The sequence below is a fragment of the Leucopleurus acutus genome (assembly GCF_964270905.1).
Source record: "Leucopleurus acutus genome assembly, chromosome: 16".
Lineage (NCBI taxonomy): Eukaryota > Metazoa > Chordata > Mammalia > Artiodactyla > Delphinidae > Leucopleurus > Leucopleurus acutus.
In genome coordinates, this window is record NC_139158.1 from 66516191 (window position 1) to 66587647 (window position 71457).

The following is a 71457-nucleotide window of genomic DNA, read 5'->3' on the forward strand; positions in this document are numbered from 1 at the left end:
TGTATTTTGGCATCTCTGGAGAATGGGCAGGGAGCCAGTGTTCCATGGAGAGTGTGGAGTGAGCACTCATCAGATTACAGACACCAGCAGCTGCCTGCTCAGGCATCCGGGACAGAGTGGTGGACAGAGTCCCAGGACAGGTGATCCAAGCAGAGGCTCCGTCCTCCAGTCCTTTATTTCCCTATCTGTAAAGTGAGAGCAATCCCTCCTCCCTTGCTTACCTCCCAGGGGTATTAGAAAGAGCCAACAAGGAGGAGCAGACTGTTTAGGCCTTCTAGAACATTCCAAAGACATTGTCTTTTACTCTGGGTTTGATGGGAGCCATTGAAGGGATTTGAGCAGAGGAGACAAGTGATCCGACTTAGGTTTTAACAGGTGCTCTGGATTCTGCAGGGGTGAAAGTTTGAAGTCGATAGATGCGTGAGGGGGCTGCCACAACATCTGGGTGAGAAGTGATGGCGGTAGTCCGGGAGGTGGTGATATATCTGGATATATCTTGGATATATTCGGATATATCTTTTTTTTTTTTTTTTTGGCCACACCACGCGGCTTACAGGATCTTATTTCCCTGACCCGGGATTGAACCTGTGACCCCTGCAATGGAAGCGTGGCGTCCTAACCACTGGACCACCAGGGAAGTCCCTATCTGGATATAACTTGAAGTAGTGCCAGTAGAATTTGCTAACAGATTGTGAGAGACAGGCATCAAAGATGATTCCAAGGGGGAATTCCCTGGCGGTCCAGTGGTTAAGATGCTTCCACTGCAGGGGGCACCGGTTTGATCCTGGTTGGAGGGAGCTAAAATTCTACATGCCGCGTAGTGCAGCCAAAAAAAAAAAAAAAGAAAAGATGATTCCAAGGGTTCTGACCTAAGGAATGAGGAAGTTTTCACGGTCTGCGATGGGACGGCTGTGGGAGGAGCTGGCCAGAAGTTTGATTTGGGACGTGGGAAGTTTGAGTGGCTTCGAGTGGGAATATCAAGTTGATCACCATTATATAAGTAAGCTCTGATGCTTCTCCCAGAGAGGCACTTGACTCTGACAGTGTGCCCTTGATTTTGTGATGGTAGCTTGGTCAACAATTGGTGTCTGTATGTGGAGCGTTCACCCCTCCACCCCTGCTTGTTTGCTCTCTTTGCTTGGCGTCTGGATACACTTGCCTTAATTCCCACCAGTCTCTTCCTGTGCCCCAGGTCCAGCCCCGCTAGATGGTAGCTGCTTTCTTCCTGAGATGCCCCAAGCAGACCTGGAAACCCCAACGTGAGTTCTGAATACTCTAGTGTGGCCTATATTTAACATCAGATTGTCCCAAACATACCCTCCCTGGTGTGTGAAAATCCACTCAGTTGTTTTCGTGTGATATGGTAACAGACAATTTATTTAAGTGGGCTGTAGTGCATGCAGAAGGGCTCTGGAACCCATTCCTGCTGGTGAAAGGTGAGGAATTATTAGTGAGCTGCTGAGTCTCTGAGCCTGTTTCCTCATCTGTAAAATGGCCATAATGTCCTTTCCTGGGTGGAAGGGAAGAAATAATCACAGTGAGGTTCAGAACCGTGTCTTCCTGTCACTAGCTCAGAGCTAGACAGCCTCCTGAGCTAGGATTCTGGGATTCAGCCCCAACCGTCAATTGCACTGGAAGCAACCCCTCAAGACCATGTGGTTCTAGCTCCCAGCCTCTAAGAAATCTAGGACCTACAAATGGGCAGTGGCTTTCTTATGTCACTCAGCAGCACAGGCCTGAACTGGAGCTGGGACCCCGGCTCTCCTGACCCCAGTCCAGAGCATTGCCCTTACCCCAGCCTACCCCCCACCCCCACCACTCCATAGGCACACACGCTCGGGGTCTCTTAACCTAAAGTAAAGCAGTCCATCCTCCCAGTCAAAGAAAGATGGGCTCCACCTGCCACACGTTCTACCTTGCCCTGGAGCCTCCCTCTCTTCTCCCTCCCTCCCTTGACACTCTCCCTGTCTGTCCTGCTGCCCATCTGTTTGGCATTGCTCAGGTCTCCAGGAACTAGACTTTCAGGGAAGGGTCTGAACTTCGGGTCTCCCACAGGTCCCTGAATCTAAGTACAAACTTATTATGGTATGTGCCAAGCGAATATAATATCGCTTATCCAATCTTCTTAGCAACACCAAGAGATGGAAACTATTCTTAGTCCCATTTTACAGATGAGTAAACTGAGGCCTAGCAAAGTCAGAAGGCAGAGCTGGGATTTTATTTTATTTTATTTTTATTTTTTATTTTTCTGCGGTACACGGACCTCTCACTGTTGTGGCCTCTCCCGTTGCAGAGCACAGACTCCGGACGCGCAGGCTCAGTGGCCACGGCTCACGGGCCCAGCCGCTCTGCGGCATGTGGGATCTTCCCAGACCGGGACACGAACCCGCATCCCCTGCATCGGCAGGCGGACTCTCAACCACTGTGCCACCAGGGAAGCCCAGAGCTGGGATTTTAAAAAGCAACCATCAGGCCCTTAACCACTATGCTATGCTTGTCCAGAAATCTCACCATAGTCGAGCCCTATGGTCACTGCTACAGGCAGCCCCCTTGGCCCTCACTGTTGCTGGCCTCTGGTGTGGGAGAGCCAGGCCCCTGAAGGTGGCTTCCAGGGGAGATATGCCCAGGCTGAAAAGCAGGAAATGCTGACGTGGGGCCAGGCCAACGTTGCCCCCTAGTACCTCCCGCCCAGCTGAGGCCTGGCTGTGCCAGGGGCTGGGCTGAGCCCTGAGGCTAAGGACAGGCCGCCCCCAGGGAAGGCCAGGCCCTGAAAAACAAGCCTCCTCCCTCTGCCGGCTCAGCCTGTCGAGCCCCGCTGGGGGCCTGGTGGCAAAGCTGCCCTCCCCTGGGCTGAGGCTGCGCTTGGCGGGACTTTCAGCCCCAAGAGTTTGAGGCTCCCAGCCCTGCCCTGAGCTCCGGCTTCCTCTTCTGAAAACAGACTCCTGTTCTCTCCCTGAGCTCATGTTTTGGCCCTTCATTTTCCCCAGGGCCAGGAGACAGGGAGAGGAGCCCCAGAACGCCCACAAGGACTTCTACAACTGGAGAGATTGAGGCAGTGAGTGTGGAAGTGACTTCCCCAATGTCAGTTAGCTAGCAAAGGAGCCAGACATCTGTCTGTCTGACCCTCCAGTCCAGCTCTCCACACACCGCAGGGCCTCCCAGAGGAGGTGGGAAGAGGCTGGGCGGGTACAGTGTGTGTGGGCACCCCCAAAGGGGAAGGTGTTAGTAGCTACTTGCCAGATGCTCCCGTGATGCCAGGGCCCACGATTTCCTGGAAGTGAGAGAGTTAAGACAGGGCCGCTTGGGACTGAAACCGTTTCCTTAGAAAAGGAAAAACCAAAAGTTAAATGAAATGAAATCCAAAACCAGACAAACCCACAATGAGCTGTTAGACCCACCCCCAGCCCTGACATTTGAGCTACAAACTTAGATGATAAATCTGGGGGTGGCTTGATGTCTTCATTCATTCACTCATTCACCAAACATTTGTTTGACTACCTACTGTATTCCAGGCCCTGTGCTGGGCGTTTGGGATTCAGTAATGAGCAAACCAGTCCCAATTCTCCTGGAGGCAGACAAGTCAAGAGGCATTTACAAAAAGGCACATATGTGGCCAGCTCTGTATTGGGTCAGGAACGGGAGATGTGGGTGCCCAGAGAAGACGTTAAACCCCACCTGGGGAACCGCATGGTCAGGGAAGGCTTCCTGCAGGAGGTGACATCGGAACTGGGCTTTAAAGGATGTGTAGGAGTTCACTGGACAGGCAAATGATAACTGTAGGTGCAAAGACCTGGAGGAGCAGGAGAGTGCAGCTTTTTAAAGAACAGGTAGGAGGCCAGGCATCCTGAAGTGAGGCTTGGGGAACCCATGCAGATCCCTGATGCTTAGGTCTCTGAGTACTTCAAGACCTGCACTGACCTAGACAAGGGGCAGGAGGATGTTGTGGGTGTGCTGGAGACTGGGCCAACGACACTCAGCAGAGACAGTAAGCTGCAGGCCAGGCAGTTTCTTTGGAAATTTATAGAACACACCCCTGAGCTCCTGACACATGCGCAGCTCAGGGCCAGGGTGGCTGCTTTTCTGAACTTGTATATCCCATTTGAGGCTTCAACAGGTGGTGGGATCCAGGATGTTTAGAGTTAGAACTTGCTGGTGACAGAGATGAACACTTACTGTCACTGAGACCCAGGACGGACTTGGCCTGGATCAGGCACCCCACAAACACCATTTCTAATTCTTGCTGCTGCGTATTACAGAGGAGGCTGGGGAGGCGGATGAAGGTGCCCAGGGCTGCACAGTTGGTCAGAAGCAGAGTCGGGGCTGGACCCAGGAGTGTCTGACTCGAGCTTCTGCCAGGTGTGAACAGGGTCCTGAGGGAGATGAAGCAGAGCCCGGGACAGGATTGCGTGCAGGTGGTTTATTAGGGAGTGTCTCCAGGAAACACCAGAGGCTGAGTGGGGAAGTGGGACAGGGCAAGGCAGGAGGTCAAGTAAATGGGTATCAGCCAGGTAAGTGCCCTGCCGGGCGGATGGGGCAAAGAGCTGGAGTCTTTATTACCCTGCACGCAGGAGGCACACCCCAGGAGTGCGCAGGGGGCCTCAGTTCCCAGGTACTCCCAGCTCCCCCTCCCCAACCCTGGCATAGGCGATGGGACTTCTGGCAGCCCGACGCAGCCCAGGACACAGACCCAGGAGCAGGCTGCGGAAATTAGTGCACACCAGAAGCTGGCGTGCAGGAAACAGGAAAGAGATCCAAGGATGTGGGCAGAGCACAGCCCGAGAGCTTCTGAGGGAGCAGAGCCACGGTCCCAGTCCCTGGGCCAGCCCCTGTGGCCGCCTTGTCATCTATAATATGCTCCTGCACTAAGTGTCTGCACGTGTTGTGTGTGTTCAGTCAACCAATGGGCATCGAGTCCCTGTAACATACCCACCGTGTGCTAGGCTCTGAAAATGGAGGTGACTGGAATAGCACCTCATGGTCCCTGCCTGGTGGAGGTTAGAGCCTGGCTGGGGACACAGACACCAGACTGTCACTGCAAATAGATGTGGGCTCTGAAGGGAGAGTGTGTGACTCTCTGAGAACAGAGGAACTTGACCTAAACTGAGGGTATCAGTGAGGGCTTTCTGGAGGAAGTGACACTGAGGAGGATCTGGAGGAGAAAGGGGCACAACACAGGCGGTGGGAACCGTGCCTGGCACTTCCCAGATCAGGGCCTTTCCACGCAGGAGCTCCTGCGGGAGATGGGCCCTGCTCAGGACACTTGGACAAGCCAATTCCCTAGGCTGAGCCTCAGTTTCCTCATCTGTACAATGGTGCAGAGGAGGCTTGGATATCCAGCTCTGATCCTTAACTCAAAACATCCACTGCGAAGTGGGAACAGCAGTCTTCTCAGGACTCTCAGTGACCTCTCTCCCTGTGACCCTCAGCCTTCCTCCCTGTGCCCACCATGGTTAGACCGTGAGCTCTGGACTTATCAGTCTGACCGCTGAGTTCTGCCACATATGACGCCTGGAGTTGTGAAACAACTGCCCAGTTCTCTGGAAGGCTGCCAGTTCAGACTCACTTTGCCCAGACCCCAGACCGCTGTTCTTACTTCCCAGAAAATGTCAGCCCCCAGGGGAGGCTGACCTGGGGTCATTGCTTTAAGGGACCTTCCAGAAACAGCTCCATTTCTGGAGCAAGCCTGGCCTCAGTGTTAGCAAACCCGGGTCCTGGACTCAGAGCCGACAACGGCCTGGAAGCCCGTGACTGTACAGTCATCACATCTTATCCTTTTAGGGCTTTTAAACCTTCAGTGTATGTTTCTTAATTTGACAACTATTTACTGCGTACCTACTATGTGCCAGGCACTGTCCTAGGCACTTGGAGAGACAGCAGTAAACAAAAACCAAGCAGAAAAACAAAAACAAAACCCTTGCCCTGGGACTTCCCTGGCAGTCCAGTGGTTAAGATTCCATGCTTCCACTGCAGGGGGCATGGGTTCGATCTCTGGTCAGGGAACTAGGATCCCACATGCCTTGCTGCAGGGCCAAAACAAATAAAACCCTTGCCCTTGTGAAGCTCACATTCTGTTAAAGGAGTTGACAAAAAATGGACCACAATGTTGAGTGGCGATAAGTGCTTTGCAGAAAAATGCAAAAAGGATAGAAGCTACTAAATAAGACAAGGAGGTCAAGGAAGTATTACCTGAAGCGGCAAGATGTGAATAAAGTGAGAGAGAGAACTGTGCGGCTATCTGGAGAAAGGATATCTCCTCCAAGCAGAGGAGAAGGCAAGTGCAAAGGTCCTGAGGCTGGAATGTACTTAGTGTATAAGGAAAGGCAAGAGGCAGTGTGGCTGGAGTCCAGTGATGGAGACAGAGAATGTTAAAACACCAGGGCTGCATCTGGTTCACTTTGTCTGTGTGTGTGTGTGTGTGTGTGTGAGAGAGAGACAGAGACAGAGACAGAGACAGAGATGCAGTCAGAGAAAGAGAAACCTAGAGACTCACAGTCTCCTGTCTTTCTTTCACCTCCCTCTTCATCTTGGCATCTCAAGATTAAGAGGGGGGAAAAGACAGATGATTAAATGATTTAAATGTGCAAGTAAAATAACACCTCAGTGAGCACATTATGCAAATCTATGCAATTAACATCACAAATGAGGTGAAGCCACGGGGGCCAAGGAACTAATTTCTCTGGGAGCTCCAACTCCATTCTTGCCCCTCCCTGCAAGCCAGAAACTTCTCAGGGTGGAAGGGAAGAGGATGGGCAGCTGCTCACAGGACTGAGGGCCTGCCGTGCGCCATGTGCTGGGCTTGTAGGCAAAGGGTCTTTACCCTCCTTTTTCCTCCATCCTCCCTGCACCTGTCAGGAGCAGGGACAGTTATTGCTCTATGTTGTAAAAGAAAAAAGTGGGGTCTGCAGCGAAGGAGGAGATTAGAACCCAGGTCTGCTGGGGTTAAACTTAGAGCTTTTGGCTGAACTTCTGTTTCATCCCTTGGGGAGGTTTGAGCTTCTGGGAGGGACTGCAGTTTCCTCAGGCCTTTAAGGAAGGCAAACGTTCAGTGAAGGACCAGTTAGTAAATATTTCAGATTTTTTGGTATTTTTTTTGAATTTTTGAATCTTATTTTATTTATTTTTTGTACAGCAGGTTCTTATTTGTCATCCATTTTATACACATCAGTATATACATGTCAATCCCAATCTCCCAATTCATCACACCACCACCACGACCCCCCGCCGCTTTCCCCCCTTGGTGACTATACGTTTGTTCTCTACATCAGTGTCTCAATTTCTGCCCTGCAAACCGGTTCATCTGTACCATTTTTCTAGGTTCCACATATATGTGTTAATATGCGATATTTGTTTTTCACTTTCTGACTTACTTCACTCTGTATGAGAGTCACTAGCTTCATCCATGTCTCTACAAATGACCCAATTTCGTTCCTTTTTATGGCTGAGTAATATTCCATTGTAATATATGTACCATATCTTCTTTATCCATTTGCCTGTCAATGGGCATCTAGGTTGCTTCCATGACCTGGCTATTGTAAATAGTGCTGCAATGAACATTGGGGTGCATGTGTCTTTTTGAATTATGGTTTCCTCTGGGTATATGCCCAGTAGTGGGATTGCTGGGTTATATGGTAATTCTGTTTCTAGTTTTTTAAGGAACCTCCATACTGTTCTCCATAGTGGCTGTATCAATTTACATTCCCACCAACAGTGCAAGAGGGTTCCCTTTTCTCCACACCCTCTCCAGCATTTGTTGTTTGTAGACTTTCTGATGATGGCCATTCTAACTGGTGTGAGGTGATACTTCATTGTAGTTTTGATTTGTATTTCTCTAATAATTAGTGATGTTGAGCAGCTTTTCATGTGTTTCTTGGCCATCTGTATGTCTTCTTTGGAGAAATGTCTATTTAGGTCTTCTGCCCATTTTTGGATTGGGTTCTTTGTTTTTTTAATATTGAGCTGCATGAGCTGTTTATATATTTTGGAGATTAATCCTTTGTCCTTTGATTCGTTTGCAAATATTTTTTCCCATTCTGAGGGCTATCTTTTCATCTTGTTTGTAGTTACCTTTGCTTTGCAAAAGCTTTTAAGTTTCATTAGGTCCCATTTGTTCATTTTTGTGTTTATTTCCATTACTCTAGGAGGTGGATCAAAAAAGATCTTGCTGTGATTTATGTCAAAGAGTGTTCTTCCTATGTTTTCCTCTAAGAGTTTTATAGTTCTGGTCTTACATTTAGGTCTCTAATCCATTTTGAATTTATTTTTGTGTATGGTGTTAGGGAGTGCTCTAATTTCATGCTTTTACATGTAGCTGTCCAGTTTCCCCAGCATCACTTATTGAAGAGACTGTCTTTTCTCCATTGTATATCCTTGCCTCCTTTGTCATAGATTAGTTGACCATAGGTGCATGAGTTTATCTCTGGGCTACCCTGTTGCATTGATCTATATTTCTGTTTTTGTGCCAGTACCATACTGTCTTGATTACTGTAGCTTTGTAGTATAGTCTGAAGTCAGGGAGTCTGATTCCTCCAGCTCCGTTTTTTCCCTCAAGACTGCTTTGCTGTTCGGGGTCTTTTGTGTCTCCATACAAATGTTAAGATTTTTTGTTCTAGTTCTGTGAAAAATGCCATTGGTAGTTTGATAGGGATTGCATTGAATGTGTAGATTGCTTTGGGTAGTATAGTCGTTTTCACATTATTGATTCTTCCAATCCAAGAACATGGTATATCTCTCCACCTGTTGGTATCATCTTTAATTTCTTTCATCAGTGTCTTATAGTTTTCTGCATACAGGTCTTTTGTTTCCCTAGGCAGGTTTATTCCTAGGTATTTTATTCTTTTTGTTGCAATGGTAAATGGGAGTGTTTCCTTAATTCCTCTTTCAGATTTTTCATCATTAGTGTATAGGAATGCAAGAGATTTCTATGCATCAATTTTGTATCCTGCAACTTTACCAAATTCATTGATTAGCTCTAGTCGTTTTCTGGTGGCATCTTTAGGATTCTCTATGTATAGTATCATGTCATCTGCAAAGAGTGACAGTTTTACTTCTTTTCCAATTTGTATTCCTTTTATTTCTTTTTCTTCTCTGATTGCCATGGCTAGGACTTCCAAAACTATGTTGAATAAGAGTGGCGAGAGTGGACATCTTGTCCTGTTCCTGATCTTAGAGGAAATGCTTTCAGTTTTTCACCACTGAGAATGATGTTTGCTGTGGGTTTGTCGTTTATGGCCTTTATTATGTTGAGGTAGGTTCCCTCTATGCCCATTTTCTGGAGAGTTTTTATCATAAATGGGTGTTGAATTATGTCAAAAGCATTTTCTGCATCTATTGAGGTGATCATTTGGTTTTTATTCTTCAGTTTGTTAATATGGTGTATCACATTGATTGATTTGTATATATTGAAGAATGCTGGTATCCTTGGGATAAGTCCCACTTGATCATAGTGTATGATCCTTTTAATGTGTTGTTGGATTCTGTTTGTTAGTATTTTGTTGAGGATTTTTGCATCTCTATTCATCAGTGATATTGGTCTGTAATTTTGGTTTTTTGTAGTATCTTTGTCTGGTTTTGGTATCAGGGTGATGGTGGCCTCATAGAATGAGTTTGGCAGTGTTCCTTCCTCTGCAATTTTTTGGAAGAGTTTGAGAAGTATGGGTGTTAGCTCTTCTCTAAATGTTTGATAGAATTTACCTGTGAAGGCATCTGGTCCTAGACTTTTGTTTGTTGGAAGATTTTTAATCAGAGTTTCAATTTCATTACTTGTCATTGGTCTGTTCATATTTTCTATTTCTTCCTGGTTCAGTCTTGGAAGGTTATACCTTTCTAAGAATGTGTCCATTTCTTCCAGGTTGTCCATTTTATTGGCATGGAGTTGCTTGTAGTAGTCTCTTAGGATGCTTTGTATTTCTGCAGTGTCTGTTGTAACTTCTCCTTTTTTGTTTCTAATTTTCTTGATTTGAGTCCTCTCCCTCTTTTTCTTGATGAGTCCGCCTAATGGTTTATCAATTTTGTTTATCTTCTCAAAGAACCAGCTTTTAGTTTTATTGATCTTTGTTATTGTTTTCTTTGTTTCTATTTCATTTATTTCTGCTCTGATCTTTATGATTTCTTTCCTTCTGCTAACTTTGGGTTTTGTTTATTCTTCTTTCTCTAGTTCCTTTAGGTGTAAAGTTAGATTGTTCGAGATTTTTCTTGTTTCTTGAGTTAGGCTTGTATTGCTAAAGACTTCCCTATTACAGCTGCTTTTGCTGCATTCCATAGGTTTTGGATCATCGTGTTTTCATTGTAATTTGTCTCTAGGTATGTTTTGATTTCCTCTTTGATTTCTTTAGTCATCTCTTGGTTATTTAGTAACGTATTGTTTAACCTCCATGTGTTTGTGGTTTTTACGTTTTTTCCCCTGTAATTGATTTCTAATCTCATACTGTTGAGGTCAGAATAGATGCTTGATATGATTTCAATTTTCTTAAATTTACTGAGGCTTGATTTGTGACCCAAGATGTGATCTATCCTGGAGAATGTTCCGAGCGCACTTGAGAAGAAAGTGTAATCTGCTGTTTTCGGGTGGAATGTTCTATAAATATCAATTAAGTCTATCTGGCCTATTGTGTCATTTAAAGCTTGTGTTTCCTTATTACTTTTCTGTTTGGATGATCTGTCCATTGGTATAAGTGAGGTGTTAAAGTCCCCCACTATTATTGTGCTACTATTTCCTCTTTTATCGCTGTTAGCTGTTGCCTTATGTATTGAGGTGCTCCTATGTTGGGTGCATATATATTTATAATTGTTATATATTCTTCTTGGATTGATCCCTTGATCATTATGTAGTGTCCTCCCTTGTCTCTTGTAACATTCTTTATTTTTAAGTCTATTTTATCTGAGAGTATTTTATTGCTACTCCAGCTTTCTTTTGATTTCCATTTGCATGGAATATCTTTTTCCATCTCTTCATTTTCAGTCTGAATGTGTCCCTAGGTCTGAAGTGGGTGTCTTGTAGCCAGCATATATATGGGTCTTGTTTTTGTATCCATTCAGTGAGCCTGTGTCTTTTGTTTGGAGCATTTAATCCATTCATGTTTAAGGTAATTATCAATATATATGTTCTTATTACCATTTTCTTAATTGTTTTGTGTTTGTTTTTGTAGGTCCTTTTCTTCTCTTGTGTCTCCCACTTAGAGAAGTTCCTTTAGCATTTGTTGTAGAGCTGGTTTGCCGGTGCTGAATTCTCTTAGCTTTTGCTTGTCTGTAAAGCTTTTGATTTCTCTGTCGAATCTGAATGAGATCCTTGCCGGGTAGAGTACTCTTGGCTGTAGGTTCTTCCCTTTCATCACTTTAAGTATATCATGCCACTCCCTTCTGGCTCGTAGAGTTTCTTCTGAGAAATCAGCTGTTAATGTTATGGGAGTTCCCTTGAATGTTATTTGTTGTTTTTCCCTTGCTGCTTTCAATAATTTTTCTTTGTCTTTAATTTTTGCTAATTTGATTGCTATGTGTCTCAGTGTGTTTCTCCTTCGGTTTATCCTGTATGGACTCTCTGCACTTCCTGGACTTGGGTGGCTATCTTCTTTCCCCTGTTAGGGAAGTTTTTGACTATAATCTCTTCAATTATTTTCTCTGGTCCTTTCTCTCTCTCTCCTCCTTCTGGGACCCCCATAATGCAAATGTTGTTGCATTTAATGCTGTCCCAGAGGTCTCTTAGGCTGTCTTCATTTTTTTTCATTATTTTTTCTTTATTCTGTTCCACGGCAGTGAATTCCACCATTCTGTCTTCCAGGTCACTTATCTGTTTTTCTGCCTCAGTTATTCTGCTATTGATTCCTTCTAGTGTAGTTTTCATTTCAGTTATTGTATTGTTCATCTCTGTTTGTTCTTTAATTCTTCTAGGTCTTTGTTAAACATTTCTTGCATCTTCTTGATCTTTGTCTCCATTGCTTTTCCGAGGTCCTGGATAATCTTCACTATCATTATTCTGAATTCTTTTTCTGGAAGGTTGCCTATCTCCACTTCATTTAGTTGTTTTTGTGGGGTTTTATCTTGTTCCTTCATCTGGTACATAGCCCTCTGCCTTTTCATCTTGTCTATCTTTCTATGAATGTGGTTTTTGTTCCACAGGCTGCAGGATGGTAGTTCTTCTTGCTTCTGCTGTCTGCCCTCTGGTGAATGAGGCTATCTATGTGCCTTGTGCAAGTTTACTGATGGGAGGGACTGGTGGTGGGTTCAGCTGGCTGTTGCTTTGGTGGGCAGAGCTCAGTCAATATTTCAGGTTTTGTGGCTCATACTTGATTGTGCCCTTGCAGTGTTAAAGCAGCCACAGGAGATATGTAAATAAATGGATGTGGCTGTGGTACAATAAAACTTTATTTATAAAAACAGGCAGTGGACCAACCCCATGGCTGTCATTTGCAATTGCTCTAAGAGACCTTGTTTAATCAGAGCTTCCCCGCAGCAGGGCAGCTAGCCACTGAAGTCTGTGGTACCCTGGGCAAGTCCCTGGTCCCCCTGCACCTGTTTCTTCACCTGAATAAGAGGGGATGTTCTGGGTGAGGTTCAGTAAGGAGAGGGAGATGAGACCCACACGGTGGGGGAGGTCTCAGGACTTTGGGTGGGCACCCTCTAGCAAGGCCACTGCTCTCGTACACTCTCAGCATTACAAACCACCCAAAACTTCATGGTCTAATTCAAGCATTTTACGATGCTCCCTCGTTCTGTGGGCCAGGAATTTGGACTTGGTACAATTAGGGACAGTTTGTCCCCATCCATGTTATCAGCTGGGAATACTCGAAGGCTGATTCAGTGGCTGGAGGCTGGAATCACATGGAAGCATCCTCACTTGCACGTCTGGAGGTTGATGCTGGCTGTCAGCTAGAGGCTCAGCGGGGCTGTCGCCAAAGCACCTACATAGGGCCCCTCCCAGTGGTCCCTTCTATGTGGACAGTCGTGGACTGCGTTACAGTATGGTGGCTGAGTTCCAAGACGTTAGCAAGACAGTTATAAGGAAAGGATGGGGTTAAACCAGACTACATGGTATTTTGCGGAAGTAGAATAGGAGGCAATAAGAGAAAGTGTAACATGCGCTGAAACAGCTTAAATTAAGAATCAGAGTGTGAATTTCAGAACCCCTCTGTGTTCTCTTTACTGATGATTGGGAGAAAGGTGAACTGTAGCCTCCCATAGGTCTTTACGTGGAAACAAAGAATAGGTCTCAGTAATTAATGATTTTAAAAAGAACAAAGAATGCAGGAACAAATGACAGTGATCGGGCAAAAGAAGTAACTATAGCAAAGGTAATAAGTCAATCGTGAAGACTCCCAGTTCTGTTTCAAAGGTAGAGATCAGCTTGAAGCACATTTTTGAGTTGTTTTGCAGGATCCAACCCCCTGGAGCACTCAACCACCAGACTAACTGGAGCCTAAGGAATGAAGATACTGACCTTTGCTGACCCTCGTGATTTCACTCAACTAAGTGCCTTGATTTTGTCAACCTAGAGTGAACCTTGCATCACTGGTGGTGCAGTGGTTAAGAATCCGCCTGCCAATGCAGGGGATGTGGGTTCGAGCCCTGGTCCGGGAAGATCCCACATGCCGTGGAGCAACTAAGTCCGCAAGCCACAACTACTGAGTCTGCGCTCTAGAGCCCACGAGCCACAACTACTGAAGCCCACGTGCCACAACTACTGAAACCTGCCTGCCTGGAGCCCGTGCTCCACAACAAGAGAAGCCACCGCAATGAGAAGCCCGTGCACCACAACGAAGAGTAGCTCCCGCTCGCTGCAACTAGAGAAAGCCCGCGCGCAGCAACGAAGACCCAACGCAGCCAAAAATAAATAAAATTTTTTTTAATTTCCATATTTTTTTTAAAAAAAAGAAAGAAAAGAAAAGCATATGAAATGGTAGAGGTTCTCGCAGCCACCTTTGGGAAATGCAACCCGCCCCATACACGTGGTGTGAGGGCCCCCGAGTGGGGTCTGGGCCCAAGATCTCCTGGTTCAAGGCAGCATCGGCGCGGTCACTGGGAGCCCATATGGCTCAGACCCCTCCCTCAGACATCATGCCTATTCTGGTCAAACCCAGCTCATGCTCAGTCTTATATCTTCTTCCAGAGCTAATCCTGGGTCTCTTCCTCAGCGGGAACATATTAACAGCCAGAGCTGCTAAGCCTTTTTCTTACAAACAACGAAGGAAACAAGAGCAACCACCTCCACGCACACAACAGCCCTGGTGACCCCAGCTTTGCAGGATGGTTGGCCAAGCAGGTAGGGAAATGTTGAGACAAAACCAGCTGGGAAATGCTTCCTTGAGCCACAGGATGTGGTTATGTGTTGAGGGCTGGAGGGTGGAGCTGGGATCCTGGGCTGGACCCACAGAGCAGAGACCCTTGGAGAGCAGATGGTAGAAATAGGGCCCCTTTAAGAGGCCAAGGGCACCCCTGGGTTACATGGTCATGAACAGATTTCAGAGGAAGAATCATTGAGATCAGGGTTGCTGAGATTCAGGGGCAAGATGTGAGAAACAGGCCAGCCTCCAGGTAGATTAGCAACAGCTCCCTGATCCAGATGATTCCAGACTTCCACCTCCTCCACCATCTGATACTCTCCCCAGTAACCAGAGGAGAATCTGGGGCCCAGAGAATGGGAGGGACTTGCCTGGGATCTCACGGTAAACCAGTGGCCAAGCTGGGACTTGAACCTGGGGCCCCATCTCCTTCCACTGAGGTGGTCCAGCAGAGGTCTCTTAGGGTTCAGAGTCCCTTGCAAATGGATCATCAATAACGATGCCACCTCCCATTTATAGCCCTCCGATGCTGAGCAACACATGCATCTCTGGAACACTACTCAGCTATAAATAAAATGAAATTTTGCCATCTGCAACAACGTGGACGGACTTGGAGGGTATTATGCAAGTGAAATAAGTCAGACAGAGGACAAATACTGTATGATATTATTGAAGTGGAATCTAAAAGATGGACGAACTAGTGATATAACAAAAAAGAAACAGGCTCACAGATGTAGAGAACAAGCAGTTACCAGTGGGAAGAGGGAAGGGATGAGGGGCAAGATAGGCATAGAGGATTAAGAGGTACAAACTACTAGGTATAAATAAATAAGCTACAAGGATATATTGTACAGCACAGGGTATATAGCCAATATTTTATACTAACTATAAATGGAGTACAATCTTTAAAAATTGTGAACAGCTATGTTATACACCTGAAACATATAATATTGTAAGTCAATGATACCTCAATAAAAATTTTTAAAAAAGAAAGAAAAAGTCATAGCTCCTGTTTCTAAAGAAATTAATGATGCCCCCTTTTCTCGGTATAAACACCAAAAAAGAAAGTTCATTTAAGTTCTGCTCTTTATCTTCACAACAACTTCTATGCTCTTTTTTTGAGACATCAAGTATCAAATTCTTTTCCCTCAAAAGTTCCTTTTGGGGGACTTCCCTGGTAGTCCAGTGGGTGAGACTCTGTGCTCTTAATGCAGAGGGCCCAGGTTCGATCCCTGGTCAGGAAACTAGATCCCACATGCGGCAACTAAGGGTCCGCGTGCCACAACTAAGACCTGGCGCAGGCTAAATTAATAAATAAATAAATAAAATTTATTTATTTAATAAATAAACAAATAAATAAATTTATTTTTAAAAAACTTCCTTTTGGGATCCTTGAGCTCACATTTCATCTTCTATTGTTTCATCCCAGTTTCAAGGAACACAAGACCCTAGGGCTTGCTGAAGCATGAAAAGAGACAGGGAGCAGAGGTGGTGAGTGCTGGAAGCAGTACTGAGCAGGGCAGCCAGGCCTCAGGGTTGGGGCTTAGGGATGGGGGCTAGACCAGGAGCCAGGGCCTTTGCTACCTCTCGGTCTCTTGAGGCTGGCTCTGGGTGCATCAGCTTTGATCCTCCACCCCCAGGACTACTTTTCTGCTTTCTATGTACACAGCTGGACACAGTGGCCCTCTGAACTCAAGTTTACACATGCTCAGTTCAGAAACTGCCTAGCATCTCTGATTCCCAAATCCAAATCCTGGAAAAGGAAGCTTATTGGTGAGCTTGGGTCACATGTCTATCTTTTCATCCAACCAGTTTACGACTGAGGGGCTGTGGCACGGTATAAGCAGAGAACGAAAGGGGCGGATGTTGGACATTCACCCTGTAGGAAAGGGAGAAGGCTTTTCCAGGAGGAGGGCACAGCAAGGTCAAAGGCTTAGAGGTGGGGAATTGGAGGCTTCATGGGGACAGTCCTGAGTGGCTAAGTTTGTGGCAGCCCTCCTGTGACTGCTTAAACGGCAGCTCCCATAGGACCATTCCTGTCCCTGTGCCTAGTGGCACAGACATGGCCCAGAGAGGGAAATCACAAGTGAATCAGCAGCAGAACCAAAGCTCAAACCATTTCCTTCTCCCAGCCCAGGCTTGAGTGTCTGAGGCTTACGAGGGAGTCAGGTTAGAGGAGCAGGGAGAATGAAATCCAGAAATAACAGGCTTCACAGGAGTAATAATGACATTTTAACTTGAAAATTGCAAGGAGACAGAGCTGTGGAGGCGTATGCAAATTTCCATGCAGATGAAATGCAAATGAGCTTGCCTGCTCCTGCCTGGTGCACCTGGATGTGGCTCAGTGACAAATCCTAATGGCACCGCATGGCTGTGTGATTGATTATCAAGGCCAGCTGGGATGACAACTGCACTCTCCTCCTGGGAGCTGGCGGAGGTGAGACTGTTTCTAGAGTGCCCTCTGATGGGGGACCCTGAGGGATGGCCCTCTGTAATTCAGGGGTGGCAAATTTGGGACAAAGCTAGTATCTCTATAGTGGCCCTCCTCCATGGCAGACATCATTAATCAGTCTTAGAATTCCTTCTTACTGAGTCAACCAGGTGCTCTAGGCAGACCCTACTAATCAATCAAAGTTGGCCTTCATTCATTCATTCATTCATCAATTCGTCTAACAAATTTTGTTGATTTTCTTCCCTGTGCCAAGGATACATTGAACAGGCATGTTCAGTTCCTGCTCTTGTGAAACTCACAGTTTAGTGGGGGATATGAGCATTAACAAAATATTGCAAAATGGCAATTGAGATAAGTGCTATGAAAGAGAACTACATGGTCTTTATAAAAGGGAATTTTGACTCCTTCAGAGTGACCAGGAAAGCCTGACCCTGTTGCTGATATCTGAAGGATAAAGAGGGCTTAACTAATTGAAAAAAAAGGGGAAGGACATTCCAGGTATTGAGACAAGAAAGAGCTTGTAAGCAGAAATTGTCAGTGCTACACTAGATTCCCTATGATCATTTTTTGTTTCTGTGCATCCCTCCTCTGGCTTCTATCTGTTTTTGTTTGTTTGTTTGTTTAAAGAAAAGAAAAAGCTTTATTGAGATATAGTTCACATACCATACAATTCACCCATTTAAAGTATACAAATCAATAGTTTTACTATATTCACAGATACGTGCAACCTCTACCATAGTCAATTTGGGAACATTTTCATGACCTCAAAAAGAAACCCTTTGCTCTTTAGGGATTCATCTCCTCCCACCCCACACTCCCAGCCCTAAGCAACCACTAATCTAATTTCTGTTTCTATAGATTTGCCTGTTCTGGACCCATTAAATACTAATTCTTTATTCCTTCCTCCTCCCAGCCCCTGATATACTGTAACCTACTTTATGTCTCTATGAATTTGCCTATTCTAGATATTTCATGGAATCATACAACATTGGTCCTTTTTGTCTGATTTATTTCATTTAGCAGAATGTTTTCAAGGATCATCCATACTGTAGCATGTAACAGAACATCATTCTTTTTACAGCTGGAAAATATTCCATTGTATGTATATACCACGTTTTGACAGGCATTTGGATTATTTCCACCTTTTGGCTATTATGAATAATGCTCCTGTGAACATTGGTGTACAAGTATCTGTTTGAGGCCCTGTTTTCAATTCTTTTGGGTATATACCTAGGAGTGGAATTGCTGGGTCATTCTATGTTTACCTTTTTGAGGAACCACCAAAATCGTTTCCACAGGGGCTGCACCATTTTACATTCCCACCAGCAAGGTACAAGGGTTCCAAATCTCTACATCCTCACCAATATTTGTTAGTTTCTGCTTTTTTGATTATACACATCCTAGTAGGTGTGAGTAGGTGTGAGGTGGTGTCTCATTGTGGTTTTGACGTGCATCTCCCTAATGACTAATTATGTTGAGCATCTTTTTATGTGCTTGTTAGCCATTTGTATATCTTCTTTGGGGCAATGTCTATTCAAGTTCTTTATCCATTTTAAAATTGGGTTGCTTGTCTTTTTTTGCTGAGTTTAGCCGTGCTTTATATATTCTGGATATCAAACCCTCATCAAATATAAGATCTGTAAATATTTTCTCCCATTCTGTAGGTTGCCTTTTCATTTTCTTGATAATGTCCTTTGATGTACAGTTTTTAATTTTGATGAAGTCCTATTTATCATCTTTTACTTTTGTTGCTCATGCTTTTGGTATCATATCTAAGAACCCACTGCCAAATCTAAGCTCATGAAGATCTACCCTTATGTTTTCTTCTAAGAGTTTTATCTCTTAAATCTAGGTTGTTGATCCGTTTTGAGTTAATTTTTGTATATGGCATGAAGCAGAGGTCCAACTTCATTCTTTTACCTGAAGAAATCCAGTTGTTCCAGCACCATTTGTTTAAGAACTTCCTCTTTCCCTATTGAACGGACTTGGCAGCCTTGTTGAAAATCAATTGACTGTAGACCTATGGGTTTATTTTGATTCCATGTGTCTAGATGTCCATTCTCATGGCAGTACCACACTCTTTTGATTACTGTAGGTTTGTAGTAAGTTTTGAAATTGGAAACTGAGAGTCCTCCAAGTTTGTTTTTCTTTCTCAAGTTGTTTTGGCTACTTGGGGGGCCTCTTGAAATTCTGTAAGAATTTGAGGATCGGCTTTTCTATTTCTGCCCCAAGAAAAGGCTGTTGGAATTTTGATAGGGATTATGTTGAATCTGAGGATCCCTTTGGATAGTATTGACATTTTAACAATGTTAAGTCTTCCTACCTATGAATACAATGTCTTTCACCTCCTTGGTTAAATTTATTACTCAGTATTTTATTCTTTCAGATGCTTTTGGAAATGAAATTGCTTTCTTAATTTCCTTTTCAGATTGTTCATTGCTGGTGTGTAAAAACACAGATTTTTGTGTGTTGATCTTGTAACCCACAACTTGGCTGAATTTGTTTATTAGCTCTAGTATCTTTCTTGGGGATTATTTCTTATTTTCTATACACAGAATCGGTGCCATCTGTGAATAGAAACAACTTTATTCCTTCCTTTCCAGTTTGGATGCCTTTTCTTTCTTTTGCAGGGTAACTGCTCTTTTTCTTGTCTAATTGGATTCCTTTTATTTGTTTTTCTTATCTAATTTTCTTGTCTAGAACTTCCAGTACAATGCTGAATAGCAGTGGTGAAAATAGTCATCCTGTTTTGCTCCTGACCTTAGGGAGAAAGCTTTCAGTATTTCACCATTGAGTTTGATCTTAGTTGTGGGTTTTTCATGAATGCCATTTATCATGTTGAATAAGTTCCCTTTTATTCCTTGTTTTCAGAGTAGTATTTTATCTTGTTGTTCTTGGTTTTTTTTGTTTGTTTGGTTGGTTGGTTTTTAATCATGAAAGCTGTTGGATTTTGTCAAATGTCTTTTCTGAGACAACTGAGATGATCGTGTTTTTCTCCCTTCATGCTATTAATGTGGTATATTACATTGACTGATTTTCTTATCTTTACCCTTGCATACCTGGGATAAATCCCACTTGGTCACACTGCATAATTCTTTTAATGTGCTATTGTCTTTGGTTTGCTAGTATCTTGTTGAGGATTTTTACATCTATACTCACAAGGTATATTGTCCTGTAGTTTTCTTTTCTTGTGATATATTTATCTGGCTTTGGTATCAAGATAATGCTTGCTTCAGAGAATAAGTTAGGAAGTGACTTCATTCCTTTTTATGGCTGAAGCACATCCTTTTGTATGGATATACTACATTTTGTTTATTCCATTCATTGGTTGACCAATATTTGGGTTGCTTCTTTCTTTTAACTATGATGAATAATTCTGCTATAAACATTTATGTAGAAATTCTTGTGTGGACATATGGTTTTGTTTCTTTGGGGTGTATATCTAGGAGTGGAATTGCTGGGTCATATCGTAACTGGATGTTTAACCATTTGAAGGCCTGCCCAACTGTTCCCCAAAGCAGCTGCCTTATTTTACATTCCCCCAGCAATGTATGAGGGTTCCAATTTCTCCACATCCTGCCAACGTTTATTATTGGACTTTCAAATTTTAGCCATCCTAGTAAATGTGTAGTGATATCTCATTGTGGTTTTGATTCGTATTTCCTTGATGGCTAATGAGGTTGAGCATTTTTTCATGTCCTTATTAGAATTTTGTGCATCTTATTTGGAGAAATGCTCATTCAGATCCTTTACCTATTTCTAAGTTGGAGTTTTAAAAATTTATAATTTAGTGGTGAGAGCATTCTATATATTTGTAATATAGAATATTATCTTCTATGGGCCCACACCAGCAACCCTCCTCCAAGCAAGCACTGCCCTAGGGTTCCTGGACCCTGCTTTTTGTGGCAGGCTTTTGCAGAGGCCTGCAGTGCCTCAGGAAGTGTAAAAATACCCTCCAGCATTCCCCATGTGATCAAGCAGAGGCTGAGCCTTGATCTGAAATTGTACATCGGTTTCCTTCCCTTCTCTGTCCTGTTTCCCCTTCCTGTGGTTTCTCTCATGATCTCTTCTTCAGCAAATCACCTGTACCTGAATCCTTGTGGCCAGGCGTGCTTCTAGGGGAACTTGAAAGTGCTTGGAATGGCTGAGGAACTAAAAGGAAGTCAGTGTTGTTGGAACTCAGAGAACATGGAGACTGGGGAGTAAGGTGAGGCTAGAGTGGCGGGCAGAGGCCTGACCCCACAGAGCTTTGTAGATTCCAGCGATGGGCAGGATGGGGGTTAGCTGGAGAGTCATGGGATGCCACTGGGCTCTGTTAAGCAGGGACTGGCATTATTTTACATTTTGCAAAGGTCCCTCTAGCCTCTCTGTGGAGGATGGATAAAAGGGCCCAAGTGGCTGCAGGAGGACCACTGAGGATACTGTTACAACTGCCCAGGGGGAGAGAGGATGGAGACTGGGATGAGGATGGGAAGGTGGAGGGAGAAAGAAGAAGAAGATTAGAGAGAGATGAGGGGGGTGGATCTGGGGGCTCTGGGGAAGTTCAAGGACATCTTGCAGGTTTTCAGCCTGGGTGCCTGGATGCATGGTCAGTACACAGAGAGGGAGGCAGGCTTCGGAGGGCAGATCAGGAGTTCCACTGGCCAGATGACACCTGTTTGCCATCCCTGGTCTTGCCCAATCCCCCCACTTCACAGATGGAGAAAATGAGGCCTGAGGAAGTGCGGTGATTTACCCAGGTCCCTGTCATGCCCCAGACTGAAGGGGATGGGATCCAAGGATCCTGCTGCCCAGCCAGAGGGCTTGTTTATTCTGGAGACCCACTGGCTCTGGCCTCAGACAGCTATTTTGCAGCTGGGAGTGGGTGGGGTTTAGGGCCTGATGGGTTTGTCCTGGGCTGGAAGCCAGTTCACAGCTCACAGAGAACAGAACATCTCTGTTTCAGGAGGGCAGCCTGTGCTGCCTGCTACCCTGTCAGGGTCTGATGTGGGTAACTTGAAGGCATGAGGTTGTGGGGTGCTCACCTCAGAGTGGCTGACATTTGCTCTCCTGGATTAGGCATGGACAAGAACTAGGTTCAGGTTCTGAGGTTTCCCCTTCTCTAGTCCTTCCTTTCCTTGCTGTGTGACCTTGGGCCAGTCACCTCCCCTCTCCTCAGTCTTCTCATCTGTAAAATGGAGACATCCTACAGTGTAACTTTTGTGCCCTCAGGGTTGTAAGGAATATTGGATGAAGAAATGGATGACAAAAAATACACCGCAAACTGTAAAGTGCCTAAACTACAATTTGGGTTCAGTCCTACCATTGCCCCAGTGGGTTTCTCAGACTTTACAAGATGGTCACCCCTCTGGAGAGGAAGAGGCCTGGTGTGGAGCTCAGAGATCCCAGGATCTTATTATCCTGGCCCAGCAGGCTTGACAAAACCCATTGGACAGATGGGAAAACTGAGAGGCGGCCATCTGCTCAGAGTCACCAGGCTATTAAGCCTGGATTCAAAGGCTGGGCTCTCTGATTACAAAGACAAGAAAGATCTTTATCCATTCAATGACCTGATTGTACAGATAGGGTAAACCAAGGGCCAGAAAGGGGAAGCAACCTGCCCAGGGTCACACAGGCAGCTGGCAGCAGGGCAGAAGTGTCAGGTGAGGTCCCTGGCTCCCAGGCCATGCTCCTCCTATCACCTCTTGCCCACCAACCCCTGGAGCTTGAAAAGCAGTTTCCTCCTCAGTAAAATGGGGTGAAACTAGTATTGGCTTCATTGGATTGTTGTGAACATTTCAACAAGCCCTGCAAAGCTTTTAAAGGGCTTAGCACCAAGTCAGGCACAAAGAAAATGCAGAATAAATGTTGGCTAGTAATATTATTATTCATTATTATATTTCATTTCTGCATCCCTTCTCCCCTTTGGGCTGCTGTGAGTAGACAAATTGTGGGCTTTCGGCTCTTCCTGGAGACAGAGGGATGTACAAGATGGCTTTGGGGGCCCCTCCCTCCCAAGGATTCTTGGATTATCCATACCCCTCCTCAGCCCCCCTGAGCACTAGCCGTAACTGTAGTCTCTCAGAAGTCAGTTTTCATCCTTGCACCCCGGGTACCCTGGCTCCCTGCCTGTGGTCCCTACTGGCTGGATGCTGTTGCTATGGCAACAGCATTTTAAGAGCCTTCGGCCCCCCTCTGAGGCAACAGGCCTGGATGGAGCTGGACTGATCAAATGCCTCCTGCATCCTCAGGCCTGTCTGGACAGAAGGCAGGAGACTGGAATGCAAGAATCAGAGCTGGCTTGGGGTGGGGGTTGGGGACGGCTCAGGCCTTAGCCCCAAGGGTTTCCCAACAGCACCCCACCTCACTGTGTTGCATGAGCACTTGGTTACACGTGCAGACTCCAGCCACCACTGCCCCAAGGGTCTGGTTTTAACTATCTGGGGTGAGATCCCCTAAGACGCTGCCTTTGATCAGCTCTGCTCGTGGTTCTGAGGCAGACAGGCCCCAGACCACTCTTGATGAAATCTTGAGTCCTGGAAGATTTTGGGCATTGAGGTTTGTGTGGCTCTCTCTGCTGAGATTACTCTTTTTTTTTAATAATTTTTTAAAAATTTACTTATTTTATTTATTTTTGGCTGCGTTGGGTCTTCGTTGCTGCGCGCGGGCTTTCTCTAGTTGCAGCGAACGGGCGCTGCTACTCTTTGTTGCAGTGCGCGGGCTTCTCATTGCGGTGGCCTCTCTTGTGGCAGAGCATGGGCTCTAGGCACGCGGGCTTCAGTAGTTGTGGCGCGTGGGCTCAGTGGTTGTGGCTCGCGGGCTCTAGAGCGCAGGCTCAGTAGTTGTGGTGCACAGGCTTAGTTGCTCCACGGCATGTGGGATCTTCCCGGACCAGGGCTTGAACCCGTGTCCCCTGCACTGGCAGGCGGATGCTTAACCACTGCGCCACCAGGGAAGCCCGAGATTACCCTTGAGAAACCCTGTTTGTCCTCCCAGGCCCGCTCCGGTCCTGCCTCCCTCTCCTTCCACAGCCTCATCTTGTGGGAGGATGTACACCCTACCCTCTTCCTGGAGCCAGGAAAATTCCAGAGCTGGGCTACCAGAGGCCATCTTGGTGATGCATCCTAGGGCAGAGATGGGCGCGCATTCTCAGGATAATGACATTCAGGGGAGGCGCTAGCCATGGTCACTCTGGGCTGTCTTCTAGATGCTCTATCTGAAATCAGAGCACCTCAAGCCTCTTCCCACTGTCCTCCCGCACCACCTGCTGGATGGGGACAAAGCTCCCTACCCTCCAGCCCCAACCATAGCAGAATCTGATGATGCCAGGCACCAGAGGCTGTGCCTAAAGAGAGGTCGGGCTTCGGGGAGGGTCTGAGGAGCTGTGGTGGGGAGGGGAAGAAGGCAGAGATCATGGGAGAGGGAGGTGGTCCTCTTTGGGGTTCCTTGAACTTAAGACTGATGCTCATGTCTGTTGGAGAAGCCAAGTGACAGAGTAGAGGTGCAGCAGACAGTCCCCCTCCCTTACCCCTTCCTTGCGCACTAACTGGCCTCCAGCAGGTGATTCTCTTTGCCCGAGGCCAGTGGCGTCAGTGGATAAATTACATGTGGTAATTCACTTGACAGCACCCCCTTTATTCCCTTCTCAGACTCGCTCCCCTGCTCCTCCGCCAAGTAAATCCGCACTTCGTAGGACCCTAAGACAAGAAGCCACTCCCCTAATCTCCCCACCCTGGGTTCTATTATGAGGGCAACTTTGCCCCTTGTGCCCCAAGGGGAAGTTTACACACCCCTGTGTGTAAGGTGGGGTTCTGCCTAAGTCGGAGATCTCTGGAAGGATCTGTACCAACAGCTCTTTCCACGATGAGACTCCAGGGTTTTGGAGCCAATCTCACGCTCTTCCGCATCCTGCCCTGCCCTCCACTCTCACTATTCTGAATGTGTGAGAGTCGCGTCTTCCCAGAGCTTCCTGGGGCTGGGAGCAGGTGTGAGTTCTTGTCTACCGAGCACGGGCCAAACTCAGTAGCCACGTCCTGACGGATGGTCCAGGGCTCCCCAGCTCTGTCTTTAGCTGGGCCCCACCCGAACCATACCCATCCCTGCCGGAGCCTGGTGTGATTGACGGGAACTCCCAGCTAGAGGGATGCAGGGGGACTTGTGTGGGGTGAGTCCTCCAGAGACGTCTGTGAGTCTGTCCCCTCCGAGGAGAAGCTGCCCCCAGTGGGCCGGGGGATCTGACTCTGCCTGGGGAGCCGCTGCCAGGAGAGGAAGGTGGTGAGATAACACTCAGAGGCAGGATCCAGGGGCCCATGCGGGCTTCTGCCGTCATCAGCTTCAAAGGCCTGGCCAGCTTCCTGGGGCGGAGGGGCTGCTTGGAAACTTCTGTTCTGTACATGTCTGGGGGCCCAAGGAGGCCAACAGGATTTTGGGGAACGATCCAGACCCAGTGAGTCCTGGAGGGGCAGGTCCCATCTTCCCTTGTAAGTGACTTCTCCATTCAGGTCCTGGCCCTTGGCGGCCGCCCCTCTGAGTTCCCGGCCCACCGGGTGGGAAGGGGGACCTGCCAGGCATGGATAGTGGGCCAGTGCCTTCTTCAGGAGGGTCTGGATCTCCTCGTGCCTCTCCCGGGCCTCCTCCCACAGGTCCTGGCCCAGGCCCTCCCAGCTCAGAGAGGCCACCTGCAGCCGCATGGCCGTGAGCTTCTCGGCAGGGAACTCGGACGCCAGGCGCTGCAGGTAGCGGTGGAGGCGGCGCTGGTCCCCAGGGCTGGCCCTTTGGGCCTTGCCCAGCCTGAGCTGGGCCATCAGGTCCTGGCAGTCCATGTGGAACCAGGTCATCTGGGAGACAAGAAGAGAGGGAGATGGGGGTTCTGTGAGGACAGGGATAGGCCTCTCTGAGCCAAGAGGAGGCTTAAAGAACGAATACAGCTAGACTGAATTAATACAAAAATGTCCAATCAGTGTTAGGGCCTCTCTTAGCACAGCTGTGATTTTCTCCACTGCTGATGACGACAATATTTCCCTTTCTTCCCCAGGGAACACCACCCTCCGTTACCCACCGGGAAACAGTCCCCAGCACCCTTGGGATCTTCAGGCACAGTCTTACAGACTTAGGGGCCAGCAAGGACTCACCCCCCTCTGGGGCTCAGTTTCCCCCTCAGTGAAGTAGAGGTCGTGATAGATAATCATGGAAATTTGGATTCTCGGGTTGTATGAACCCCTCATAAGTGGTGCTGAGGGAGGAGTCTGGCTAATATTTATTGAACACTGACTGTTTGCCAGGCTCTGTGCATCTCATGTAGGATCACACTGAACCAGCAGCCCATTTTACAGAGGAGGAAAATGAGGCTCACACACGTGAAATCACTTGTCCCAGGTCACGCTGCAAGTCAGGGAGGAGCTGGGATTCAAACTCAGCCCTGTCCAGCCCTCAAGAGGGTATCTTCCAAGCACCTCCTTGCACAGGAGAAACTGGCCCAGGCAGGGCCCTGCCCTTGCAGTCACACAGTGAGACTGTCAGCCAGCCCAGGCCCGGAGGCCCCCTCGCTCTGGCCGGGCCTCTGCCGCATTTTAGGATCCTGCCTGTACCCATTTCACCCACAAAATGTCTGCAGGTTGCAAAGGAGCCAACATGTTCCCAGCAGCTCGTGAAAAACATAATCTTTCTCTCCATTAATTTAGAAGCCAACAGCAAGCTGTTAGGCAGTGGGGATTGGAGAACAATTTTCTCCGAGGAAACCATCTTTCCGCGGATTAAGGGAACTTGTCTTTAGATAAATGGCTTCATATTTGCAGAAGCACATTGAGCTCATGGCTGGGAAAGGGCTCCATAAATCTCCGTTAGCGACACCATCATGTTATTATTATTTAGTGCCAAAGCTGCCGCATGCCTGCTCTCCACCTGGGGCTGAGCCCAGCACTGAGCCGTCCTGTCTGTCCGTCTGTCTGTCTGGGACCAGATATTCCAGGCCAAGCTGGACAGAGGTGGAGAACACCTCAGAAATCATCTTGCCCCACCCCTTGCTGTGCGGATTAAAATTCAGGGCCAGAGAGGAGAAGGTGCTGTCGAGGGGAAGGGCTTTCCAGGCTGAGGGAACAGCCAGTGCAAAGGCCTCAGTGCTGGAGCCAGTTTGCTTTCTCCAGGGAAGGCCGATGGGGCTGAAATCAGCTAAAATTAGTAAACAAGGGAGAGAAGCTTCCAGAACCCCTTAATCCATGAGGCATTACTCCTCCTACCACTACTGCTAATGACAACATTAGCAGTACCTCGGTGTTAAAAACAATAATTTAACATCGGTGTTAAAAATAATAATTCCAGATTTGAGCAAAGTCGGGTGTAGGGGCAGGGGGAGGGGTTACTTACATTTAATTTAATTCTCACTTCTCTGCATGAGAGCCAGATGACCTGGGTTCGAATCTCAACTATGCCACTTCCTAGCTGTGTGACCCTGGGTCAGTGACTTGATTTCTCTGGGCTTCCTGCCTCACAGGGTTGGTGTGACCATAATACCATATGTGAAATGACTAGAACAGGGCCTGCAGACAATAAGAACTCCGTACCTAAGCATTGGTTGTTATTATTATCATCATTATTCTTGACAAGGAGCTGAGGCCCAGAGCAGTGAAGGCCACTGTTGAGGTCACAGAGCCCATGCAGGCATATCCCTGACTCTAAGTCTCAGATCCTCCTGCTGTCTCGCTCTCTAACTTCTGAACAGCTGGGCGCGGGGGATCCCTTCGCTGCCTCTGCCCACATCTACCTCCCTTGCCTGAGGGAGACAGAGAGCGGCCTGTCCTCCCAGTGCCCCAGGTGTGAGTTGATCGAGTCCCTCCCGCTGCCCCCGAAGCCTCTGCGTTCTTGGTGCCCTGTGTGCTGGGCTGGCCTGACAGCTGGGAGGCTGGGGTCAGGCTCTTCCCATGCTCCATCGTCAGTGGCCAGTGCGAGGGGCAGCTGAGGGCACTGGGCCCAGGCCAGACGTGTGGGTTCTTGTCTCATCTGGGTTACAGCTCTCTCAGGCTGCTCCCTTGCTCCCCCTAGGCCTCAGTTTCCCCATCAGAAAGACAAGGGATTTGGCTAAATGGATTTAAGAGGGGCGGGGGCTCTGAAGTCAAATCCTGCTTGACCAACCGGGCTAGGGGATGCTGAGAAAGCCACTTTCCTCTTTGGACCTTAGTTTCCTCATCTGTAAAATGGAAGCAATGTTGGTGCCCCTCCCTCACAAAGATATGATGAGAATTAAATCGGGCTAGGTATGCAAAGTGCTTTTAGGAGGGTCTGGCGTGGTGAACACAGTCAATAATGTGGGCTACCCCATAATAGTCATCTAACCCTCATCACCATCGTCATCACGTCTGCTTGGACACAAGAACTGCTTGTCATTTCCCTCTCCTTTGGAGAAGAACATAGCATATGGACACATCTGGGTTCAAATTCCACCTCTTCTTTTCTCTAGCTGTGTGGCCTTAGGCAAGGTGCTGCCCCTCTCTGGGCCCTCAGTTTCCTCATCTGTACAATGGAGCTGGTCAACCTTGCCACATTGGGTTCCAAGAGATGACAGATGCAAAGTAATGGAGTTATTCTTGCTTCCTAACTCACCTCTGCCCAGGCCCCCGACCCTTGCCCCAGTAGCCCTACCCCCTCCTCCTCCCTCCTGGCCAAACGCTGGGTTCCTGGTGAGGACTGAGGCCTCTGTTCTGAGGATGCTCAGAGCAGCCTCTGGGCCCACCCTCAGCCAACTGTCCCTTCCTTCCTTCCTTCCCCAGCTGTCCCCTCCAACCCACCTGTGCAGGGCAAGGTGGGGCATGGGAAAGAGCACAATGGTGCCATGCCTTGCTGTGTGACCTTGGCTAAGTGATGGTACTTCTCTGATCCTGTTTCCCTAACACTGTAATAGAGGGGTGGGACGAGATCAAGGTTCTGAGCCTGGTTCTGACCCTGTGAAGTTGCCTGCAGAGGTCTATGTGTGGAGGGAAAGTCTACGGCTTTGATCAGATTCTCAGAAATCCCCAGGATCCTTCCCCTAATCCCAATGTTTAAGAAGCAGGTGATTTCCTTTGAGAGATGATATCTGGGTCACTGGGAGACTGCCTGTGTAGTGGGACAAGCTGGGGTCAGGGATTAGCTGGACCTGGTTTAAGGAGGGTAACTTAACCTTGCAAACCTTGTTTCCCTTCTGGAAAATGCAGGTAATGCGTTTTCCCCCTCACGGGACTATGGAATGAAAAGAGCCTAGTGCTGTGTCTAGGCTGTTCGCTGCCCCCACCCTACGTCCTAGGTGTTGGGGGAGCTGGGAGTTTATGCAGGTGGGCCGCCAGGCTCACCTTCTTGCAGAAGTGGTGGAGGTGGAGCAGCGTCTCCAGGTCTGTGCGTTGCCGCTCGGCTGCCATGTAGAAGTGGGTCAGCTTAGCCTGGAAGGCCCGCTGGGTGAAGGTGAAGCCTGCCAGCTCCGGGAGCTCTGTTCCTCCCGCCTCCCTGGCCCTGGCTGCAGCTCCCAGCTGGGCCGCCTGCTTGCACAGCTCCAGGCCACGGCGGTACTGGGCCTGAGCAGGGAGGGGAGGGGTGTCTACTCAGCTCCAGCCTTACTACCGGGTTATGAGACTTCCTGAGCCTCAGTTTCCTCATCTATAAAATGGGAACCCAGGGTTTACTTTGCCTGCTGGGATTCTGCTTAGCGTCACCCTCTTCTGGCAAAATTCTCCAACCCCAGAGTCTGGGTTACAGGCTCCTCGCCTGTGTCCCCACAGTTCTCCTTTTCTGGCTATTTCCCTGTTGCCCCCAGGCCCCCATCTTGTCTCCGCCCTCCACTGGCCTGGAAGTTCCCCAAGGGCTGAAACAGAGGCTGAATCACCCTGTGCCCCAGGACCCAGCACATCAAGGATGCAGATTCTCTCCCCCCACCCCAGCTCTGAGGCTGACTCAGTAGGGCTAGGGTAGGACCCTGGAATGTGTATTTTAAGAAGCCCTCCAGGCATTCTGAGATGGGCCATCTTTGTACTTGGTAGTCAGGGAAGGCTTCCTGGAGGAGACAATATCTAAGCTGAATGCTTTGTGTTCCAAGTTGCTCTCCTCACTGTCTTGGGAAGCTTTCTTCCACTTTCCCGCCTCCGCAACTTTTCCCCAGCAGTGCCACCCCCATCTCCTGCCCTCTCTATCTGCTCCCCCCGCCCCTCAGTTTTAGAAACACACCGCAGCCTGAAGGAAGAAGTCCTCAAACTCTGCGTGGGCTTTCTCCACTGTCTCCAAGCTTCCGTCCTTGGGGGTCAGCACTTGCAGGCACTGGCTTCCTTCCTGCTCCATCCAGTTGCTGACCTGGGGCAGGGGAGGGAGGTTTGGACATGAGGGGCTGCTGAGGAGACATCCTTAGGCCAGTTTGCCACCTTCCCGGGAAGCTGAAGTCTTGTCCTCAGTCATCTGGGGGCTGGGCCTATGCCACCAGCCTGGACTGAAACCCTCCCGATTCTGGGGAGGAGAAGAGACAGCTTGGGGTGGGGGTGGGGCGTGGTTCTCACCATCCAAACAGCGCCAGAGGAAGGAGCACGGCCCTGCCATGAACTCCCCGTGTGAACTGCGCAAGTCACTTCCCCTTTCTGGGCTTCAGTTTATTCAGCGGCAAAATGGGGTAGACGTGAGGATTCAAGGAAGGACAGAGCGGGCAAAATGGCTCTTGATCCCATGAGCAGAAGTCTTCTTCGTATTCTGGGGTGTCTTAAAAGAGCATCACCCACTTTATCCTCACAAAGCCCCATGTGGCAGGCACTAATATTATCCCCCATTTAACAGGTGAGGAAACCGAGGCACTGAATAGTTAAATACCTTGTCTAGTAAGTGCTAGAGCCAGCATTGGAACCAGGCCGTCTGGTTCCAGGCACACTCTGTTCCACGGCCCAGAGCATGAAGGGATGCGTTGGTTCTAGGCATCAACAGTTGGACAGAGTGGTGCCAGGTGTGGGCTCCAGGATCAGACCCTTAGGTGTGCGGCCACGGGCAGATGACATAATGTCTCCCAGTCTCAGTGTCCTTATCGATGAGTAGGAGGAATCCTAGCATCTTGCCCACATCACTGGTAAGGGATGAGGTTGGAAAGCGGTGACGGACACAAAGGCTCTGGCCCAGGGCTTGGCGCAAAGTCGGTGTTTAAAAAATGCAGCTTCTGGAGTTATGTCTTCACCTATCAAGCACTATGGAGTGCATGTCATGTGCTCCAAGAATGCCTGCCTGCTGTCGTTTTACGAGAGCAAAGCGCCTGGCTGGGGTGGGGCCTGGAGAGGCAGGAGCCGCCCACCACCCCGACACATCCCAGGGCCAGCTTCCTCCTCTCTCACCTGGTGGATGGCAGCTTCCAGGCGGCCCAGGCGGACGCGGAGCTCCAGCCTCCTCAGGAGGTGGTTGGACACAGTGACGAGGACATGCAGCTGTTCATCCACGAGGCTGTACAGGGCAGCAGCTTCGGCCAGATGGCTCCTGGGAGGTCGAGGAGTGTGAGAGAAAACCCAAGATGCTGACCCCCTGACCCGGAGCCCCAGCACTCCTGCCTAGCATAGGCATGCCTCCGCAGCTCCCACCAGCTCTGTGGCCCTGGCCTGGGTATTTCAGCTGCTGATTTGCTGTGTGAGCTTGGGCAGGTCCCTACACCTCTCTGGGCCTCAGCCTTGGCCTTGCATGGGACTGGGAGGACCAGAGGACACAGCGAGAAACCAAATGACCCTGCCTTTCCCCAGGAGGGTATGAACCAAGCTGGAGAGGTCTGGGTTCAAATCCCAGCCCTGCTACCTTCTAGTAACAGAACCTTGTGCAAACTTCTCAACCTTTCTGTCTCCGTTTCTTCAGCTATAAAAAATGGGGATAACAGAACCCATTTCACAGGGGGGTTGTGAGACTTAAAGGATCTAACCCCTTGGCTCTCAACCCTGGCAACACAATTAGAACCTGCTCTGGGAGCTTTAAAAATCTCAATGCCCAGGCCCCTCCCCAACCCACCGGAGTCCTGCTCAGAGAGTGGCCTGGACCTCAGCGCTTCCCGAAGCGCCTCAGGCAAACCCGCCCTCACGCACTCAAAACACTTAACACAGTGCCTGGCCCACGGTGCTGTTAGCGCTTGTTATTTCTTTTATTTTTGTTAATTAATTTTTACTGGAGTATAGTTGATTTAAAATGTTGCATTCGTTTCTGCTGAACAGCAAAGTGAATCAGTTATACATATACGTATATCCACTCTTTTTTAGATTCTTTTCCCATATAGGTCATTACAGAGTATTGAGTAGAGGTCCCTGTGCTATAGAGTAGGTCCTTATTAGTTATCTATTTTATATAAAATAGTGTGTATATGTCAAGCCCGATCTCCCAATTTATCCCTCCCTCCCCCTTCCTCCTGGTAACCACAGGTTTATTTTCTACTTCTGTGACTCTATTTCTGTTTTGTAAATAAGTTCATTTGCTTATATGTGGAATCTAAAAAAATGGTACAAATGAACTTATTTACAAAGCACTTGTTATTTCTATTGTAATGATGACAAGTGGCTGTAACACACCTCTCCACTCTGGCCTCTATTTTACAGATAGGAAAACATTTACACATAGGAAAACTGATCCCCCAGAGAGAGGTTCTCACTCACACGCATGGCAGTCTGAACTGGAACTCAGTCCACGGCCTTTTTTGCACATGATTTTAAAAAATGATCAAAGCCAGCAAGACATAAATGAAGGGATGCAGATGGGATTTCAGGAGAAACTTGGGTGAAGGGAGGAATCTCAGGGCTTTCCCAACACCCCTCAAATCCCACCCCACCCTCCTCTGCCCTTGGGGTCCTTTAGAAGGAAAAGGAAAAAGAGGAGATGGAAGGAGAGCCCGTTTTCCTGGAGGGAGCCTTGCCCTAAGCCTCCTTATCTGACTGTAGCTTCCCACAGGTCACTGCCCTTCCGTGGAAGGGGTGAGCACCCAGGGTGCGTGAACGGGATGGAAAATGCCAGTCTGTCTGGCAAAGGGAGGGAGAAACGGGCGGGCACGCAGGAGCTGCCTAAGAAACACGCAGCGGCTCACGCGGGACCACAGCGCTCCCTGGTGGAGCTGCTGGTGGCCAATGGTCTGGAGGGGCCTATGTTGGACCAAAGGGGCTTGGGGGCCCAGTCAGTGAGGCAGGGGCATGCTGGGAAAGGCAGTGCCAGCCCACCAGGCTGTGTGAGGGGCAGTGAGGACAACTCCACACCGAGCACCAGGGTCCACTGCCGCCCAGCGCTCACATCAGCATGAATCTCTCTGTGGGCAGAGGTCAGGGTGGTGTGTTCAAGATTCTGGGCTAGGCTGCCTGGGTTCAAGTCTCAGCCCCACCACATCCCAGCTGTGTGGCCCTGGGCAAGTCACTTAACCTCTCTCTGAACCTCAGACTCCTCCACTGTGAAATGAGGGTAATACTCGGAGCCCCTTCGTGGGTGGGAATTAACCACATTAATATCCTTAAAGCCCTCAGAACAATGCTGTGTTCATGCTAAGCGCTATTGAGAGGAGGAGGTTAAATAAATAAAATGTTCTTGGCTTATGCAAACGTTGTAGTAGTGTTCATTCTAACAGAGATAAAATATATACAACCACCGGCTGATTTAATTACTGATTTGCACCTCTCCTCCACCCCACTCCTAAATTTAAGAAAATTGGTGCTTTCTAGGAATGCGTATTTCTTGCTCTGTGGTTCTGTGACCCTGGCACAGCACGAGGTTCCCCTGGCCCCTGCCACGAAGGGTAGGGCAGTGCAGGGGTTAGTGCTCAGCTGGTCTGGCTGTTACTTCCCTTCGCTTAGCCTCAGGTATTTATCAGCCAAACAGGAGGATGTGAGCCTCACGTGGTCTTTTGAGGAATAAGAGGTGGGCTCTTAAAGGGGCTCAGCCCAGTGTCTGGGTCAGAGAGCATCCCTGGTCCATGACAGTGACCAGAAATGGGGGTGCTGTCCTCTGATGCGTGGGCTGAGGAGGGGCAGCAGAGAAGGGACTTGCCAAGGTATAGGCTGGGGGCCAGTGATCAGGCCTCAGTCCAGGATATGGGCCCGGCAAACACCCCATCCTGGGCATCTTCAGAGCCCACCCTATGTGTCCTCTCAGCGAAGTGACCCCAGCCCCGAGTCCCAGTCTGGGGAATAGGATGAGGCGGGGAAGGAAAAGCCTGGTGTCCGTACCTGATGTCTGGGTTGAAGTTCAGCCTGCTGCCTTCCTGTCGCAGCCTGGCCAGGGTGGCTCCGCCTTCCCGCTGGAGGCCCAACAGGCCTGGGTCCCTCAGCACAGCCTCCATCAGCTCCTTGGACTTGCTCAGACACCTGGAGGCCTCCTGCCAGGGTAGGGAGGTAGCCTGTGGCTCAATCCCCACTTTCCTTCTATAACCTTCCAGGGCTCCCCACACCCCAATCACGCCTGACTCCCCCAGTGTGGCGTTCAAGGTTCTACAGAAAGTCTCTCCTTTCTATCTCTAAAACATCTCCTCAAGCCGAGCTTCCTCTCATCACCGTGGCAACCTCACTGGTCCAAGCACCATCATCTCTTGCTGGGACGCCCATCCCAGCCTCTTCACTGATCTCTCTGCGGCACTCTGGCTCCCCCCACAGTCTGTTCTCTGAATGACAACTGGATGGATCTCAAAGTGCCAATCTGATCATCCCAGTGCCGCTGCTTAGAACTCTCCAGCGGCTTCTCTGCCCATTTAGAATCAAATCCCAACCCAACTCCTCCCTGATACAGCCCCGTGGATCCAGAAGATCCTCTCGTTCTATCCTCCCCTCCCCCACTCTGTTCCACACTGGCCTCCTTGCTCTTCCTGAACAGACCAAGCACAGACCAAGTCCCATGGCTCCGTCCCATCCTTCAAGGCTCAACTTCTATACCCTCCTTCCCCATTTTTCTCAATCTTACTTTCACAGCATTCAGCATCACTTGTAATGACATGTCCAGTTCTGTTTATTTTTTAAATTATGACCTTTCGCACTGTACCATGAGCCCCACGAGGGCAGGGACAAGTCGATTTGCCCCAGGCTGGGTCTCCAGGCCGTGACACATGGTGACGGTCCAGTAAATATCGGTTGAATGAATGAATGAAAACAAAGCCCCTTCACTGCGCCCTTGGTCCATGAAATAAGGGATGTGGTGTGGTTTCCCCACCTAAGGCTCTTGTCTCACCTGCACCCCTCCAGGGGGGTCACCCTTCTCAAACTCCTTGATGGAAGCCTTTAGCAGCGAGGAGGCCTGGCGGAGGTCAGCAAGGAAAGGGTCCAGCTTCTGCAGGAAAGGAGGCCAGAGTGGGGATGTTAGCCTGGGCCAGTGAAGAGGGTGCCTCTCCCCTCCTCCCACCAGGAGGACACGCGGGGTGGTGGTTCTCAAACTTCAGCTGCATCAGAATCCCCTGGAAAGTCAGTTATAAAGCAGGCTGCTGAGCCTTCCTCCTGAGTTTCTGGTTTAGTTTCTCTGGGGTGGGGCCTGAGAGTGTGCATTTCTAACAGGTTCCCAGGTGGCGCTGATGCTGCTGGTCCAGGGACCACAGTTTGAGAACCACTCATGCTGGGAATGAGAGAGAAAAAGAGAAGACAGGCCTGACCTACTCCCAGGCCTGTGGGAGAGGGAATGGTAGGAGGGGGTGAGAGGGCAGGGGTAGAGGACATCCTCTCCGGGTCCCACTTCAGCCCAGCTCCACCACTTACTAGCTCTGAGGCCTTGGGCAAGTTTCTTAACCTCTCTGTGCCTCTACTTCCTCTTCTGCAAAATGGGATCATTTCCCCATTTCCTGCCTTAGAGGCTTGTGGGAGGCTTGTGGGAGGACTAAATGGGTTTATTTGTGCCAGGCACTTAGAATAGCACCGATACTCATCCTCATTACCAGTTTTATATGCTGGCTCTATAGGTAAGATTTCATTTAAAGGGAAGGTTTTAAAGCAAAAATATAGTTCAAAAGCCCCTGGATTAATTGGAGGCCTCTGGAGAGGGGAACTGGGGGCCTGTGGGACAAATAGGAAAAGAGATTTTTTTCAGTATATACCCTTTTGTACCATTTGAATTTTGAACACAGGGTCTATTCAAAAATAGACCCAATCTTAAAAAGAAGAGGACCAGGCCGAAAGCAAATAAGCAAACAGCCACGTTAGACTATAGACTAGTGGCTCTCCATGCGTGATGGTTGCGTACCCCAGGGGACATTTGGCAATGTCTGGAGACACTTTTGGTTGTCATCATTTGGAGGATGCTGTTGTCAGAGTGGGTAGGGGCCAAGGATGGTGCTAATCACATGACAGTGCACAAACAGCTCCCCCAGAAAAGAATTATCTGACCCCAAATGTGAATAGTGCTGAAGTCGAGCTGCCCTGGTCTAGAGAAAGCCCTGGGCGGGCAACTATGGGCACTGGTCCTGGTGCGGTTTAAGCCCATAAGCTCCTGTGTGTGGCTGTGGAAGTTGTGCCCATCTATCATGTGTTAAACTGGGCATGAGGTGCCCCCTCGCAGGGTTGCGGTGAGGAAGGATTGAGGTCACACAGGAAAGGAGCCCAGCCCTGGAAGTTTCCTTACTTCCTCCCTCTTACAGAAGGGAGCACATCTGCCTCCCTCACCAGACCCCAAGCTCCCCGAGTTTTGTGTGTCCACAAAGCAGATGTCTGTAAATGTATTTGCAGTTAACACTAACATCACTCTTAGCATGTGCCAGACACTCTTCTAAGCTCTTTACACACATGAACTCAAGCCTCACATCAGCCCCATTTCGTCATTGAGGAAGAGGGCTCCGAGAAGGTGTGTAACTTACCCAAGGTCACACAGCAGAGCTGGGATTGAAACCCAGGACTCCTGGCCCCAGAGCTTGAGCTCTTAGTCACTCCACTCTGCACCCTCATTGTAAACACTTGTTGAATGACTGTCTTTGAACCTGATAAGTTCAGTGGATCCATGGGGCAGGATGGTGAAGGGAGAAACAGAAGGGGTGAGGGTGTGGGGTGAAGGCTGTGATGGTAGATACCTGGAAGAATTGCACCCATTCACCGTGGCAGTAGGGGAAGGGGCCTTCCAGGGCCATGGGCAGCTGGCTGGGGTCCACGTAGCGGCTGAGGGCCTTCAGTGAGGTCAGCACCTCTACCTGCAGACAAAGAAGCAAGTCAGAAGGACCAGGGGACTCAGTGTAGAGACAGATGCTTGAGAAGGTCCTGCCCAGACCCACGCCCCAGCACCACTCCACTTCCCATGGGTAAGACTGGCCCTGGCTTTAAGAGATGGTTTCTGGGCAAGGAATCTTCTCCGGAAACTCTGACAAATCAAAATTGAGAACCACACCCTGGGTAAGAAATGGCAAATAAACAGCATTCGTACTGCCACTGTCCTAGCCCGTGCCCGAGGCAGACATTAATCCATCACGGAACTCCTTCCTTCTGAGCTGGGCTCCTTCCCAGCACAGGTGTCCAGGCAATCAAACAAACAGACTGAAGCTGGCCCATGTCTTGTAACGTCTTTGTAATCATTGTACTGTTCTCTGGAGACCCATCAAGGTACTATCTTCTTGGGGCTGTTGAGAAAGGCCACCAAATCCTAACAGTATCCCCTAAGGCATGGAGCAGGGACTAGGTGACTGCATCTCCCCAGGCAGTGATGCTTGAGGCTTTATGCTATGAATGGCTCCAGATACCTAAGCTTGGGATGGGGAGAATTCTGTGGCGTTTTGGAGCCCATTTTTCATGCCTGGTATTTAAAGTGTGGTCCACGGGCCAGCAGCACCAGCATGACTTAGGAACACGTTAGAATGCAGAATCCCAGCTCCCATCCAGAGCTACTTAATCAGAACCTGCACTTGGACAATCCCCAAGAAATTCACAGGCACCTAAAAGCTTGAAAAGTACATCTCTAGTTTACAATGTGCCTCTTTGTTAACCAGGAGGTAGAAGGAGACCTTTAGAATCATTTCCTGGGGCTTCCCTGGTGGCGCAGTGGTTGAGAGTCCGCCTGCCGATGCAGTGGACATGGGTTCGTGCCCCAGTCCGGGAAGATCCCACGTGCCGCGGAGCGGCTGCGCCCGTGAGCCATGGCCGCTGAGCCTGCGCGTCCGGAGCCTGTGCTCCGCAACGGGAGAGGCCACAACAGTGAGAGGCCCGCGTACCGCAAAAAATATATATATAAATAAAATAAAATCATTTCCTGAAACAGGGCAGAGGGCAGGGTGCCCACGCTCGTGACCGTGGTACATGGCACTGATTAAAGGGAGCTGCAGTGCTCTTTCCCGTGAAGCCCTGAATCAACTTAGCATCTAAGTTGGAGATGCTGAGAAAAACTAGGGAGAGAGATACAGGAAGGGCCAGGTGAGGTGTGGAAACGGCCCCTCTAGCTTGCTGTATGGCCTCGGACCTCAGTTTCTCCATCTGAGAAGAAGGGAGGAGGGGTTGACAAGATGAAGCTTTCAAGTGGGTTTCATGCTGCACGCAGCTCTCAATCACGTGGTCGTGCCCACCGGGAGCTGCTAGGGTTGCCAGGGAGAAATAATTCTGGGGCTGATTTGGCAATGCTTGCCATGGGGGCTGGGCAGTAGAGTTGTAGCATCCTGGACTCGTATCTAATGGACCTACCCTTGATTATTTCAGGGCCTCTCCTAGCTTGTGAATTCTGCCATTCTTCACCCCAGCTCAGCTCCAGCCCACCTCCCCTCCGCCGCAGCCGATGCTGCCTCCCCCTCACCTGGATGTCAGATGCCTCCAGCTGGAGAGCGGCCTCCTGCTCCCCCAGGAAGAGCACAGCACGGATGGAGGTTGGGACCAGAGTCTGTAGGAGAGAATCATTTCAGAGCTGATCTGCCTAGGCTTTCACTGAGCCTCCCGGCTAAGACGTAGGTAAATGGGCCACAGGGATGGGGTGAGGGTTCCCCATGGCTGGGACCCTTATGCGGTATGGAGGGCTTGGATCCGTATTTGGAGGGTGAGTCAAATGACTTATTGGGAGTCACTGGAAGTCAAGAGAACAGCAGGTCCAAGCTGGTCTGCAAACTTCCCAGGTGCCCCACCCACTCTGGGTCTCAGTTTCCCCATCTGTAAAGGGAGAAGGACTTGGGCGTGGAGGTCATGAGGTGAGCATATGCCAAACTTCCATTTATGCTGCTGCCCATACTGGTGAGTTAGCAATCTCTTCCCTCCCCCATTCTCAGTTCATTGGCTAAGCCTAAGCCAATCAGTATGTCACATGCCCCTGACACGGAGATCGGCTGATGGATGGACAGCTGAGCGAATCTGGGCTAAGGAGACACAAAGAAACTGAGACTTCTGGGAAAAGAATCACTCTTTCCTACCGGACTTAAATGAAAGCCCATATGAAGTTAGAGCTGCAGGGAACCACACTGCCACCAAGAGGGGCACCTGGCTGAGAAGGGCACTCTCCCAGGAGAATGGGGCCAGAAATAGGGAGATAGAAACCCGATCTTGGTGGCAATATTTGAGCCCCTGAATCAAGCCATACTTGAAGTTGGGTTTAACTCCCGGACAGTCGAGTCAGATAAACCAATGAATGACCTTTGTCTTTAAGCGTGGCTGGGCTGGGGTTTCTGTTATGTGCAGCTAAGACTCCCTACCTGGGTTCCTGGTCCCAGCTCTGAGCCTCTCAGGATCTGTGAATATCCTAAGGTCCCCGGTGCTCGCAAGACTTGCGAGGCTGAGGCTGTCCACCTCCCACTCACCTGGGTGGCCTGCAAGGCACTGACCAGACCAGGATGTGGGGGCTGTTTCCTGGCATCAATCACGACCGCCAGCCCCTTGGTTTTATCTTCAGGCCTGTGGGTGGTAAACAGAATTGACAGTCTTGCTGGATGAACTAGGGCCCTCGAGGGGGAAGGACCTAGTGGAAGGTGAGGGAAACTGGCTGCTAGAAGCCTGGATTTACTGGTGAACTCTTCATCCCATGGGACAAAGTTCCAGTGCCTCCCTGTGCCCCTGACACACACCACTTCCAGGAAGCCCTCCATGATTCTTCTCCAGGCAGAGTCCGTTATTCCCTCTTCGGCACTCCCACAGTACCTCACACAGCTCTCTCTTACACCCTAATAATCATGAACTATAAGTTACTATCCCAGTTGCAGTAGGAGTCACCTAACCTTCATCCACCCCTTTTGTGTGGGCAGAAGGTTCACTTTGTTCAAGAATCCAATTCCCTCCATATAATCACGTCCCCCCTCTGCCAGGGCTGGTTTCTGATTGGTTGAGGCCCACAGTAGACCCAATTCCCCTGGCCAATGATTGGTTTAGATAGGGAACATGTGACATTTTCTGGCCAATGAGATGTGAGGGGATGTTTGCTGGGGGCTTTTGGGAAAGATATCCTCTCCGTAAAAAAGTTCTTACAAAGAGATATAAGGCAGAGACATAGACTGATACATTTCCTTAGCAGGTAAGACATTTTGAATTGGAATTTGTTACTTGCAGCCAAAACACCCTCATGGGTTCACAGTGCACTTTTCAGTGATTACCTTAGGATTTTCCAAAGTGGCCCAGTTGCAGGACTTGTTAAAATACCAATTCCTCACCCCCACCCCCGCTCCACCCCCCAAGAAATCTGTCCAGCAGGCTGGGGGTGGAGCCAGGGAGTCTATGCTTCCAAGTGCCCTGACCATTCAGCCAAGTTGGGAAAATAACCCCCAACCGCCTTCAAGCCTTACAACCACCCAGTTCACAGACGAAACCAGGGGTGGCCAGTGGGGGGGTGGAGCTATGGCAGTCACCCGGGCACGCTGTTTCACCTGTCTGGGAGGATAATAATCGTGCGGGCTTCAGGAGGCTGTGCTGAGTGAGGACTGATGGATTCATTACTGTAAAGTACTCAGGGACTGCGCAGAGTAACAGGCATGTCAATGTCTGCTGTCATCCCTATCCTGGGGGGGAAACTGAGGTACATGGCGGTGCTATAGCAGACAGTGAGAGGAGGCTCTCGGAAGTGAGGCCAGGGCTCTGACTTCGTGCCTCACACCTCACCTGCCTCTCGCTATGCCCATGCTGGGAGAGAGGTTTATTTCTCCACCTACCTCCACTACCAGCCTGGATGCCCCTAGAGGTCAAGGCCCAATACAGGAGTATCTGGGTCCCTAGCATGGCCCAGCATGAAGTCTGGCCCAGGGCAGGTGCCCAGCAATGGAGTGGAGAAGCCAGCCCAACATACGAGAAACCCATGCATAGTTTACACTGCACCTCACCCCCACCTCTTGTGACCACGCTTGGTCCTCAGAGCCCACTTAGTCATCCCCCTTTTTCAGGGAAGCCTCAGAGAGGGGAGGTTACCGCCTACAGGTAACACAGCAAGTTGGTGGGATTCCAGCATTCTGTCTACCATGACACTTAGCACAGAATGGGGGTTTCCATCTCCTCCTCAGACCAGAAAAGCCACTCCACTTTGGACAAGAAGAAAAATCTCAGTGGCCAGCAGGTGGTGCTGATGGCTCCTATGGGGTGGAGAAGGTTCCAAAGGGTTCCATCAGTCCCTCCACCCCCCACCCCAGCAGCAGAACCTCTAGGTTGGGATCTATAGCCACAGTCCCAAGCAAACACCACCTCTGAGACCGCTCTGGCTGGGGGCTGGGACTCAGAGGAAAGATGGTGCCTCTTCCCCAGCCAGTCCAACATGAAGTCTGAATGGGGGGGTGGAGGGAAGGGGAGGTGTTAGAAATCAGCCTGGTCACTCATCACTCATTCATTCTTTTACTCTCTCACTTATTCATTCATCCATCCATTCACCTTTTCCTTCATTTGTTCAAAAATATTTATAATTCATATGCCAGCTCAATTATCACCTCCTCAGAGAAGCCTTCCCTGATTTCTCAATTGAAATTAGCTGCCCCCCCCACCCCCTTCTCACTCTACAACAGTGGCTCTCAAAATGTGTCCTCAGCCCAGCAGCATCAGCATCAGGAAACTTGTTAGAAATACATGTTCTCAGTCCTTATCCAGACTTAGTGAATCAGAAACTCTGGGGATAGTGCCCAGCCACCTGTTTTTACAGATCTCTGGATGATTCTGATGCCTGTTGAGTTTGAGAACCACTGATCTACAACATCCCTGTTTTCTTCACCACATTAACACCCCTGAGAGCTGCTTGTCCATGTCTGTTTCTTGCACACCATCCACCTCCCCCGCCAGCCTGTGAACGCCCTGATGGCAGGGACCAAGTCTGTCCTGCTTTCCCCCCAGCATCTGGCTCAGGACCAGCTCTGGAAACAGATGACTGGCTGGAAGGATGTCTCCATCTGCTACCTGGTGCTGGGCTCTGGACTGAGAGGTCGAGGGGGGATGGGGTGGTCAGGCTAGCCCAGCCCCTTACCTGGGGATGGTGCACAGGTAGGAGAACAGCTTGGTGACCTCTGAGGCCGTGCACCATGGTGCCTCCCAGGGCCCCTTGGTGGTTGACACCAGAAGCAGGGGCCGCCCTGCCCTGTCTCGACCTCCTACAGGAGAAAGCACAAACACTGAGAATTTTGGTGCAGCCCCTCTACGGGAACCTGCTCTGTGGCCTCCAAGCCTTTGCCTGTACTGGTCCCTCTGCCTGGAATACCCTTTCTCTCCTCCCCCTGTGAACTCTGAACTCTTATTCATCCCTCAAGACCCAGCTCAAAAGCCACTTCCTCAGAAAAGTCATCCCTGAAACACTCCTCCATGCAGAGGCAGCCTCACCCTCCTCTGGTCACCCTCTGTACTGGGCAACCTGGGAAACGAAGCTCACGGAATGAGCTTTGGGGTCACACAGACATGGGTTTAAGTCCCAGCTTAAACCCATGTTTAAGGGACACACTGACTTGCTGTGTGCCCTTAGGCAAGTCAGTGTGTCTCTGAGTCTCAGTTTCGTCATCTGTTAAGTGGGGAGGATACAATACTGAACTTATGAAGGTATTTTGAAGACTAAATGAAACAGTTCCTGAGAAGCGCTTGACACAGGGCAAGGGCCTAATAAAAAGCAGTTGTTACAACGATCATCATTTCTGTCCTCATCTCAGCCCCCCGTGTGGTGAGTGTGCAGCCCGTGGCTGCCAGCTCACTATTTATTCTTGCTGACTTCCAGCCATGAGTTCTCCACCGACTCTTTCCTGTTCCAGGAATCAGGACAGGGTGCTCCGTGTTCCCCACAGGGGTCAAGAGTCTGAGTCCCAGGGGGTCAGCACAGCCTGTCTACGCTGCGGGGAAGGGGAAGTACAGGGGGAAAGAGTCCCAGGCCTCTGGAAGCTGAGCCTGTCCTGCACCCTGGGCTTGGAGCCCTGCCCCCCAGAGTCACCTCATTCAAGGCCACCCTGCGATGAGCAGGATCTACTGCATGTGGGTACAACCCTCCACAGTGTATAAGTGTGTGAGACCCTATGTAGCTCATGAAGCCTTGGACAGACTTAACCACCTTCACAAGTGCTGCCTTACACAGGGGTGAAGCCATCTAGAGCATTCTTTCTTTCACATATGTTTGAAAATTTTAAAATTTAAAAATTAAAAACTCTACATTTGTATATACATTTTATACAAAAATATATACATTTGTATATACACACAAATATATATATTTGTACATATATGTGCATATATATATATTTTTTTATATCCTCTTGATATCATGGGTTTGATTTTTCCTAATATTCATTTATACTAAATTCCAAAAGGAAAACATTTTGTTGGGGACAATACGGGAAATTTGAATATGAGCTGGGTATTGAGTAGTATTAGGAATTATTTTTAATTTTTTTAGGTGTGCTTAATGACACTGTGGTTATTAGGGAAAATGTCCTTGTAGTAAAGAGATGCACATTAAAATACTTACAGTATGATACTGTAAGATACTATGAAGATACATATGTAAGATACTATGAAGATCTGTAATTTACTTTAAAATACTTCGGAAAAAAAAAAGATGAAACATGCCAAAATGTTAAGATTTATTAAATCTGAGTAATGGGTATGTGGGTTTTCATTATCCTATAGTTTCTACTTTTCTCTATGTTTGAAATTATTCATAAAAGAAAGTTTTTAAAAAGTGAAATAATTAAACCATGAAAAAAATTACATAACTTGCAAAGTTAGAGATGTTTGTACATATCCCTCTGAAATCCTCTCAGAGCCATTGGGTCCCTCAGGTCAGGAAATGCTACATTATGTCCCTGGGCCCATTTTATTGATGAGGAGACTGAGGCCTGGAGAGAGGAAGCAGCTTCCCCGTCTGCCACAGTACCCAACTTGCCAGTTAAGGTGGGGGTCATGTGATTCAGCCCTTGACCCTGGACCACACCAAGAGATGAGCTTTTGTCTGCTGTATTGGAGCTCAATCACAGTTCCAGTGGTGCTACTCCCCTGCTCTAGAACCTTCCATGGCTCCTCATGGCCTCATGCAGAAAGCACAAATTTCTCAACCTGGCACTTAAGTCTCCCCAGGATCTGCACACTCTTCCAGCCTCATTTCATATACTTTGGGTTATGACCTGAATTGTGTCCTCTCCCCGCAAATTCATATATCGAAATCTTAACCCCCTAATACCTCAAAATGTGACTGCATTTGGAGATAAGGTCTTTAAAGAGGTGATTATGTTAAAATGAGGCCATTAGGGTGGGCCCTAATCTAATATGACTGGTGTCCTTATAAGAAGAGGAAATTTGGACACAGACACACATTGGGAAGACCATGTGAGGACACAGGGAGAAGATGGCCATCTAGAAGCCAAGGAGAGAGGCTCAGAAGAAACCAGCCCTGCCAACACCTTGATCTTGGACCTCTAGCCTCCAGAACTGTGAAAAAATAAATTCCTGTTGTTCAAGCCCCCCAGTCTATGACACTTTGTTAGGGCGGCTCTAGCAGACTAATACACTATGTCTCTCCTTGTCACCAATGGCTCAGCTGGAATGGGTCATCTGTCACTGCGTAAATTAGCCTGACCCTTTCCCACCTCCCCACCTTTGTTCACACTGTTCCTTCTGCCAGAGGTTCCCTTCCCTGTCCCCTCTCCATCTGGTGAAACTCTCCTCAGCTTTCAAAGTTCAGCTGAGATGCCACCTCCTCCAGGAAGACATCCTCCCTGCCCTCTAGAGAGACCTTTCTCCCACCCCAGGTTCCCCCAGCAAACCTAGGCCTCTTTTAGTTCCTGCAAGACTGAGGCCTCCTTAAGGGTGTTCACTGGCTCAAACTCTTTATATCCCAGTGCTCAGCACAGGACAGGAGCCAATAATCAGTGTCAGGAATTGACCAATGAATAAATGGTCAGAGTGGGGCCTCTCAAACTTTGGTGTGCTAGGGATCTTGCTACAATGCACACTGTGGTCCAGCAAGCCTGAGATTCTTCATCTCTCTCTAGCTCCACATGATGCTGATGTATCTGATCCCCAGACCACACTGTGAGTAGCAAAGTGTTCAAGCACTCAGGACATTCCATACTGGGACACAGTGACCAGTGCAAGTGTCTGGTCCCCCCGCCAAGCTCTGCCTGGCACAGGGCTCTGCACACAGCCAGGGCCGGCTGAGCATGCAAGATGCCGTCTGAGTGCACTGCAGTGATGGACAGCTGTCCACCTGATCTGCTTACACCTGGAAGGCCCCCTTGCCCCAGATGCTACCCCGTCTGACAGCTGGTGCCAGGAATACCATCGTTAGCATCTCAGAGCCTGGCTGGAAGCTGCGCTGTTCACATTGGGTTATGATCTCAGGAAGAAATGGAGACAGCAGGTTGGGAGGTGGTGGGTGGTGTTACCCAAAGGCACTGAAAAACTTGTTGTACCTTCTAAAGCACTCCCTCCAAGTCTTGGGGTGGGGGGAATGCTAGTAATTTAACTGGCAAGCAATTTTAAAATATTGAAATATACATTTTTATATGAAAGTGTAAATATAATTCTTAATTATAAGAATTATAATAATGTATAGCAATTTTAAAGACAAAGATTTTAAAGATATGTACAGAGCAACTGAAAGCTCAGGGTGAGGTCTCAACCCCTGGGACCCTGTTCCCTCTCTTCTGCATCAGGGGCTTTTTGTGAAAAGCCCTCTGCAGAGGCTCTGCGCCTGTGGTTGGCAGACTCATGGCTCCAGAGATGTCCATTCTGGAATCCCCAGAGCCGTGGATGTGCTAGCTTACCTGGCAATGGGACTTCGCAGATGTCACTAAGGTAGGACCTTGAGATGGGGGAGATAATCTAGGCCTAGATTATCTAAGTGGGCCCAATCGAATCACATGACCCTTAAAAGTAGAGGCCCTTTCCTGGCTTCAGCCAGTCCGAGAAAGATATCAAGATAGATGAAGGGTCAGAGGGATGTGCTGTTGCTGGATGTGAAGGTGAAGGAAGGGACCACAAGCCAAGGAAGGCAGGCAGCTTCTAAAAGCTGGAAAAGACAAGGTATGGATTCTCCCCTAGAGTATCCAGAAAAGAACACAGTCCACTGACACCTTGATCTCAGCCCAGCGAGATCTGGGCTTTCTAACCTATAGAACTGTAAGATATTACATTTGTGTTTTTTAAAGCCACTGAGTTTCTGGTAATTTGCTATGACCACAATTGGAAAGGAATATGTAACTCCCACCCTCAGAATGGGAGCAGTCATTCACACCTTAGTGCTGATTAGTCTCTTTCCGTAGAACAGATCTTTGTGGAAAGTTTGGAGCTGAAGAGACCTGAGGAGAAGAAAGGAGGCAAGGAGGTGAGGGAAAGATCCTAATAGGGAGCCTGGGATGCCTGCTTCACACGGACTGGCCTGGAGCAGATCTTGACCTTGGAGCACAGACTTCGGGGACTGTTTCCGCTACAAGGAAACTCCAATGGAAGCAAAGAGACCAGTGAGGATACTACTGTAATAGGCAAGCAACTATGCTGGTTTGGCCCTGGGTGGTGTGAAGTCATCAAATTCTGTATATAATCTGATGGAAGAGTTGACAGGACTTGCTAACAAATTGGATGTAGGGTGTAAGAGAAAATCCTCCAGGATCTAGTGTTCTAGGAAAGATTAGAAGGCTGGGAAAGGTGCAGGGGGGTGTGAAATCAGGAGTCCATCTTTGGTCATGTTAAGTTAGAGATGCCTGTTAGACATCTAAGTAGAAACATCAAGTACACGGATGGATAGATGAGTATGGAGTTCATGGGCAGAGTCCAGGCTGGAAAAATAAATGTGGGGGTTATCAGTGTAGAGACAACACTTAAAACAAATATTCACCAGTGAGATGGGATGAGATCGCCAAGGAAGTGAGTCTAGGGGGAGAGGAGAAGGGGTCCAAGGACTGAGCTTTGGGGAGCCTCCAAGGTTTCCAGGTTGAGACATGAGGAGGAGGCAGCAAAGGAGGCTGAGAAGGTGTGGCCGGTGAAATAGGAAGAAACCCAGGTGAGAGTAAAGATTGAAAGACAAGTTGAGAAGGCCTTTCAGTAAAGAGGGAGCAGTCATCTGTGTCAAATGCTGCTGATGGGTCAAGGATGATGAGGACTGAGAATTGACGATTGGATCTAGAAACATGGAAGTCATTGGTGACCTTGAAAAGACCTGCTCCAATGTCAAGATGGAGCAAATACTCTGATTAGAGTGAGTTGAAGAGAGACTAAGAGGAGAGGAGGTACTGAGATACGGAGCACAGACAACTCCTATGTGGGGTTTTGATGTAAAAGAAAGATGAGAATAGGGGCCTAGAATGGGTCATTCCAAGCTGGGCACGCTCTTATGCTTATGGAAATGGTCCAATGGAGAGGAGGAAAGGTGATTACGTAGAGAAGAGAGGAGAATCTTGCCAGAGGGATGTCTTTGAGTAGGTGGGGAGGTGCAGTGCACCGGTGGAGGGATTGTTCCCTGTATCTGGAATAGGATGCTGAGGGGGTGGGTACCGATGCAGGTAGGTAGCTAAATGGGGTGGCAGGAGTTTGTGGACGTTCCTCTTGATTGTTTCTACTTGCTCAGTGAAACAAGAAGGAAGGTCATCAGCTGAGAGTAAGGCTGAGGGAGATGGTGGTGAAGGTCAGAGGAGGGAGCAGGTGTGAAATCGTCATTCAGGAAGGACAGTGGGGGCACCTTTCAAGACTCTGGAAGAGTAACAGGATCCATGGGCACCCGTGGTACCCACTGGAGGCCAGTGATCAGGAATCAAATGGGCAACCAGTCGGTGTGGTTATGCGGACTTTCTGGCTTCGTTCAGCTGTAAAGGTGCAAGGGGGGAAGCAGGCAGAGAGTTGGATTTAACTGAGGTTGGGATTTCTCCAGGAAAGTACGAAGGCAGAAGAGAAAGGCAAGGGAGATGAGAGTGTTTAAAAGGAAGTGGGGACATGATGGAGGGTGGGGAGGGACAGTGAAAAGGTGGTTGGATCAATGGGTTGAGAGTTCTGGGGGACAAAAGGGCTATTAAAATTCAGGTAATGTGCGATCTGGGAAGAGAGACATTGTAATGAGGGAGGGAGCAGTGAGTTATGGGGTATGGGCATGGGAGGAGTAGCTGGGGTAATGAGGACAAGATCGCTGATGAAGAGGAGGTCGAGGAAGGGAATGGAAAGAACGTCCATGTGGAGAATGTTCATTCACTCCGATATTTTTGAGCAGCGACTATGTGCCAGGCACTGTTCGGGCACTTGGGACCCATCAGTATATGTTGCAAGCCAAACAATTTACAAGAGAGTAATTGTGGAAAGAGTGACAGTGAGTCAAGTCCAATCTGCTTCCTCTCCTTCTCCTCTTACACAAGGAGGAGCATGAGGCTCAGAGAGGGCAAGTGACTCTTCCAAGGTCACACAGGGAGTTAGGGATAGAGCTGGAACTGGAATGAAGGTCTCTAGCCTCTAAGAACAGGGACTTTGATGTATAGAACCTGAGCTCCTGTAACATGACAGCCCTAAAAGGATCGTGAGATTCTGTGTACATTAATATGGGAATAAACAGCATGAGCTTCAACAATGATGACCAAGAAGATGACAGACGATGCTCCCCAGGAGCTTTGAAATGACAGAGCAATGTCCCCACAGACGTGTCCTGCAGAGATTTAGAAGTCTATACAGTAAAAGAGAATTGCAGAACAGTCAGTTCCCAGAAAGCACAGTGGTTTCTCTTGCTGCCAGGACTTTGCACATGCTGTTCCCTCAGCTTGGAACACCATTCCCACCACTTTACACGGATAACACCTACTCATACTACAGGACTGAGCTTCACATGACTTCCTCCACCCCAAGCCTGGGCCAGGGGCCTCATCTGTCCTCCCACAGCCCCCTGTACTGCCCCACAGTCACAATTTCTTTACACTGTATTGTGATAACCTGTTGAATTTTCTCCACCACCAGAATATAGGCTTCCTGAGGGTGGGCTTGGTTCCCTGCTGAATCCTCAGTGCTAAGCCCAGGGCGTGGCACACAGTGGTGCTCAATAAATATTAATTGCAAAGATGAATAAATATTAAACAGGAGTGATAATGCTCTCAGTATTGGATGATGTTAATGCCCAACCGGACCCCTTCATCAGGCCAGAGCACCCATCCCCCAGAGACTGTAATTATTGGCTGTAAATTGGCTTAGAGATGCCCCCTTGTCTGAAGAATTGCCCTCAGTTGAACTGGATCATGGGCTCACCTGCATCCCCATCCCAGGATCAGGCTGCAGTTGATGACTGACAGATCCAGGGGTACAAAAGTCAGCCCTGAACCTTAAGATGGAACCATCTCTGTGATGGAATTCATGCTCCAGGAACCTCCCCCCATCCCCCATCCCCCGCCCCGGGGAATCAGGCCACATGCAGGCTTAGCTCCTCCCTTGCCCTGCCCTGCTTCCCTTACTCCCCTTCCCCTTTCACGGATCCCTGTCTTAGGCTCTGCTTCTAGGGAACCTGACCTAAGACATCCACCTTGATGGCCTCGCTGAAAGTAAGTGGAAGGATGGATGGATGGATGGACTGCTAGAAATTGCTTTAACCTCCTTCATTGGAAACTTATGGAATCTGAGTCCCAGGGAGGCTTGATCCAGCACACAGACCTCTAGGACTTTCCCTGCCTCCCCTATACCCACCCGCATCTGAGGGTACTCAGGGACCCCAGCCCCATTCCCCATCCCCACAGCTCTCTCCCCTCCACCTCCACTTGCCCCTACAATCCCTGAGGACCTGGCAGGCATGCTATCCTGGAATGGAAGATGTCCATGCTCAGAGCCCCAAACCTGGGCTCGGGCCCTGGGGGCTCCTCATTCAGAGCGGGGCCTTTTTCTGGAGGGCCTTCAGAAGCTTCTGGGAAGCCAGCCTTTTGCTCGGTCAGTGGGTCTGAGTCAGCGTCTGGGCCAGATGTTTTGGTCTGAGTTGTTCCAGCTGGGGAAAAAAAACAACAAATAGTGTTAAGCAGAAGATGGATTTTCCCAGGGACAATGTTTTCTTTTTCACATTCTAACAGTAACAGCTTACAATATTGATCTCCTTCTATGGGGCAGGCATTGTGCTAAGCTCCTTACTTCTGGTGTGTCTTTGACCCTCAAAACAACTTGAGGAGGCAGACGAGATCCCCATTGTATGGACAGGGAGACCTGGACTTAGAGAGGTTACGTCCTTGATCAAGGTCACCCAGCCAGTGCGTGGCCAAGCTGGGGTGTAGACTCAGGCCATCTCAACACAATCACAGAACCTTGCTCAATTCCAGGCCCATGAGACCTCAAGCCTTTTGACATGCCACCCCATGCTCTAAATCCCTGAGACTGAGCCAGCCCAGGTGGGTCTCTGCCCCTGACAGCCTGTGCCACCTTGTCACCTGATCACATGCAGAGAACAGTTCCCCTGTTCAGCTGAGTGAGTGGGCAACTTACCTTTCCCCAAGCACTTGCCTCGGTTGGGTTTGGGAGAGTAGAGTGAACACAAGACTTTCCAGGGCCCGTCATGCTGGAACGAGGCTTTCTCCTGAGTCACAGGGCCTTGCCTCTGCCACTTTAAGAAAGAGAATTTGAGCCCAGGAGTGGGGGAAGTGTTTTGACAGGGCCTGGCCACAGGCTTGGGAAGTCTCGCATTTTCCTGTTGGGTCCTCTCTTCCATCTTGGTTGCAGGGGCTGGAGAAGCAGGAGGGGAAGCTGGGCGCAGCTGGGCAGAGGTTGCTTGTTTTGGTCCCGGATTGAGCCGGACTATATTCTCTGAGTCTCCCAGAGGTCCCTGTGTCTTGGAGGGAGCTGACTCTTCTGAGACACCTGGCCCGAGGCCAGAGGCACCATGCAGTGGGTTTACAAGGACGCTGAGGTAGGGCTCTTGGGGCTGGTGTTCTGAGTCTTGGGTGGGAACTTTATGATTAACCTTTCTCCTCAAGTCGCAAACACAGGGTTTCTCCCCCGAACTTGCTGGCTTCTCACAAGTCCATTTTTCCAAGGAAGGCCCCCCATTGGCCCCTGAGAGAGGCAGTATCCTTTGAGAGAAAGGGATTTCCTTAGTTCCAGATAGCTCCTCCTGTGCGCCAAAAGGAAACCCACTGGATGTCTCCACCTCCTTACTGGGAGACCCTCCTCGGTTCTCTTGGGAAAAGTCCAGGAGAGCCACATAATCTCCCTCCAAGTCCTGGCTGGCCACTTCGTCCACCCTAAAGCCCACCTCCCCAGGCCCAGCTTGCTCCACTTTGATGAGTCCTGGATACTTGTCCCCATGTGTCCTGCCCTTGCCCTTGGCCAAACTCTGGGCAAGCAGCACCTGGCTGCCTGGGGACCTGGCCTGGTGCAGCTCTTGGGGGCTGTTCAAATCCAGTGCCTCTAACTGAAGGGATCTCCAGGCTGGGGAGAGGACATTTACTGCTTGGGGTCTGTCATCCACAAACTCTGGGCTGGTTATTTTGGTCCAGGGCACAGGGGCAATCCCGTCTTCTGAAGCTACCAGGCAGTTGTGTAGGGGACTGCCCTCAAGGTCACTGTTGATGGCCTCCAGCCAGGCTTGGGTGAAAAGTATAGGGTAGGATGACTCAGGAACAGGCTTCGTGTCCACTGTGTGGAGGTCCACAGAGAGGCACTTGATCATGATGCAGACGGACTGCTCCTCCCGGGGCTCAACTTGGAGGTAGAAGTCACCTTGGCGCAATAAGAGGGGATTGAGGGATGCCAGGTGGACCACAACCTCATCCCGCAGGCACAGAGGCCAGCCTTCATGCAGGAAGAGGTGGTGTGAGTAGGGGGTCTGCAAAGAGAAGGGGCTGGCATCAGAGAATCTGGCCCTGAAAACCCCGCCCACGGGTTTGCTTCCTTCCCTCTCCCAGAAGGAACCCTGAATGGGTCGGGGACTCAGGTGAGGCAAGAAAGGTGCCTAGCACACAGCATCCAAGGAGGCTCCACTCTCAGCATCCTGCAAGTCACACAGCCCCAAGAGGCAGCGCCTCCTTCAATGTTGTGCCTCCCACGCCTCTTGCTCACCTTAGTCCTGGCCCTGACCTTGAAAATACTTGCTAGCCTACTGGGCCAAAGGAGAAAAGCTCTGAGTGCCAGGCGCCAGTTAGCAAGCACCTTTCCCACGAGGATCGTCCTGCTGGCTCCCTTCTCCTCTCCACCTATCAAAACTTCTCTCAAGCCAGCTCAAGCTAAACCCTCCCCTTTAGGGCCAGGGAGACGTGGCTTCCAAGGTCTGAATCACTAATTTGTGCAAATGACTTAACTTCTTTGAGTCTCAATTTCCCTATTTGCAAATAGGAATAATGATACATAGTGGTATTATTGGGTTGGTATGAGGATCAAGTTAGATTATAAATACATTTATGTTTTTTTAAAAATCAACACAATGCATAACATATAATAAGTAGACGTTCAATAAATATTATTTCCCTCTCCCTTTGACAATATTTACCTTTTGAAAAACTGTAGGATTTTCAATCTTTAAAAGACGTTACTTACTGCCTTTATTCCATTCTCTAATTTGTAAAGTAGAGAGATTACAGAGTGAAGTAGAAACACTACTAAGTGAGAAGTTAGGAAATCTGACCCTGCCACAAACTTGCTGGATGGCCCTGAAAAATCATTCCGCTCTTCTGGGTCTGAAAGTCAGACCCAGAATATTTATCTGTTTGTTTATTATTTATTTATTTCCCATTAGCAGTTAACAACACGGCAGGTGAGGCTAAACAATAAAAAAATGTTAAACAGAAGGTGCCAGAAAATCTCTACAGAGGTAGACACAGCAAGTTATCCTGGGGCCTCTCCAGGGGGCTGTCAGGGCTGTGCAGACCCAGTGTTCAACAGTGACACCACGTGGCAACAACAGAAACGACAGCTCCACCAGACTGACAACAGGTCTTTCTCTACCTGACTTTTGGAAAAGAGTCTGATCTGATTCCTACAGATTGAATAAGCCCTGGATAATCTCATATAATTTGCATGTGTATATAGGAGACCTCCAGGGGGTGACACTAAACTTCCTGTTAATTAAGCAGGTGCTTCCTGGAGTTATTAATTGGGGAAATAATGTGATCTGACCATACTTGTACCTACCATGTTGATAAACCAGTTCATTTCAGTTACACTGCAGATTCGGCTGTCTCCAAGAAGCTTCATATCCATAAACCCCACGAGTCTGTGTTACTCCAGCCTTTCCACATAGCCTTCTGCTGTTTACAACATCCTTTCCGTCACCTTCTCAGTGAACAAGACGAAACAGTCCAGAGGTATTTTGCAAATAGCAAAGCACCATAGAAATGACTGTTACGATCATCTTATTTGACACTCAGTAACTCAGTGGTGCAGGCAGTTCAGGAAAGTTCCTCAACTTTACAGATGAGGAAACCGAGGCTAAAGAATTGCCTCATGGTCACACAGCTGAAAAGTAGCAAAAGCAGGACTTGTGCCTAGACTTTCACATTTGGAGTCGGCTGTATCTGTCCTTAGTCCCTCCAGACCTCATTGATGGTGGCTGTCTGTCTGGGTGCTGGTGGTTATAAAGGCAGACTTTGAGGCTGGCCCATTCTTATTTCAGAGGAAGAAAGGAGACAGTGGGAAAGTAACAGCCAGCAGCTACTGAGCAATTACTTCATGCCAGGCTCTGGGCTAAGCTGTGTGTATCATCTCGGTGAGGTACATACATCCTGTGTTATTAACATTCCCCCTTCCTACATAAGAAAACTGAAGCTCAGAGAGGTCACATAGATCCCCCAACTTCATAGTGATGGAGACTGGATTTGAACTTGGGGCATCTGACTCCTGAGGGCATACATGAATCCCACGCTACTACCCCCTGCTCTGAGACGACACGAATTCACCTATAATTACGATTAAAGTTAAAGATAATTGGAAATAAAGAAATCTAAATGTTGTGACCCTTGTCCCTAGAAGAAATGGGGAAAGAGACAGTGCAAATGCAGTTTTAATGGCCAAATAAAGGAAGCAGGCAGTTGTACAGCTTGTCAGGGAGAAGAAATAAGGATGGGGAGGATATGGCTTAAATGATGTCAACATGGATATGTGGAAATTGGCTGCAATGTTTCAGTGAGACTCTTCCTTCTCCTAAAAGAACAGCAAATGTGTATGGAGCTATTTCTGTGTGTCAGGCACTGTGCTAAGTAGCTTAAATGAATGATCTATTTCCTTCCAGTACCAACCATCTCTAATTCTGGCTCCTAAGCCTGAACTTTTAGCTGCTACATTCAATTTCTTTCTATCACTGAAATGACGCACACGGTCCCTCTGCTTATCTGTCCTCCCGATGTGCCAGGTCCCCGACAGGCATGAGCAACTCAGGAAAGGCTAGTAGGACCTAAGATGCTGTTAGCGATTCTTGACGCTGGGGCAGTAGGGGTGGGCACTGAATAACAGAAGAGTAGGGCAGAGTCAGCAACTCTGTGAAGGGTGTGGGTAAGTTCTAGCAGTGGGCATCTGAGGCTTTGGTCTCCAAAGGCCTCTCCCCACCCTTTCTTAAAACAGTCTCCACCCTCTGAGCTTAGAGGTAGGCGTATGACTCAAGAGTGGCCAATCCTGGTATCCCATTCCTCTGGCTGCAATAATTGGTCCAAGCATGGACACAGGATCCAAGCCTGGCCAATCCTGGTACCCCATTCCTCTTGCCACAGTGATTGGTCCAAGCAGGGACACAGGAGCCGAGCCTGGCCAATCAGGATCCTTCCTTGTGACTTTTCTATCTGCAGTCGATGGGGAGGAGCTCATTTTCCTCTCCAGAGTAGGATTTTGATCCTAGTGCTGCCCTGGGCTCCAGCCTTGGGAAACACCTAGCCTGTAAGAATGATTCTGGCAAGCAGTAGAAGCAGAGACAAGAGACAGAAAGAGTCCTGGAGGAGTTTGATCAGCGGAACATCTCGGGCCTTGGTCCGAATCACCCTGTCCTGGTCTGAGTAAGGATCTGTCATTTGCAGCGAGTGAGTCCTGCCTAAAACACTTTTCTTTCCCCTTTGCCTCAGGAGAGGCCTCCCTGAGATCTGGGATGAAGGCGTCTCCAGGGAAGAAAGTGAGAGTCCTGATGCCACAAGGGCTCCAGGGAAGGTCTAGGACATTCTCTACTATTTCCATTGGAGCTGCAGCACTTCAGCCAATACAGCCACATGATGCCCACAGTGCCAGTTCCTGGGGGCCAGAGAACCACAAGGCTGGCCTCCCTTCCTGTTAGTCAAAGTGCAAACGTGATTGACTCCTAGATGTCAGAGCGTAAAGGGCCAAGTGACCTTCCTGTCCATTTGTGGGGCTGAAGTGTTTTTTGGAGAAAGCAATGACACCAGAAAGCCATCCCACGTCCCCAGTTCATGCCCTCCAACAACACACTCGCCAGCCCACCTCCTTCTCAGCCCCTGGCCTTCTGGGAGAGCTTGTCCCCTGGTCCCACATCCCTCTGACTTACACAGGCTGCTTCGCGCACTTGTTCACACAGGCGCTTGGCAGGGATCAGGAAATCCAGGAGGAAGTTCAGTCCATCGCCCCGGAAGTCAGAATCCAGGAGACGGAACACCTGACCCAGGATGGTGGGTGCTGTGGCCTCAAAAGGGGGGTAGAGGCCCGCCAGGGCATGCTGGATGGCGGCATCCAAGGAAGGGGGGTCCTGTGGGGGACAGGAGGAGAGGATGAGAAGTGATAGTAGCAATAATAATAAGGGTAGGGGCCACTTCCTCTGACCTTCCTGACCTCAGATAACTAAGGCTCCTGCTAACTCTGAACTCCTCTGCTACACCCTCCCACTCACACACCCCCTTCAGCCACATTGGCCTTCTTTCCTTTTCTTCAAACATACCAGGCACAATCCCATCTCAGGGCCTTTGCACTGGCTGTTCCCTCTGCCTAGAATACTCCTCCTTAAGACATCCTCACTCCCTCACCTCCTGCAGATCTTTGCTCAAATGTCATCTGCTGATCCAAGGTGGAGTAGAGGAACAGGGGAAGGCACCCAGGTCAGGGCCAGAGGCAAAGGAGAGGTCAGCATCCCCAAATGTCGCCACCTGGCTGACCTGCAGACCTGCACACCTGCAGTTTGAAGCTGCGCCACCAGCCTAGATGAGACAAGCCTAGATGAGACAAGCCCCAGTCCACATGCAGACACATGAGTGATCATGAGTGATTGCTGTTTTATACCACTCAGTTGGGGTGGTTTATGACACAGCAGTAACTAACTGATACACGTTGATATGACTGATGCGAGCTCCATCTTCATCCATCCAGGATGCCTCCTCTAGATGTTTATGGGGCACAGACCATCAATACATAAATCTAACTCAATACCCTCCTAAGCTTACCCTTCCCCCCACATCCCTACCTTAGTGATTGCCTCCCCATCCAGTCAGACTCCTAAACCAGAAATCTGCTCATCATCCCGCCCCTTCCTCCTGCCTCTCCTGCCCACAGACAACCCTCACCACATCCTAAACAGTCTTCTCCCCTCCATCAGCTCACCAACCCACTCTCTCTGCTCCGTTCGCCTGCCCCGCCCAGATCCAGGCCCCCATCACCTCTTCCACTGAATCACCTCCTCACTGTTTTCCCTTCTCTAGTCTCCCTCCTCTCCAGCATTTCTCCACCAGGACCCCAGGGTGATCTTTCTCAAATGCAAATCTGGCCTTGTCAGTCTCCTGCTCAAAGGTTCGACACTGCCTTCAGAAAGCACCTGGCCACACCTCCAGCCTCACTGCTCTCCCTAGGCTTCTGCCACTATGACACACACGTTCCCTCCCTTGCCTCCAGGACTTTGCACATGCTGTTCCTTCCTCCAGGGATGCCTTCTACTTCCATTCCCACCAGGCTAACTCCTCATTCTGCTAGATCCAGGTCACCCCTCGTCTCTTCTAGGAGACTTTCTCTGATCTCCCACTCCCACCCTAGCTGGGTCAGGTGTTCTCATTTCTGGTCTCCCATGGCAAATCCCACGCTGATTTTTGTCTCCCTCGGTGGACCCCGGGCTCCCTGAGGACAGGAGTGGTAAGCAGAATAATGCTCCCCCCCGCCCAATGCCCACATCCTAATCTCTGGAACCTTACATGGCAAAGAGGAATTAAGGTTGCAGATGGAATAGAAGTTGCTAGTCAGCTGGCCTTAAAGTAGGGAGATGATTCTGGATTATCCAAGTGAGTCCAATCCAATCACAAGTGTCCTCAAAAGGAGAAGAGAATGCAGAAGGGGTGAGAGTCAGAAGGAAAGGTGACTGTGGAAGAAGCATCAGAGAGAGGCAATGCTGCTGGCTTTGAAAACGAAGGCAAAGCCAAGGAATGTGGGCGACTCCTGGAAGCTGGGAAAGGCAAACAGGTTCTCACTGAGAGTCTCCAGAAAAGAAAGCAGCCCATCAGCACCTTGATTTGAGCCCAGCGAGGCCCACGTTGGACAGCTGATCTATAGAGCTGCAAGAGGACACCTTCACGCTGCTGTAAACTACTAAATTTGTGGCCATTAATTTCAGCCGCAATGGAAACTAACACAGCCGGCAGGGACTCCTATGCTTCTAGGGTTTTCAGTGCCTGGCACGATATAGGTGCTCAGTGATGTGGAGGGATAAATAAAGTGTCCCTCTCTGAACCACACCTTTTCCATCTGTAAAATAGGCAAGTGGGACAAGGCCAGAGGGTCCCAACCAGGTGTGGTACTAGGATCCAAGGGTTGTGATGTTCGACTCTTAAAAAAGCCTGATGAAAGCCATTCTGGTTGCCCCAGACTGGCTGCAAGTTCTGAGTCTATCTGTCGCTGAAGGATGTAAAGGAAGATGAGAATAAACAAGAATCCGGCATAAAGGGAGCTTATTTAGAACAGAAAAATCACTTTTTATAAATGAGGCCCCTGGAGACAGGGAAATAAAATAAAGACTTGGAGGGAGAGGAAGAGAGCCTGTCTCCATCCCAGAAAGATTCTAATGCCAGGAGGCTGTAAAATCGGAGACGCTGGCCCAGGGCATTTAGACAGATGTTGGTGTCACTGCTGTGTCCCCAGCACCCACACAGAGCTGAGCACAGGTAGGCCCTGCATCGCTATCTATAGAATGAATATATGAATGAAGGAATGAAGGAATGTCTACAGCCCCCATTCTGAAGGAAAGAGGGTCCTGGCACCGTCATTGGTAAGCCCAGACACAAGGGTCACCCCCATAATAATGACAGTTTCCGGGTGCCTGCTATTCACCAGGCCCTCTACTCACATTCTCTTTCTTGGCCACACAACCATCCTAGGGGCAAAGTAGGAACATCCCATTCTACAGATAAAGAAACTAAGACTCTTTATCTGGTCCAAGATCACAGAGAAGGGGAGAAAGACAGAGCCAGGATCTAACGCAGGTCTGGACGGGTCAAGTCTACCCTCTGCCTCTGTCCCTGGGTGTCTGCCTTGGGGCCACCGCCAGCCACCAGCCTTGGAGGCGGCCTTCCCAGCTGTCTATCCTGCACTGTTTCAAGTGGGGCCCAATAATGATGTTTACCTCTCACAGACCAAGGCTTGCAGCCTGGAACGCCTTGGCTTTCGCACACTGGCTCAGCTGGCCGCACACTGTAACCATATAAGGGGCAGCCAGTAAAAAGGAAGAACGTTCCAAGTCAACGGGACTCCGAGCTCTTGGCCAGAGCATTACCTGCTACAGGCCTGAGCCCCAGGGGCTCATAAGCGGTCCAAGTATTGGGGGAAGCACACGGTGACGAGGCCCAGGCGGCTGCAGGGAGGAAAGCTGGCTACTCTCCACTCAAAATCAAACGGGCAGCCCAGCCCGGGACCACAGGAACCCAAACACCATCGGTCAGACGTGGGCCCCTCAAAATGATTTCCGTGAAACTTAATCGACATGTTTCCATTCCTCCCCCATGAGCGCAGCCCAGCCGGGCCTTTAACTGTTCCTCGACAGGAGCTGAGGCAGGACAGGGTGTGAAGCTGAGAAAGAAGTGGGTGTCACAGGCCAGAGCCAGTCTGAAGCCCTTCAGCCCCCTCCCCTGCGACTCAGGGCCAGAGATGGAGCCCACCAAGGGGGCTGGCACCTATATGATGCTCACAGACCTTCTGGACTGACCCAAGGAACCTTGTATGGTGCCAAAGGGCACAGAAGAGTGTCTGTTCCCAGCAGTCCTTTCTGGGCAGGGGAGGAGTCGGAGTACAGGTGTTTGTAAATTTCTGATCAATGTCTTTGCAATGAGCCTCTATTATTATTGCGATCCTAAGTCTTAGCAAGTAAAATAAACAAGTATGAAGTGCATAGGTTGATGCATTTTTACCTCTGTATGTACCGTTGGAACCACTACCCGGATGGACAGACAAGATTTCCACCACCCCAGAAAGAAGCCCCCTCCCAGGCCAAGCCCCCAGTCCAGCAGTAACTACTCTTCTGACCATTGGAATTGAAAAAAAATTCCCATGCAGTGTGATCTCCACTGTGTAAAAGTGTGTGTAAGCCGAGAGGCCATGAAATAAAGTGTTAACTGCAGTTACCCCTGAGGGCTGTGAGGGACCCGGGCCTCGGAAGTCACAGTTTTAATTTTCCTCATAGTTGCTGGATTTTCCAAACGTTCTGTTACCAGACTGTAGAGCTCTTATAATTGGGGGTGGGGATATAAAAGTGTGATTGTGTGTGTGTGTTTTTAAGTCTGGTTCCCTTTTTAAATGGTCTCACCAGATGTTGTTAGTTGGGCCTTCTGAGAGGTGGGCTGAACTCTTCTTAAAGGTCCAGATTTATCCATTTACTCCAACAGGCAAAGATTTTAGCATCACTTAGCATCGACACCTCCTAGCTTGGGAAGAGAGAGAACTGAGAGAAGCTGAGGTAGGCAGTGTCCTAGGGCTACTACCTTCAACCCCTGCTCTCCTCCGTGGCAGAAACGCCTAGGAAAGGTGAGATTCCACCCTTGACTCATTGAGTTATCTTAGCCTCAGTTTCCCCATCTGTAAAATGGGACCATTGGGCTTATCTATCTCTAAGGGCCCTTCCAAGTGGGGCCTTTCTAGAATTCAAGGTACAATCAGGTTCAGGAAGGTTTGGAACTGGGATGGTTCCCAAATGGGATCAGTTAACCCACAGTTGGTGAGAAAGTTTACAAAGGTTTGTCTCATCCATCTCCCCACTCAGGTCCAGGGAGAGTCTCAACCAGCAGCCACAAATACAAATGCCTACAGGGGCCTGAGAGTTGCCATGGAAGACGGAGTTGGTCCAAGTGTGAGAAAATAACCCCTCTAGCCCCTTGGTAAGTGGCCCCTGACAGTCGGCCTCAGTGTCAGGGAAACAATAGGGAGTGGTGGGGCCTGGGGCACACACCGCATCTCATCAGCTCCAGCCGAGAGTTGCCTTTGCCCAGCATTGCCAGGTCTATTGAAATTTTAGTAAAACCTCCCCAAATTTTAAAGGTTGGCCAAACCAAACACATCTGTAAGCCAGATGCAGCCCAGTGGGTGTCAAGCTGTGACCACAAGGCTCAACTACCGGGGGTCTCCTCTTGAACTTCTCCAGGCTGGAGAGTCTAAACCCAGCGTTCTGTTGCTCTGGCTGCCAGGAAGTTATTGCTCACATCCAACTAAGGCTTCTCCTGCTTTAAATCCTTTTTTGTGTAGGTGGAAGTATGAGTGAGAATTGGCTCCTTAATAAAACCTTTCAGAAACTGGAAAAACAACCCAGACGCAGTGAACTGAGAAGCAAGTGGGCGTTAGAAGACCCACATTCAAGTCCAGCTTTGTTACGCATCATCCGTGTGACCTTGAGCAAGTCAGTTCACCTCTTTGGGCCTTAGTTTTGTGTTTGTTCCTTTCCCTCTTATCCCTTTTGCCTCTGCCCTGGGGTTCACCATCCCCCACCTAAACCACATAAGGATAATAACAATTTTACTAGAACTGCTTCTTACTGAGCAAGGCTTCTGTGGCATGCCTTATCCTAAGAACCTTTTGTACATTCTTTTATTTCATCTTCCCAACAACTCTATGGGATGGGTATATTTATTCCCATTTTACAGATTAAGAAACTGAGCCCAAGTAAATGGTCGAGCTGGAGTATGAACCTGCCCACATAACTCCCAGTTCCTCTGCCTCTTCCCCAGGCTCCCTGCCACCAGGCCAGGCTCCCCTTTGGCCACAACAATAGCCTTTCTAACACACAGATCCAACTGTGACCCTCTACTGCTCAACGATCTTGAGTGGCTCCCCATTGCCTGAGCAACTCAGCCTGGCATCAGTGGCCCATCAATCCACACCCAGCATACCCTTCCTACGTCTAATACACACAACACTAGCTCGGGGCTTCCCAAAGACCCATGCGTTGCATTCATGAGTTCTTCTTGCTGTTCACCTAACCTAATTTATTGTTTCCTTAATATTAATTACTTACTTCATGTTAGTCTTTTTGTCACTTCATTTTCAACTTAAATTTATTTGTATTTATTATCATGTGACTGTGCTGTTTAAATCACTTCCTAGCACCCATTAAGATGAAAAGCTATATAAAAAATGTTCATCTAAGCGCCAGCAAAAGTCTCCCCTCCTAGGACCCATGGTGGGTTCCTCACTTTGGGAAGCACTGCCTGAACTCCCACTCACCCCTCCCCAGACTGGGTGAGCTCTTTCCCACCCTTCAGAGCCCTGCTCGACCCACATCTCTTTTTCACGATACATGTGCTTCTAGGCAAAGGGACGGACTCCCACTACCCATCATACAGCACAGAATTCTCAGTGAATGGTCTGCCTTCACCAGCGACTGCAAGCCCCCCAGGCAGGGAGCAGGGCTGACTCATCTCCAGGCCCTGATCCTTACACGGGGCCTGGCACACAGTAGGCACTTTGGGGGACCACCATGAGGTAAGTACTTTGGCAATGTTGAATGAAATGAATTGGACTCAATCAGTTTTTCTCAAAGCATGCAATGGGATCACAGGTGGCCCACAAGACGATGTGGGAAGGACACGAACTTGACGTGAAATCACAGTAAGAAAGTTACTCCAATTCTCTCCCAGTCCTCTTGATGACACTAAAGAGAAAGTTCAGTGCCAGTATATCTTTTTTTTTTTTTTTTTTTTTTGCGGTACGCAGGCCTCTCACTGTTGTGGCCTCTCCCGTTGCAGAGCACAGGCTCCGGACGCGCAGGCTCAGCGGCCATGGCTCACGGGCCCAGCCGCTCTGCGGCATGTGGGATCTTCCCGGACCGGGGCATGAACCCGCGTCCCCTGCATCGGCAGGCGGACCCTCAACCACTGCGCCACCAGGGAAGCCCCAGTGCCAGTATATCTTGAACACCTCTCAGACAGTTATTACTCCTTTTAAGAAAAAGAAAATCGTCCGCAGGGTTAGAATCATCCATGGCCAACTTGATCGAGCCAGAATTTTCTAACATATATTTGCCTTCATTGTATGTATTTTTACAGTTACTTTCTATTTATGACAATGAATACTGATTTTTCATGGTCATGATATAAAATTTCCTATTTAAATATATTTTTCAGTTTATAAAGTAAGTTGATTTAAAGAAAAATATGAAGCAAATAATAAGTAGTAAATTTTATAATTTTTTTATAATACCTTATCCAGTAAGTGGATATGCAAAATTTGTTATGACGATACTGAAACTTCAGAAATGTGGGATGGGATAAAGCCTACATCCCTGTCATAAGATGCTCTGACCTTGGACTGCCCCAGAACACTAAGTAGCCATTAATCAAATTGCCCCACAAACATTACAACTGTGATGGGTACCACGAAGGAAAGATATACAGCATGCTAGAGTGAAAGTCAGGGGAATCGGGAAAGGCTTTCCTGAGGAGGTGACATTTGGGTGGAGAGTCACAGGATGAATAGGAATTCATTAGGGGAAGGTGCTCCACTTAGCAGGAACAGGATGTGCAAAGACCCTGTGGCAGGAGGGAGCATGAAACACAAGAGGCTCTGAACCAAAGTCAGAGTGGCTGGAGTATACAGGTGATGCCAGAGAGATGGGCAGGTGACTACCTTTAATATATTTAAAGACAAAGGTGGGAGGAAAACTTGTCTCACTCCCATTCAGAAAAGAATTGTTCACCCTTTGAGAGGAGCCACCCAGTGCCTGACCCTTGATCTGAGGGGTCTGGGGTTCAGCGAGGAACTTCTGGATTCGAAAACTAATAATTGGGTTAAGTCTGAAGCCAGGCAAAGTTTGGCAAATACCACTTGGTGCAGGTGGCTCTGGGGTGGCCATGACAACCGAGTCAGGCTCAGAATTCAGGCTGTCCTAACTGCCACTTCCTGGTAGAGTGATCTTGGGCAGTCAGTTAAGTTCCCAGAGCCTTGGGTCTCCATCTGTTGGGTGGAGACACCAGCAGGTTTACTGTTAGAGCAGGTGTGAGTTACGTGATCTCCCGCGTGTAAATTGCCCAGCTCAGCGCCTTGCCTCTGGTGAGAGGTGAATAACCATTAGCTTATGATGATTACTGCCAAAGAGCTCCAAGAGTGACATGTGTGTACACCTGCCCTGCAGTACACGGATTTAGGAGCCTGGTGTTGTAGTATGTCTGTAGTATGTATGCAGGCATATGCTCATATTCCAGCAATCTGGGAGAGCAGGTGGACACGGCTCGTGTGTGAGAGGGCACGTGTATTCAGCCGGGTGAGTGTTTGGATGCTCTCTGTGTGTACGTGTGAACATGTCTGTAGAGAATTCTGCGTGTGCACAAGTTCAACCGACACAAATTCAACCTGGTCGATCACAGTCAAGGGGCTAAAGCCATGACCTGTCCCCACAGCCCTCTTCCAAATCCCTATTGCTCCTGTGAACCGGCCTGGGGCTCCTCGGCCTGGCTGGAGCTGGGCTGAGATTCCCTGCTAACAGGTTTTTCTTTCATTTTCTGTTACCAGATATTGACACAAACACAAACACACAACACCGCAACCTTCTTGAGGTGCCAGCCCAGGAAGACACGGTGTGGGGTATTGCCCTCTGTCCTCCCCCTCCCCTAGGCCTACCTCCCCACCCAATTCCCATGGGAGCACCTCATGCCGGGCCAATGTGCAGATCTGACACTGTTGCCCTGAGTCTAAAGGATCAACACCACCCCAAGTTTTGGTGAGCAATTCCCTCCTCTCCACTCTGTACCCTAACCCTCCTTGCCCTGTGCTGCCTGACTGGGCTGAGAGGGGACTTTAACCCCCAACTCCATCCGAACTCGTGTGGCAACAGTGGGCATATCTGACCCTCAGCCCCAAGTCTGAAATGCATCACCACCCCAAGTTTGTCCAAGGCCCAGAGGTAGGTTTCCAGCTCCGATCTGTGCTATGGGATGGGGCCGTATCAAAGTTTACCAGACATCCAATCTTATTCCATCCACTTGACGCGTGGACAGATGGCGAGGACATCGTTGCCAGAGACGGATTCCTGCACCCTCCACCCTTCCCCTGCTGGTGGAGGCAGTTAAGCACAGACCCCTAGCCAGGAATTGAGGGTTGTCTCAGTGTCAAAGGTAGGGGGTCTGCCCTGGACATCCCCTCGAGGGCTGTGCCCCATCAAAAGGGGACAGAGCAAGGTGGTCCAGGCCTTGGCAGGCGTTACCATGGTGACGGGGTACAAGCGGTGGCGGTGGCGGCGGCGGCGGCTGTTCCTTTCCTGGGCGACGGCTCACTGGGTCCGGTCCGCGCGTCGGTCTGTCCGGTGCAGCCCCCGGCCCCCCGCCTAGCCCTGGAGCGGGCGGAGCGGGCTGGCCCTGGGCGCCGACCCCTGCCTCATCTCCGAAGGGAGCTGGGGAGACTGTGAGAGAGAGAGAGAAGGGGTGCGGGAGAGACGCGGGGAGACCGAGACTGGGGACAGGGAGAGACTGGAAGAGCCGCGGGCGGCGCCGGCCGGGCCATCACCGAGGGCGGCCGCAGGGGCGGGGCGGGCGGGGCGGGGGCTGCTCCCCTCGTGGGACCCGGCGGCGGCCAATGGCCGCCCCTCGGAGCCGGCGCCTTTCCCCCACCCCACCCGCCGCGGCGTGTGATGAGAACCAGACGCCCTCCTTCCTGCCCAGGGACGCGCGGCTGCCAAGGGGAACTCGAGCCGGCGCTGCTCCTCTCTCCTTCCCCACGCTCCCGCCTCCCTTGTCTCGCAGCCCGCCCATCCCCGGGAAGCGCCCATTTTACAGAGCGCGGCTCCAGCGCAGTCCAGACACTGGGTGAAGCGCGTACTGACTTCGGATTCAGAACAGGGGTCGAATCTCTTCCTCATGCATTTGCCCGTTGGGCCATTCCAGCAAGTCGCGAACTCTCATAAGTCTCAGTTTCCTCATCTGTAAGATGGGGATGCTGATGCTGATGGTGATGGTGATGATGGTGATGATAGTACCTGCCTCTTAGATTTGGTGGCGAGGAGTAAGCATATGTCCCAACGCCCTTCCCCTGTGAAGCCCACCTACACCCCACCATGACCACCCAACTCGTGGCTTAGAGATGATGGAGGCTGTTTGTGAGTTCTGGTCTTGTTTCATTCAAATAGCGACTGGCTGTGTGATTGTGGCCAAGCCATTGTTCCCTGCTAGGCCTCAGCTTTGGAGGGAGACTGGGAAACTAGACGAAAACTAAAGTTATTTCTGGTTGGATGACTCTCGGATTCACCCATTACTTTATCAAACATTGTACCAAGCACTGAGCCAGGGCAAGACAGAGCCCCTGCCCTCAGGTAATGTACAAACTAGTGGGGAAGATTGGCAAGAAACAGAAAAACAGAAAAAAGTAATACCTGAGTGTGGGAACTGCTAATAAGGAAACAGACAAATGTCAGCATTGGGCACAGTAGGGGCCTCAGTCTAGAGCTGGTGGTCTAGGAAGGAGGAGAGAAGCCTAGATCTAAAGGAGGAAGGAATTAGGTGAAGAGTGAGGGATGGGGTGGGGGGGAGAATCAGAGTTCCAGGCCAAAAAAAAAGCATGTACAAAGGCCCTGAGGTGGTACTAAGCTTAAAAAAATTGGGAGTAAGTGAAGAACTGAAAACAGAGTATAGTAGTAAGGGTTTAAGTTCAGAGTCCAAGCAACATTCACAGCCCATCTCCCAACCCACACAGGTTAACCAGTCTTTTGGCAGATAGAACCCGAGCTAGGAGCCATTCCATCTTGCTATGTGACTTTTAACAAGTCCCTTCGCATCCCTGGACCTCCATTTGTTCATTGTTAATTCGGGACTAAGAATCCCCACTAGCTCCACCGTGCCATTCAGCCTGGGGGAATCCGTCGATGGTATGTATTCAGAAATCAAATAAACCGTCTCCAACCTGCAGGAGCCGGTCTGGATGGTTTTGGTATCACTACTCCAGACCCGAGTTTTCAAGAGAACAGACTTGTCGATGTCAGGTGCAGAATTCCGCTGGGAGTTGGGGGGATCGTAACTTGGAGGTTCTAGATTTCCAGCTTTGCAGCGAGACAGAATTGACATGACATCTAGTGTTCTGGGTTTGCAGGCAGCAGGACTGACTGTGAGTTAGTTAGGCAGAGAAATGAAGGACTGGTGGAGTATCGGGTGCTCACAGAATCAGTGAGAAGGCTCGGGTCCATCCTCTGAAAGACGCAAGATAAGTGAGAGCCTCCAGGAGTCTCATTGGCAGGAATGAGTTGTAAACCCTTGATGACCGATGGAATTACATCAAGACAGACAAACACACCAAAGTAGAACTTTCCTTGTGTCAGGTACTTCTCTAAGTGTGTAATACAGAGTTATGAGGAAGAGTCTATTATTGTCCTCATTTTGCAGATGAAGAAAAACAACCGAGGCACAGAGAGGTTATGTAGCTTGCCTAAAGTTGGATAGGAGTTAACTGTGGAGTCCAAAATTGAACAAGGCTATCCATTTCTAGAAATGATGGAACAAACTACCTTCCTGTGCTACCACAATGAATCCCAAGCTATGCGTCTCTCCTTGACAGGTTCAAAGACTTAAAAGAGAGATGCTCATTGGGCCATGTGCCCAAGGTTCCACTAACCCTGAACATATCAGGAACAGCTGGTCATCCAAAAGGAAATTAGGTTGCATATGAAGGGTGGGAATGGATCTGAAATTGCATATAAACCACAAGTTCTCATTATAAAGTCCATTCCTTGGGTCTCTTGACATTCTTTGCAACTTTATTACTATCACATGTTCTTCCAAAAATACTTTCTACTTAGATGGCTCAATTCCACATCCAACCAAAACTGTACACACACATACATATCCCTACACCCTTGGCCTCGTATTGTGTGTGACCTCAAAAAAGTTCACCTTCCTGAGCCTCAGCTTCATCCTTTGTAAGCCAGAGAGAATAATATTTACTTCCTCATAGGATCATGGTGGGGATTAAGTAAATTAATGAGTGTAAGGTGCTTTGCACTGTGTCTGGTACACAGCAGAATTAATATACAACACATAAAATGGTGGTGTTTGTGGTAGGGACGAATGGTTTTGAAATCAGCCTCTAAATACACGGACTTAACTGCTGGATTGGATTTGGTTCATCTCTCAGGAAATTTCCAAAGGATTTTCCAAGGACTATTCAAGTATGCATTTCCTCTCTCTTTGGTAAATGAATAACTGAATCTTGCTCCAATTGCTACACTGAATTTGGAGAAATAACAAAATCCATCGCTGGTCTTACGTGTGGTAGAGTGGAGAAAACCGGGAAGGGATGTGGAAACGGGCTCTGCTCTTGATGTGCTGAGTAGCCTTGCACAGATTGAGGCCACAGTATTCTCAGCATAAAATGGAGGTTATAATCCTCTCCTCATGAGATTTTAGTGAGAATCCAATGAGATAATGCATTGAAAGGGCTTCACACAGTGCCTGGCGTATAATAGGTCCCTGGCAAGTGGCATCTCTTAACTATGATTCTGAGATTCCCAGGGCCAGATGCCAGGACATCTCATCAGGGGACAGTCTTACTTGGGGGAAGACAGTTGCCTAATTTTTAAAAAAAGTCATGGGGGGGGGGGTGCTTCCCTGGTGGCGCAGTGGTTGAGAGTCCGCCTGCCGATGCAGGGGACACGGGTTTGTGCCCCGGTCCGGGAAGATCCCACATGCCGCGGAGCGGCTGGGTCCGTGAGCCACGGCTGCTGAGCCTGCGCGTACGGAGCCTGTGCTCCGCAACGGGAGAGGCCACAGCAATGAGAGGCCCACATACCGCAAAAAAAAAAAAAAAAGGCATGGGGTTCAGAATTTATTCATTCAATAAATACTTATTTGTTCCTGCTATCAGGATAGCAAATACTTGGCACATGTGTGTACATTCACCCCTCTCCTACCCACAGTAGACATCATTAATCAATCATGGAACTTCCTGCTGAACCTAAAAGCAGCCTCAGAATCCTCCTCAACACAGAGCCCAGGCAGCTGCTACCAATCTATATGAGCTGGCATTACAGACAAGGCTTATTTACCTTGTGGTCCCCAATGTACGAGGAAGATTGACACTGGAGAAGACACAGGCTCTGCAGACAGAAGGCTGGGGTTTGAATCTTGCCCCCTACACACCCTTATTAAAATGAGTAGGTTCCAAGGTATTGTATCAGCCATGGAGTGCACCTCTCACATGTCCCTTCAACAGAAAGCTGTGGATGACTCTGGATACAGCTTGTGGCTGAGGCCACGTGCTTCCTGGGCAGCCCCTCGTTGAGCACACTGTGTACAAGCGTTGCCCCTTCTGCCTGATAGGAGACTCTTCTATAAGCAGCCTGTGCAAGAGCCCCCATCGGGCTGGCTGAGACTTCCTCACTGCTCTAGCACATGCTGAAGTTCTTTCTACCCAATCCTCCTTCCCTCCCCCTTTCCTTTCACAGATGTCGAACCTGTGGCATGGTTTGAAGGCTCTTCCTTGACTCTCCCTGCTCCCTCTCCCCTTTATTCTCCTCAAAAGCATCACCCCCAATGAATCTCTTGCACTTCTAACTCTGTCTCTGGCTTCTGTTTCTCAGAGGCTGCAACTAACACAACACTGGGCTGCATAAGTCTGGGCTAGAAAGGAGTGGTTTGCTCCTCTTCTCTGATGGTGACAGTAGGGGGTGGCACAGAGATGATTGTGAGGGCTGGGGGCCAAGAGCGACTCAGATCAGGGAGGCTGAAGGTCACAGTAACATAACCCATGGCCTCCCCTGGATGAAATTGGCCTTACCCACCAAGGACTCTTCATTGTAAATGACAGAACTTCAACTCAACCTAGCTTAAATAAAAAAGGGATTTAGGGTCTTAAAAGTGAGAACTGGTGCCAGAGCTCTGTCATCATTCTTCTGGTGGTTTTTTCCCTGGTGGCCAAGGAAGAAGGCCTCCAGGAACTCCAGGCTTACTCAGGTCCTAGTACAATGACAACAAGTTTTTCCCCCTACATCTATATACTAATTCTAGGGAAGGTCCTGATTGGCCTTGCTTGGGTCACATGTCTATTCCTGAACCAATCACTATGGTCAAGGTAACAAGGATAATCTGATTGGCCAGAATAGATTTTGTGCCCACCCCTCAGGTGGGAACACATGGTGATAGCTCTACCAGGACTGCATGGAGTGGGGAGAACTTCTCGAAGAAACCAGAAGGAGGGAGATGGAAATGCAGGTTAAGCCAACAAAAGCTTTGATGATCATTGTCCACTTCATAAATAGTCAGAAGAAAAAAGACAGAAAAGACATGGTTTTCTTCCTCAGTGACCTTCTCTTCTTGCAGGGGAAACATGATGTTTAAGTGAGCTCCCTGATACCAGGTCTTGGGTTGGGAGTGGAGGACGCCTGTGGACACACAGGTGCTTTAGACACTGTCCCAACTTCTCCTAGGATGCCCACAATATGGTAGCAGGGACAGAGAAGGAAATCCATGAGAACAAAACCTCTCAGGGCCCATGAAACTTAAAACTTAACTTGTTTAACTGTCCTAATTTACAGCAGGGAGATCCACCCAGAGAGGGGTGACTCACGCAGTGTCACACTGCCCAGCCAGGACTACTATCTTTCTTACTTGGTCAGCTCTTAAAACTGCTTCATGGTAGAGGAGCCCATGATATATATGTAAGGGCCCTGAGTTCAAGTCCCTGGCTGCCCACTACCTCCCTGGGTGATCATGGGTGTTTGCCTAAATTCTCTGAACCTCGGTTTTCTCGGCTATACAATGGAAACAGTAGCCTCTGCTTTGGCTCCCTCCCTTGCCTGTTGTGAGGCAATAGCCACAAGCACTTTTCATGTCCTGCGTGGGATAGTGGTTCCTGAGATGCACTGATTGATTGCCCACTCTATTCCAGGAACAGCATGTGTACTGGGAGCTGGAGTAGCAGGGTGAACATAACAGAGGGTCCCTGCCCTCGTGTAGCACACAGTGTGGTAAGGGATCAAATCTTAATAATGAACACTTCATACAAATGGGGGTATGGTTGTTAAAGGGAAAAAAAGAGTACATATCCAAGGAACCCAGTAGATTCTAGGGATCTGGGAGAGGTGCCATGAAGGCTTAAGCTGAGATCTGACAAGAGAGGAAGCATTAACTAGTGAAAGAAGGCAGGGAAGAGCATTACAGTCAGAGGGAACAGCACATGCAGAAGTCCTGTGGCAGGAGAGCAGGTTGAAGGCACAAAAGAGGCAGAGTGAGAGGGACAGGGACATGAGAAGTGGGAGAGGTGGGCAGGGTTCTGCAGATCACAGAGAGTTTGAATTGTCTCCTTAGACCCCTGAAAAGCTATGGAGGGAATTAAAGAGGGAGTAATGTGATCAGATTTTTTTAATCAAGATTCCTCTAGCTGCTGGGTAGAGAACACAGTAGAAGGAAGGCAGGGGCTGAAGGGAGACCCACCAGCAAGGGGGCTATGGAGGGCTGGAGAAGTGTCTAGCTCCAAGGGCAGTGGAAACCAGGAGCCAAGGCCCCAGGGGATCTTGGGGTTGGAGACCCCAAGGCAGGGGACACTGAGGGCCATCCTGCTTCCCTCAGTCCATCCATTAGCCCCCCACCCCCCGTCTCTTTTCCTCCTAGTCCAGCCCTTGCTTGTTATTGTAGGATTGACTCCATGGATGACTCATCCAGGAGTTGGCTTTCTCGTTCCAGCCATGTCCCCGTCCCTGGCCACTTGGAGCTCCTCAGGCCCTGCAGACCTCGCCCCTCACCATCTGGGGAGGCAGCCAAGAGCCCCCCAGCTGAGGGGAGGTCCAAGGCCTCCCAGGACCACCTCCTCTGGGAAGTCCTGCCTGGTGGCCCCAGACGATCTTCCCCGCTCTTCTCAGCAGCACCTGTCTTTTCATTCATCCCTCAGGAGCTCACTTTCTGGTAAAGGAAGCAGGAAAGTGCTGGAATGGAGCTGTGGACACAAATATGCTAGGAGCCTAGAGGAGGGAACCAGTAACACCCCCTAGAGGTGGGGTCCAAGGAGTTTTCCCAGAGGAGGGACACTGGCACCGGGGTTGTGAAGGAAGAATAGGAGTTCACTGTGGGGAGAAAGAAATAGGGTGTGCAGGGGCTGATGGCAGGTAGTATCTATAATGTGTGAAAGGGGCCCCGTGCATTCAAATGTTTGTGATGAATAAATGAATGTTTGG

General features: G+C 49.2%; 1 protein-coding gene across 1 annotated transcript; it reads right to left on the minus strand.

Moving 5' to 3' along the window:
* Nucleotides 1–24836: 24836 nt before the first annotated feature.
* KIAA1755 lies at nt 24837–55812 on the minus strand (the record flags this gene model as incomplete). Its single annotated transcript, XM_082857826.1, has 14 exons — nt 24837–25538; nt 29022–29240; nt 29887–30009; nt 31023–31161; nt 33864–34012; nt 34855–34953; nt 36674–36790; nt 38374–38457; nt 39362–39455; nt 41989–42112; nt 49735–49932; nt 50421–51759; nt 55411–55608; nt 55798–55812. 14 exons carry the CDS (start codon nt 55810–55812, stop codon nt 24837–24839), a joined length of 3600 nt encoding a protein of 1199 aa, XP_082713952.1.
* Between the last annotated feature and the right edge of the window lie 15645 nt (nt 55813–71457).